The sequence below is a fragment of the Ahaetulla prasina genome, chromosome 4 (genome assembly GCF_028640845.1).
Source record: "Ahaetulla prasina isolate Xishuangbanna chromosome 4, ASM2864084v1, whole genome shotgun sequence".
Taxonomy (NCBI): Eukaryota; Metazoa; Chordata; class Lepidosauria; order Squamata; family Colubridae; genus Ahaetulla; species Ahaetulla prasina.
The window spans coordinates 22,695,535-22,751,143 of NC_080542.1; the positions used below are offsets into that span (position 1 = coordinate 22,695,535).

General features: G+C 39.8%; 1 protein-coding gene across 1 annotated transcript; it reads left to right on the plus strand.

Annotated features, from left to right (window-relative positions):
* Positions 1 to 23,106: 23,106 nt before the first annotated feature.
* IZUMO1 (izumo sperm-oocyte fusion 1) lies at positions 23,107 to 42,672 on the plus strand. The gene is made up of 9 exons (XM_058182583.1): positions 23,107 to 23,341; positions 26,591 to 26,665; positions 28,757 to 28,840; positions 29,713 to 29,733; positions 31,082 to 31,162; positions 32,752 to 32,852; positions 33,049 to 33,199; positions 38,454 to 38,685; positions 42,561 to 42,672. The coding sequence occupies exons 1-9, from the start codon at positions 23,107 to 23,109 to the stop codon at positions 42,670 to 42,672; spliced, it is 1,092 nt and encodes a 363-aa protein (XP_058038566.1).
* Positions 42,673 to 55,609: the final 12,937 nt, after the last annotated feature.

Below are 55,609 nucleotides of genomic sequence, written 5' to 3' on the forward strand. Positions count from 1 at the left end.
TCCAGGCTTTCCTGGGTCTGGTAAACTTTTACGCCGTGTTTTTAAAAGACAAGGCAACCGTTGCTGAACCGCTGCATAAATTGCTTGGAAAAAACACTGTTTGGTCGTGGGGGAAGTCAGAGAATAGGGCATTTGAGGCAGTAAAAAGTTTGCTATCAAGCGATAGCCTGTTAATACAATACAACAACAGACTGCCATTAGTATTGGTTTGTGATGCATCCCCTATGGAGTAGGAGCTGTACTTAGCCACAGACTCCCAAAGCGGCACTGAAGCCCCTATAGCGTTCTATTCACGAACGATGTCCCGGCTGAGAGGAATTACAGCCAGCTAGATAGGGAGGCTCTACTTAATAGTGTCAGGGTGAAAAATTTCACGAATACGTTTTTGGGAGACTTTGAAATTGTGACTGATCACAGACCGCTATTGGGGTTACTGGCTGGCGACCGCCCAACGCCAGTAGCACTCTCACCTAGACTGACCAGATGGACTATTTTTCTGGCCGCCTACTCCTACAAACTGCAGCATCGGCCTGGAAAGGAGCTGGGGCATGCGGACGCATTGAGCAGATGCCCATTGCCAGGAAATCGAGGACCCCACCCGGCGCACCCGTTCTACTAATTGACTCTTTGGACTCTGGCCCAGTCACATCGCAGGAAGTGGCTCGGCCTCCTACCGGGACGTTGTTTTAAGAACTGTAATCGGTTGGGTTCAAAGGGATGGCCGCTCGGGCGAACGCTTCAAGGAATTTGTAAAGAAAAAGGGAATTGTCTGTGCAAGGGGTGCCTGCTCTGGGGGATAGGGTGGTAGTTCCAGAGAAGCTGAGAAAAAGTCCTGGAACTCCTGCATGAGGGTCACCCAGGAATTGTGAGGATGAAGGGTTAGCGAGGAGCTATGTCTGGTGGCCCCTAATGGACAGGGAAATCAGTGACAGGGTTGGCCGATGCCAAGTATGTCAGGAATCCAGACCACTACCACCCACGGCCCCAGTGTTGGAGTGGGAGAAACCCCAAGGCCCTTGGTCCCGCATACATATTGATTTTGCGGCCCTTCCACGGCCAAACATTTCTAATTGTGGTGGATGCATTCTCCAAATGGCTGGAGATCATCCTAATGAAATCCACAACCGCTGGAGCTGTCATCTCAGCACTAAAACACCTTTTCGCCACGCACGGGCTACCGGACACCCTCGTGTCCGATAACGCCACAGTTCACCGCAGCATTATTTGAAGGGTACCTGGCTGAAGAGGGCATCCGACATGCCCTCTCAGCGCCGTTCCACCCTGCGCCGAACGGCCTTGCTGAACGATTTGTTCGGAGTGCGAAAGAAGCGCTATCACGAAGCGGCCCGGCGATTGGCAGGCACAAATCGACGATTCCTAACTGTCCAACACAGGACCCCTGTGTGGCCACCGCCGCAGCCCAGCCGAGCTATTAATGGGCGAAGCTACGGTGCCCACTAGACCGGCTACACCAACTACATACAGGACGGGTTCAAAACAAAACCAGATAGAATCCGAGAATTAAACATAGGAGACTCAGTGTGGGCACATAATTACAGCGGCCCTAACTGGAAGAGGGGATAGTCATAGACAAACGGGCCCCAAATCTTATCTAGTGGAACTAGACGATGGCAGAATCTGGGCGCCACATAGATCAATTAAGAAACAGATTGAGCGATAAGGCAGAATTAGGCGAGAACAGCCCTGACTATGATTTAATTAACCCCACAGCTGACTGGAGCCGAGAACAAACAGAAAGCGTAAGCAAAGAACCAAACAGAGACTTATCTGAGTCAGGCGAGGTCCAGCGACACCCTCCGGTCCTCTAGAGGACAGCAGGTCCGAGCCGGCGAATAATCCAGGGCCGGATGGCCGGGAGGAGGAGCTCAGAGGAACGAAAAGTCCCTCCGGCAAGCTCGACTCAACTCCAGAAGTGAACTGCAGGTCCGGGAGAGTCAGGAGACGCCCCACGTACCTGCAGGACTACGTAGAGAAGTAGTATGCAAATATGGGCAAAGTGCCTTCTGGGAGGGAAGGAGTGTAATGTATTACTGTAAGTTTTGGCGGGAGTTTTAGGCGGGAAATATCTCGTTTCTGATTGGATGCAGCCTCAGGCTGAAGTGTATATAAGGAGAGGTTTTTCTCCAGAGTTTTTGCTGGGTCACACTATATTAAAGAGCTGTTGTCACTAACCTGGTCTCCTGCCTCGTCAATACCCAAACTTAACACAGATGATTTTATGAGTTGTATTCAGGTCATGTCGAAGGCGGCAGAGTTCTAAATTTTCTAAATCCAGGATTTCAAGTCTGGTGGCATCAGGTATTTTGTTGTGATCAGAGGAGTGGAGAACTCTTCTTGTAAAATATTTCTGGACACGGTCAATTGTATTAATGTCCGAACTGAAGTGTGGGTTCCAGACAGGCGAGCTGTAATCAAGAATTGGTCTAGCAAATGTTTTGTATGCTCTTCTTCTCTTTCCTTCTATCTTTCCCAGCATTAAAGCCTTCTCTAGAAAATTAGGTCTTCACATTAAGCATCTGAAATAGGATAATTGGAGTTTGATCATTTGTGCCTTGATTGAGAACTGGGTTGATTTATTTAATGATTCATTGATTTGTTTGCTTGGCTGTTTATGCTATTCTCAGGAAGCCCCTACAACACCACATTTAAAACACATCAATGCTATTTCTATCTTGCTTCTTCAAAGTGCTAACTTTCCCTCCTATAGAGTATCATGTACTGTATGTATTGTACTGTATTGTAATGTCTGTACTGTGTCATCTTTATGGCTATATGTGTTTAATTACAGTGTCTATAAAATTCCTGGAATAAAGAACACATTTTGCTAAATATTAAGGGCCATTTATCTTTTTTATCAATTGAAAATCCTCTTTGTGTTTGGATTCTCTCTTTTGCTTTAATGTTTCCATGCTACCAATCCATCTCACTTCCTCCCCAAGCAAAAACAAAGGCTTAGTGGTTTTAGGATTAGAAGGATACATTATTTTGTCATGTGTCTTTACTTAAGCAAACTGCAAGCAGCAGGGATTCCCGCTGGCTAAAGGGCCATCTCGGTTTCTCCATCTCACTCAGGCTGTTGGCTCTCGTGACATCCATTCCATGATGTCAGATTTTCTTTATTCTTTTTCCCCTCTCTCTGTGTTAATGCCTCTTTTTGAAGGATATGCGACTCTTGGCTTCCCGCAGCCTGTCTCCATTTCATCTCCTTTTGCTGCTGCACCCGGTTAAGGGCTTTGCATTGCCAGAAACAAGCCTCACCTTTGACAGAGCCACAACATACCTTGATGAAGAGAAAGAATGGCAGTTTTACAGCCATGGGACAGCCAACTTCTAACTTGGAAGAAATGGCCATGAGCAATTCTGCTTTTGCCGTCTGTCTGAGGTTCTTTCTTTCTTAGACACCATGCTAGCAAAAAATATGCCCTCTAGCAAAAAATATGGTGCTATCCAAGCAAGAGGAGATCTATGGCAGCCGCAAGTGTGTGATCAGAGCCTCACATCTTATTTATCCATGATTATTTTTATAAATAACTCAAGGCAGCCAACATATTCAACACATTTTCCTCTTCCCATTTTCTCCACAACAACAACCCTTGTGAGATACAGAATAACTGAGCTGGAAGGGACCTTGGAGGTCTTTTAGTCCAACCCCCTCATCAAGCAGAAGATCCTACACCATTTCAGACAAGTGACTGTCCAGTCTCTTCTTAAAAGCCTCCAATGATGGAGCGCCCACAACTTCTGAAGGCAAGCCATTCCACTAGTTAATTGTTCTAACTGCTAGGAAATTTCTCCTAGTCTTTTCACTAGACCAGACATACCCAATTGCTGCAACTGTTCTTCATATGTTTTAGCCTCCAGTCTTCTAATCATCTTTGTTACTCTTCTCTGCAATCTTTCCAGAGCCCCATTTTTATAATATGGTGACCAAAACTGGATGCAGTATTCTAAGTGTGGTCTTACTAAGGCTTTATAAAACAGTATTAATACTTCATGTGATCTTGATTCTATCCCTCCTAGGATGGCTGCCGCTGCATATTGCTGGCTGATATTTAAGTGACAGTCCATTAGGACTCCAAGATTCCTCTCACAGTGGGTTGGTCTGAGAGAGAATGACTGGTCGAAAGTCACCCAGCTGGCTTTCATGGCTAAAGTAACACTTGAACTCATGGTCTACAGCTTTCTAGCCTGGTGTCTTAACCACTACACCAAACTCAAGGGGGTGCATGCAAAGGGGGTGGTGGTGTTTGCTGTTGTGGCCATATTCTTGATTATTTTGACCTGTTGTTGAATTTCCCCTATTTCCAAGGTGATTTAAAGGATTATAGTGCACCCCAAAATCAGTTCAATGAAACAGTCCTTCATAGTTATTTAAAAACACCAATACTTATCTAAAAGAATTCCACGTTTTGTTTGATACTCCCCTCTTAGAAGCATAATATTACAATGTAAAAGAATTTCCAATATATACATTTAAGTGCCTGGGGATGGAGGACACATAAGACACACATTCTGATGTTGTGATGTTGTGAAACAAATCTGTTTTTCCAGTGCAACACCACAAATTGTTGAAGGGGGATGGGGGGGCTTGTATCACAATCATTGTGGTATTGTTGCGGAGAAAAACAAATATCCATGGTGCACACTTATTTGGTTTTAACCAATACATGAGCTGAAATACTACTGAGATTCACTCCTAATTTTGTCAAGTAGTTTTCTAATTATCAAACTTTCTAAAAATGTATATATCTAGTGAAAATATTTTAAACAAATATGTGGGTTACAAAGACAATGCACACTATATTAGGGACAATTATAAAGACCAGGAAAAATCTGTACATCCATGTTATATCCATTGTTTGTGCAAATTTAAAAAAGAATCTGAGATTGATATAAGTTTGAATGTGCCGAATTTAAAATTCAAAATATGAGGAATGGACAGCAACTGACATTTTAAGAATCATCCATTCCACCCATTAGCAAGAATAATTATTTTAAGAATAATTATTTTAAGTCATGTTGTTTGGCTGGAAGAGCCTAACATATCTGCTGCTAAAAAGAATAATTCAAGATGCTGATGTTTAATATTCTTTAATGCATCATAAGCCTTTTTATTCTGCCTGCAAAAACAGAGGTGAAGCAATCAACAACTTTTAAGAACCTCTTCCCAGTATTTCTCATCTTCAAACAGCACTAGAAAATAACACAAAACTATGGTTATTCCACAAACATTTTTCACAAACATGAATGACAACATGTTTTGGAACCATCTGCAATTTTAGCATATTTCCCTAAATTACAAAATAATATTCCTTGCTCATTCACCAAGTGTGCCAATTCCTGTGTCTTATGTCATTAAAAAAAAGATTTGGGTTTATATTACATTCTGATCATGCTTCAATTGTTGCTATAAACCAATGATCTGTTTCTTCAACAGGGTTCTAGGTCTAATTCAAAATATGCCTCATATATATGTATAAATAGAGAAAATAAGAAAAACTATATTCCACTATGTATTGCCAGACTCCGAATAATTCTGAACCATTGATAATAACATTCTGAGGCAATTTTAAGGTTTCTAGCTATCTTTAATCAGATAACAGAGCTATCCAGGGCTATTACTGAGTTAAAAAAAATACAGTTTCTGTCAGGTCTAATAGAGAGAAAGATAAGCAAGAGAGGATAGAAGGGTGTTAAGAATGATACTTGCAAAAACAGGAATCAAAATGCATGAATGCGTACTCACTCATACGCACAGGCATATCTTCCTCTTTCAAAATACAGCAATAAAAAGTTTGTAAATCTGCTCCAGGCATCTGGTGCATGTCTGAGAGATGTTACTGATACCCCCCAATTCTACTGTGGTTTTGCTCTGCTTGGGGATTCAGTTCCTCTCTGGGTTAAAAAATTGTTATTTGGTAGAAACAGGGGACCCCAGAAGGGGATTTGGTTTTAGGCTCATAAAATCAGCCCCTTATTTGTATCGATTTCCATGTCTACATTTTACAAAATTTAAAAATCGGGGATGAGGGAATATGTGATTTAAGCATCACATATAATTCAATCGTAGAATTGGAATGATATATGACATGTGCTGAAAAATAAGTACCTGGGAATAAGCACGATTTCTCGATAAACATGCGGAAAGTTAAGACTGCATTTTTAAAAAAAACTCAAGGGAAACATTTTTATTTCATTTTTTCAAAATACTGGGAAGTATGGCTTCTGGCAAATCTTCAGAGAAACAATTATATGTTTTTCTGAATAATTCCTAGTTACTATTTAGCACCGACAAAGGTGACATGTCCCCCAATTTCTGGGGTATCTAAAGCTGCCATGTATTTCCTCTACGCGTTAATTTAGTGCAGAAATTTCACCTGAACAAAGATATCTCTGTATATCATTAGGTTTTATTGATTACAAACAAACTCTTCTATTTGCATATATTTTCAAAAAATGGTAGATCAGAAGTGAGAGCATGCTTGACTCATTTTGATGTGATGCTTATTTTAACTATTATCATCTTAGAACAGGGAGTGCTCCTTTGTCAGAGAGGATATATAACATCTGCAATGTTTTTTAAAGTTCCACCAAAGGCTTTATTCCCTAAAAAATACCCCAGATTTTTTTTCTTTTTCTCCTCAATCCCTGTGTAGACATGGCTGCCTTGTAGAATGTTTTCTTTGCAACTTCTAATACATTTTTAATACAGTTTTGCTCCTAAGTTTTCACCTGCCATTTTCCCCATATAATGTTCTGAAGCATCACTAATTTTGGGGATCGGGGATGGGTTGGGTTGGGTTGGGAATGAAGGTGTAGGACTTTATGAAGGATTCAAATGATAGATGGGTTGGTACTGAAATGATTCTCACTATTGTTTGTAATGGTTCACAAAGACTAACAAAAGAACTTCAGAAAAATGAGCCTGTGACTTGAAATACTGAATGCTTGAAATACAAATGCAGGGAAATTGTCGTCCCCCCTTTTCAATTTGTTTCTGTACAATCTCTGATATTTACAACCAAGTACAATGGAGGCAAACAAATTGCTGATGAATGGAAAGGCATATTTTTAATCAAGCAAGATTGTAGCCCTAAACATATATTGTGATTTAACCCTTTCTCCTTTTCTTCTATTGCAAAATGTTTACATCAGAATAGGTTAAGAATAGATGCATTGATAATGTATTTGTAATTGATAAAGCAATACAACCTTAATCATTAGAAACAAAATGGCGCATTTGAATTTTTTTGCATGAGGCTACTTGTGTTGAAGAGTATATTTTTGCTCTTCCTAGGCTAAAATCAATCCTCAAAAAACTTCAAAGGCAATTTTAAAAAAATTTCTTCTTGTACCAAATTTCTACTAAAGTTTGTTTCCAGCCTTCCCAAAGCCATACCCTTGGCAGAAACAGAAAGATGGACTCAAATGGTCTTTGGTTTGAATAAGTCCAGCTCATTCCTCACATTCTTTGAAAGATTAAATGAAATAAACCTCTATTGGTATAATACAATCCAAGTAGTGTTCCACTTCGCAACATCAATACATTAAACCCAGCAATGCTTCTAAGCACTTGCTACCTACACAATTTGCTTTATTTTGCTTTCTCCTGTGAACAAGCAACTTTACAGCAAAAGAAGCAATTATTGTCACTGATCTGTTTGATTTTTGTAAATACAACATTCCCATTTACCTAATCAATTGTTTCCTGTTTACCATCTCTTTCCTTCACAATCATTTTCATTTTAACAGTGTAAATCCTTCACCCAGTGCAAGCTTGTCTAACCAACAAGCCTTGGCTTCTGGCTCAGAACAACAGAAAATTGGAGAAAAAACAATCAGGATAAAGAACTGCTCTGTTCCATGCCAGGATTTTTCTCTGCTTCTTATGATGCTATTATTTGTTAGATCCAGAGATGGGTTTCAGCAAGTTCTGACCAGTTCTGGAGAACCAGTAGCGGAAATTTTGAGTAGTTCGTAGAACTGGTAGTAAAAATTCTGATTGGCCCCACCCCTGTCTATTCTCTGCCTCCCGAGTCCCAGCTGATCAGGAGGAAATGGGTTCCAGACAGCTCACCTGTCTGGAACCCATACCACATTTCTGACATCAACACAATTGAACGTGTCCAGAAATATTTTACAAGAAGAGTTCTCCGCTCCTCTGAAAAAAACATAATACCTTATACCACCAGACTTGAAATCCTGGGTTTAGAAAACTTAGAACTCCGCCGACTCCGACAAAACCTGTGCTTAACTCATAGAATCATCTATTGCAATGTCCTTCCTGTTGAAGACTACTTCAGCTTCAATCACAATAATACAAGTGCAAACAATAGATTTAAACTTCATGTTAACCGCTTCAATCTTGATTGCAGAAAATATGACTTCTGCAACAGAGTTATTAACACTTGGAACACACTACCTGACTCTGTGGTCTCTTCTCAAAATCCCAAAAGCTTTAACCAAAAACTGTCTACTATAGACCTCATCCCATTCCTAAGAGGACTATAAGGGGCGTGCATAAGAGCACAAAAGTGCCTACTGTTCCTGTCCTATTGTTTCCTTTCATTATATCAAATTAATATAGTTATTGCATACTTTTGCTCATATATGTGCTTATATGATATGTAGTTATTTTATGTTGATGCTTGTGTATATTGTTGTGACAAAATAAAAAAAGGGGGATTTTGCAGTAACCTTCCCCTGGAGTGAGGTGGGAATGGAGATTTTACAGTATCCTTCCCCTGCCACGTCCACCAAGGGACATCCACAGAACCGGTAGTAGAAAATTTTGAAACCCACCACTGGTTATATCTCATTGCAACAACAATATATTCAGCAATAGGTCCAGTTGATAACGGAAAGATCCTTTAGGTCAGATATTTCTGAACTAAAAATTAACATGATTTCAACTGGTTTACCTATTTTCAACCTGCCAGCTAAATTTGCAAGTTTCAGATATTTCAATCTCTTCATTTTGTAGTACCCTCCAAACATTGGATGCTTACTGTTTTTCTGCATAATTTATTCCTATTAAATCTTTCACATGTAGGCAAATTCAAGAGTTACAAGAGTTTGCCATATTCTTATATATTTCTAATTGTTTCAAAGCAACAGGTGTTTGGGGTTTTTTTGCATTAAGGCTTTTTGGATAGGTAGGCTGTGTTACTATTACAACAACAAAAAAGAATATTACAACAATTTAAAGACTATCACATATTTTTTGGACCCATTGGAGTAACAATCAATGTATGCAATAAAATAGAGTGTAGCTTACAAACTGTGCGCTGCAATAAACGGGCCATTTTCAAACTTGCCAGAAAACAATACACTAATGGGAGAGTGATTTTTATTAGTAAGGGATTAATATTAGTATCATTAACACTTTGATAATAATGAGCTGTAAACAGTAAATATTTTCTTTTCTTTGTGGTGCTGAAAACCTCTGAAGATGCCCAGTTGAAGTTTTGCTCCAAAGAGTCTCAATCCAGCCAAAGAAAAATAAGCCTTATAATTTATAAGAAACTGTATGACTTATTACTGTATAGAAGTAAGACACATTGCATGCAATAGATTTTTTATTTTCCCCATAAGTGAGTATTACAGCTTGCATCTCTCTTATTTATCTCAAAAATCTTCCCTGCATCTGGTGTATGTCAAACATGTTCAAATTTCTTGAGAAGTCTACTTTGAAAATCTTTGAAATACAAATATCTATGTATATTGTGGATTGATTTTTTTCACCCTTGCACATTCTAAAATTCAGTATGGTAAGCAAACTGTAAAATATAATATACAAAATGTACGGTAATTTCAAAACCTTCTGAAGAAATGTACTTATTTTTAAAAATCTGCTTTTTAAAAATTATGTCCAGTAACAACTTTCTAATCTATCTGAAATGTAGAGCAACATATCTTTCAAGTTTTAAACTCCATGACAAATTATATAGACTCTACTGAACCTCTCAAAGTTTTAGAAAGCTTTTTAAAATAGAAGGTTAACAGAAAAATATACACAACTAATTTATAGTATTTTTTACTGATTCTATTCATATTCCTCCTTTCTGTTTAATTTTATGCTGTAAGCAGTGTTCAGATCCACCGACTGTAGTTTAGATTGCTGATAAAAGAGGAAAACATTAAACTTTTCATTTTATTCTGTCTAGAGAAAACCTAGGAAAAATTGCTGAAGTCAGCAACTTGAGCTATACATTACCAAGAAATAAAGTTCACAGAACTATATGACTCTTTTCTGTGTAAAATATACTTAGAACTGGAAATAACAACTTTATTGGAGATATATGTAAATAAAGCTGGGTGGGATGTCTGAAAAAACCAATTATTCTGGATATGCTTTAAAAAATCAACAATAACATACTTACTTGATTGCGTGCCAAGCCTGAGGCCTTGGATGTGTTAAGGGCCCCATTTTCTGGCTGCATTAACAACCCATAGTACACACACACTACTACTTGGATCCATATTTATTATTTATTAGATTTTTATTGTTGTTATAATTAATTCAAGGTGATGAACATACATAATGCTCTTTCCTCCTCCTGTTTCTGCATAGCAACAATCTGTGATGTGGATTGGACTGAGAGAGAGAGACCGACTGGCCCAAAGTCACTCAGCCACCCTTTATGCCTAAAGCGGGACTAGAACTAACCATTTCCTGGTGATTGGCCCAAGTAACCCAGTCAGTTTTTATACCTAAATCAAGACTAGAACCAGTAATGGGTTCCACTTTTACCTTCGCTACCAGTTTGGTATTGTGAGTGTGTGGCTCTTCTGCACATGTGAACCTTCTGTGCATGCGCAGAACCTTCTGTGCATGTGCAGAGTGTTCGTTTTGATGTCTGGGTGGGTGGGCGGAGCCTCCCCCACCGCCACTACCGGTTCACCCAAACCGGGGCAAAATGGTAGAAACCCACCACTGACTAGAACTCACAGTCTCCTGGCAATTGGTCTAAAGTCAACCAGCTACCTTTTATGTCTAAGGCATAATTATGCCTAAGGCATAATTCACTGTCTCCTGGTGATCAGCCCAAAGTAACCTAGCTGGCTTTCATGCCTCAGGCGGGACTAGGAAACTCACTCTCTCCTGGTTTCTAGGCCAGCCACCTTCACCACTATTTTCTACTGCTTAAATTATTTTAATAGTGTTTCATTGTTTTTATATTTATGATGTACTCCACCCAGCATCACTTGCTGAGATGCGCAGCTATAGGGCTCAAATAAATTAAACAAAAATAAAAATAATATGAATATGAATATGAATAACCAGAGTGGCTTCTCTGTAATTGGAACATGATTACGATCCAAGTGGGACCACTTACCATTCTTGTGAAGGGCTGGCATTTCTATGATAAAAGTAAAAAGCCAATAAATACTAAAAATGCCTCAGAACTTCCATATCCTGAGTATGAATGGGACATTAATGTGCACAAAGAGACCGTTTTTGCTGGATGTTATGAGTAGGTCATTAAAGGAGTCAAATCATGATTCCCCTGCTCCTGTTTTACAGAATTTCAGTGCAGCCCTGTGGTTCAGATATAATTCATTTCCTCCTTATATCTCTGTTAGTTTCATATATCACTCTAAGCCACATTTTAACCATAGTTCATTGTACAATTGACAATTGGGTGGACACTCATATAATGCTATTCCATAAACCATATTCTGAAACCTTAAGGAGTGAGTTTACACAATACAAACCTAGATCAACCCACATTGATGTTTGTACAAGTCACTCTCTTTTTGGGGATAATAGATTTGCAATCCTATACAGTATATGTTTACTTATGTGTAAATGCCAGGAAGATCCCTGGTATACAAACTGGTGCTCTATTTGCTCTATTTTTCTCTTTGGGGCAGCTTGAGTTAATTATATCCTTACAGTTGTTATTCTTCAATAATTGTTCTAAACTTCCAGTTTACTCTTTGAACTCTGACAAAACGCATATATCTACAGCTTGAACCTTAAGAAGCCATGCAAAGAATTCCCAACTAGAGTTGCTGTTGCTGTTGTAATTATTATTTTTTATATAATTTTATTTAAAACTTTTAAACAAAAAGATAAAAGCAAACACAAATTAACAAAAAGTAGGTTAGATTTTGATGTGTTGCAAATGTATTGGCTGACAATACATTGACAACACTTTTTGCTTTTTGTAATTTTTGTTCTTTTAATCAAAATAATAATAGTGTCTGAACTTGAAGGCTACAAAACCCTCTTTGTATTGAATTGAAAGTAAATTACTTAGATCTCAATTTGTTATAAGGCATGGGAAAGATTCCGATTCATACAGCAAAAGAAGGGCTGGCACTGAGTGAAGACAAAGAACTGAACTTTTAGCGGTATATTTATTTACGAGGAATGGGTTGGAGAGAGTTGAAAAAAACAAGGCTGTGATAAATATGACTTAGTTTTCATCTATTGAAACGCTGCAAGTTATGAAAACATAGTTTTTGCTAATGAAAAGTCTTTAGGTTGGATCCAGAGCTTAATTACATTTCATTCCCACTGAATTCTGTGGGATTCAGATAGTAACCAAAGGGTCTATTGATTTTAATATGGCCTAAATACAATTACTATACAATACATGTTAATTGTACATATGTTCTAAATTAGAGTGGAATTGCAGTCTTAGAATAGGAGTCATCTTTGGATTCAATGGGACTCTGTAATTTTGTGTAGGATTTTACTGTTAGGATCTGGATCCCAACTTTTATAATTAAAATATCTTATTGTAAATGTCTATGGAAATAAGTACATGATTTTCATTTTTTAGCTGATAATGCTTCCAGACAAGAATTTCACTATGTATATATATCTTCCTTTGTTCATGTGATTTTGTAAGATATCTCTTCTTTTTGTGACTTTCTGGGTATCTCCCTCGGGTTTTTTTTTCTTATCACACTAGGACCTGTCTATAAACACCCAACATTTACGGTACTGCACTACAAATATCAAGAAGGAAAACAAAGACTAGCAGCAGTTTTCAAACTTTGGGACTTCAAAGAAACTTTTTTTGCATTGCGATTTTTAAGTTCATCAGAGCTCTCGCCATGAGAGTTTGTTAATATGTACACCACAGAAAAACTTTTTATTTATGCTAATATGTCAGTTTTAATTTATCCTCTAGAAGTTTTGTTTCTCCCATTCCTGTACTGTTTGATTTTTTTAATGAATCTAAAATATGGATAATGCATATATGTCTAAACATAACTTTTTTTTTGTTTAACTCAATTTATACAATTTTTGTAAACTATCTTTACTGCAGTTTACACATTTAGAGAAGGCTGAATTTCAAGTAAGTCTGGCCCTGTTGTTTAAAAATATGAATGTCTATTTCATCCCAATTAGATACACAAGAAATGTATGTGCCTTCCAAATCTAGTGCACGTGTTAAAACATTCCTGGAGCTATAAATTACAGAGAAAAGGAAAACAAGCTTTTAAGTAAGTTTGCCTTTGATAATTAATCTACCCATAAAGGAACAATGTGTTCATCAATTGCATAGAGTACAGTTTTAAAACTAAGGATCATACAGATGGCTGGAAGAGACAATTTATATGATATTGCTGGCCAGTCTCTTTTAGTTTCAACTCTGATTATGATTAAAATACCATAGAAATTTTTTATTAAATCTGGGATTGTCTTGCAATGAATGTTATAAAGTAAATATCTTGCATAGCACAAACGCCAAGGAAACTTATCTCTGTGTCTTATTGACCTTGAAACATTATTTCCTTTTTGTTAAAATTTGCAAAGCAGCCTACTGTAATTTTAGGTACTATTAGGTATTAGGTATTTTGGTACTATTAGCTATTAGGTACTATTAAAAAGAATACTGGACTGTTTATTGGGAGCCATGAAGTTCTCAACCATTACATGAAGATGTAATTTTTTTTTGTAAACAATTCTTGTATTTATAAATTCTCTTTTACTGGGACATTTACACAGGTATACATAGCCAACCTTCAGAGCTCATTGTTTTGTTTTCCATTTTCAGACATATTAAATAGATCAAAGCTTTTCCCAAACAAAATAAACTTAATATCATCTAACGTTGACATTTGTCACTAAGGATCCTCAAAATTTGTTAACTTGTGCTTCGATGCAATTTTTTAATGGAGTGGAAATTTTGGTTCCAGCATAGTAACAATTCTTCACCATTTACTTGGAACTTTTAAAATGTAGGTGTGATTTAGTAACCATGTGTAGTAAATTGTGCTAATAATTCGTTTACCTTCTGTGCCATAAAATATGCTTATTAGTCATGTATCATAAACATGTATGACTATACATAAAGATAAACAAGTCTATAAGTTGTAAAGGAGGACAGGGAGAATTATTTTATGGAATTTTTAAAAAAAATCCCCTCTAATGTATTTTTTTGCGGTGTGGGAGAAATATTTTAGTGGCTATCAATCTGAGATTTTGATGCTACACAATCTGTTTTCTCCAAAATTATGGAAATTTTGGCTGTTAATGAATTTTCACACAAATGTTCAGAAGTACACAAATCTCTAGGTTCTACATATGTAGAAGAAATGAAAATTTTTAAAAAAGCAATGTATTTAAAAATAGGCCGAAGAATACTCACATAGTAATAGAGGCTGTTTTGAAGCAATAACCTCTGCATGCTTTAAAACAGCAAATATTTCAACAAGTCTATTGAAGTAGCATAGATTCTTTCACATACATCAAAAATTAAATAGTTGACATCAACATAAAGCTGATTCAAGATGCAGAATAATAGAATCAGTCTCAGCACGTCTTTATTTTCCAACCTGCGGTACTCTAAGAAGTATTGTACAGGAAATTGTAATAATTTTAACATGTCACACTGGAAATTTCAAGCATTTCTTCTGATTTTAGGCATACAGTGGAACAGGCAATGGCAGATTAGAGAGGTTTTAAGATGCAAATGCTTGGGGGAACTTTCATCTCGCCATACATTTTAAGAAACCCTGAAAAGGTTTTCCAGTTCCCCACAAAATTGTCACTAAGCCCCAAATTATGAACAACAAATGAACCATTAGCTACAAAATCACTCACATTTCTCTGCATCTATTATACGTTATTGTCAAAGGCCTGCAGTAAATATGGATATATTTAGCAATATAAGCACTGGCACGCTGTCTATCTCTATTGCTTGGATATCCTTTATAAGATTTCCTTTGCCTGCATCATCTGAGATATTACAGCTTTGTTCAGATAATAACTGCAGTGTACACATTGCAGGTTTTCAGTACCAGTGTCATACATCTTGCTCTTAAATAACTGGGTCCACATTATATTGCAATAGTTATTCAGGTCTGCCTGCCTGCCTGCCTGCCTGCCTGCCTGCCTGCCTGCCTATCATCTATCTATCTATCTATCTATCTATCTATCTATCTATCTATCTATCTATCTATCTATCTATCTATCTATCTATCTATCTATCTATCTATCTATCTATCTATCTTTCTTGCAAGAAAAGCCAACATAATGCAGATATGAAACAACAGATTTTGCCACCCTAAATATTTATCTTATCAAACTTGGGGCTGGCAGGGTTGACTGCCAGGTTAGAATTTCTCATGCATTAAAGAAGTGAATGCAGAAAAATAATGGGAAACAAGAATACAATGATATAATAGAATGATGAGAGCAAACCCACCTTTTCTCCCCCAATTGTTGTGTCTGGAGCCTGCGTCCAACTCCACTAGTCACCGAGCTTTCTGGAATCCGATATCAGCCAGGCTGGAGTTTCTTAAAAATGAAATCCTCTTTGTTGAGAGCTTAAGAGGAAGTTTAGCAAGTTTTACAAGCCGTTGGGTAAAAATACTAGACAGTCGTCTTGTTCGATATATGGGAGGGTGACGGAGGTGGGGAGAGACGGGAAATGGTGCCTCTGGAGATCTGTTAAAGTGTTCATGAGTTAACACAAGTTTTGATAGTCAGGTTTCTCACCCAGTCCTGGAATCAGGAGAGTAAAACACTTTTCCAGATCTCAGAGGCTTTGATCTGGGGTTGCTACATTTCCTGATGGCATTGCCCTGCATGAGGGGACTTCCAACAGAGATCTTCATGAGTCAAAGAAGGGAGTAAATTCCACTGTTGGGACAGAAGCCAAACACATGCAGACAGGTGGGCTAGTAATGCAGGATACTGAACAGAGGAGAGATATACAAAGGAAAGGGGGCAAAATAAATTTGCCCCATCAGGAAAAAAACATCCAGATTGTAGACCAACAGGATTTAAGCAGGAAAAACAAAAGACTAGTGGAGTCAATTCCAATCTTCACATATCCCAAGGGTATGATGCGATCATAAAGGAGATGAATACAGATTTGGGGCCTGGGTCATTCTTACATTACAACACCTTCTTGTGTTCACAAAACCTCATCTTTCTCAGAGGCAGAAAAGGAAGAGATGGCCTTCCAGAAAGTTTAATATTGGGGGGGAGGAAAGGTGACCCTTTAAAAAGGGGCCCATTTCCCTAGAAGTTCTTCCTTCAATTTTTGGATGTTGTCATTTAATCCTATTTAGTCTATAATCAGAGAGTCAGTTTGGTCTAGTGGTGAGTTAGTTTGGTCTAGTCTTTTTCCACCCAAGAGAAAATCCATCCTAGGTTCAGAAAGGCCATAATGCATACTTTTCTATCTTTAGCTTGCCCATTTTGCTCTGGAGGCCTAAGAGAAACACATCATTGTTTAAAGACTACATACAATGCTGTTTGCTTTCAGAAGTACAGGTGTGTTGTATTTGGCCCAGAAGTGCAGTTGTGTTATATTTGGCCCAGGAGTGGACAAATGGGCTTTGAATCTGTTGTGGGTGCATTTTCTTGGCTGCTTCTTAAAGAAACTATGGCTTTTCCTGAACTCATCCTACAGCCACGCATGCCCAGGAAAATTTTTATTTATTTATTTTATTTATTTATTTTATTTGTCACACAGTATATATAAGCATAAGCATGAAATAACTATACAATATATAAGCATATATATAATCATAAGTATGTAATAACTATATGAAATTGGATACAATCAAAGGGAACATAAGGACAGGAACGGTAGGCACGTTGGTGCTCTTATACACGCCCCTTACAGACCTCTTAGGAATGGAGTGAGTTCAATAGTAGACAGTTTTTGGTTAAAGCTTTGGGGATTTTGGGAAGAGACCACAGAGTCAGGTAGTTTATTCCAAGTATTAACAACTCTGTTACTGAAGTCATATTTTCTGCAATCAAGATTAGATACAGGGTGTCCTTGATTTACGACTACAATTGGTACCAGAATTTCTATTGCTTAGCAAGGCAATTGTTAGTGTGTCACACCCAGTTTTGTGACCTTTATTTTTCTATGTTTGTTAAGTGATTCACTGCAATTGTTTAAGTGAATCTGGTGGTTGTTAACGGAATCTATCTTCCCCCATTGGCTTTGCTTATTGAAAACTATCTGGGAAGGTTGCCAATAATGATGACATCACCCTGGGACACGGCAAACATCGCAAATACATGCAGGTTTGCCAAGCACCCAAATTCTGATCATGTGATCATGGCGATGCTGCAATGGTTATAACTGGTCGTAAGTTACTTTTTTCAGTGCTGTTGTGAAGAAGTTGCCCAATTTCCTATCACAGGGGCATTGAGAATATTTCTTTCTTCATTTTTCCCTTCCATCAACCAGATACAGCCCATTTTTAAATTTAATTGTTCTTTTCCAAGTACCTACATCCCGCCACACCAAATCTTATCCAATTCAGTTTTGTTTTCAAAGTCTTATTCTACTGACAGACCCAAGCAGAATGCCTATCTCCTGTGTGTGTGTGTGTGTGTGTCTATTCCTAACATTTGCTTGTGTTGAAAGAATAAAACAAGCCCTAGCTGAAATTTCCTTCCACTGAGGTTACATTTGCTTATTAAACTGATCATTAAATTAGCTTATTAAACTGTCTTTTAATAAGCTCAAGAAGGAGACTGTATTACAGTTTTGTTATTACATTCACTTAATCATCTGGGTATATTCAATAACTTGATTAAATTTTAATAAATTTAAATAATCAAAGAAACTTTCTAAGCAGTAAATAGAACAAGACACAGAACTTTCTTCATATTAAAGTAATCAGAATGAAAAGTGAGAACCTAAATTTATAAAGCAGCAAGTCTTGTCAAATTAGTGAATCTCTTAAGATAGTCTTGGAACTTCCTGACATTATAATGTAAATAATTAATATTAATCAGTCAATTAACATCCTCAGAATATGAGTTCACAACATGGAATACTGTGAACTTCTGTAAGATTGACTGAAATGTTGCAAGATTTTGCTATTGTACAAATATGGCAGGATGGGATCCAGAGCCAGAAAAATTGCCTTATCTTGCAGTTAAAATTAAAGCTTCAGTCCTACTAATATAGAAAGTCCTCAGCTTGTGACCATAATGGAATCTGGAATTACTTTGGACCTGGTTCCAAAATTCTGATGGCCACTCCCCCTTGAGTCATGTGACTGCATGTCAGACTCTTGGCAACCAGTCTGCATTTACAACCACTTGCAGGGTCCCTTGGTCACATGATCACATTTTACAATGGTTTTGCCAAAAACTGACATTTATTCCTGGTTTTTGGCAAAGCTGGCCCGTATTGAATTGGCTTGCTTAATGAGAATCTCCCAAAAAAAGTCATAACATCACACTGGTCATAGAGTTGACTGGATGTACAGATGTAAATCAAAGACTTCCTATACCAGTGATGGCTAACCTTTTCTGGACCGAGCGTCCAAAGCGCACCTGTGCGCCCGAACCCCAAAATGCAATGTGCATGCAGCCCCCGCGCATGCACCCTGCACATGCACATGCGTGCGTTCCCTGCATGTGGATGGCACCCCACATATTCCCCCCCCACGCATGTGCGCAAGGGCTCTCACATACACCCTACCCCCATGTGTGCGTGGCAGAGACCTGACAACCAGCTGGCCAGCAGGAGGCAGTGCACACATGCGCAGAGGAGCTGAACTGGGGCGATAGCTTGCATGCCCACAGAAGAGGGCACTGTGTCCCACTTGTGCCATGTGTGTCATAGGATAGGCCATCACGGACCTATACTATAAAGAGGCACTGAAGCCTTGAAGTTGCTATATGAAGAGAAGGATTGTAATTTGGTAGTTAATGTCTTCCCCATGAAGGGAATTACATTTAAATTATGTAAATTATTTCTATGAGAGTATGTAGATTAGTATGCATGTAAATACTATGCAAATCTGTGTGATTTTTGCTCTCTTCTCCTTTCGATAACACGTGTCATGTGGTGTTGTATAACTTTAACATTAATCGAGTGCTGAACAAAAGCCTTTGGCAACGATTTACAATCCACATCAGCATCCAAATACTTAACAATAATGCTTGGCACAAAAAAGGAGAATTTTAGCAATTACACATATCTCTCTAACAATAATTCATATTTTGGTAAATTCAGCAGATCCAAATCCCAAACCTCAGCCACTTGTCAAAATATTCTGAAGCTTGCAATTTTCACACAATTTAAGATAAACTTTCAAATTGTGCCACAGACTGAAACCCTGTAATTTGGGCTCACAGCTAGAATTGCCACTTTTTTGCTCCCTCTCTGTTTGTGAGCCTTAAACACAGTTCTGAAGCAGATGGTGAAGTTTATTTCTATTTTGAGATTCCTGCAAATTCAACCGCTAAGCACGGGCTGGTTTTCCCTTTAAGCAGTTGGCAACCATCCGTGCAGTTGCTTTGCCATTTCAGCCCAAGATGCCCCCTCCCCAGTTCCCAAATTACTGCCCTTTCCTCCCACCCCTCACCCGGCCGATGAGCTCCTCCCTCTCCACCCCCCATCCCCCCAGCTGTCCCAAGCTCTGAAAGTGAAATTGCTGGTTGGCTGGCTATTAATCTCTCTGTTGTTTTTACGAGGCCCTCCCACCTCTTCTTCCCCGAGGTGCCCATTAAGGATCAAAGGTTAATTAATGCAGAGCAGACCGTGACCACAGTTATTTTGACCCCATATGGCCAGGTGGTCCCAAAGACCTGATATACAAGATGTGATGAAAGGAGGACACAGCCCAGGAATTTAGAAGATTATGAGGCGTGGCGGGTGAGAGGACCGAAGGGAAGAAAAAGGAGACTGTGGGGACCTGACCTTCTCAGGGTCAGCTGGGGGGGGGAGCTAAATCCTCATACAGACGGGAGGTTGAACAACTAGCCTCGTGGTGCAACCAGAATAATCTGGAACTGAACACACTCAAAACTGTAGAAATGGTGGTGGACTTTAGGAGAAACCCTCCTATACTACCACCTCTTACAATACTAGACAACACAGTATCAACAGTAGAGACCTTCAAATTTCTAGGTTCCACCATATCACAAGATCTAAAATGGACACCTAACATCAAAAAACACAACAAAGAATGTTCTTTCTGCGCCAACTCAGAAAGCTCAAACTGCCCAAGGAGCTGTTGATCCAGTTCTACAGAGGAGTTATTGAGTCTGTCATTTGCACCTCTATAACTGTCTGGTTTGGTTCTGCAACCCAACAAGACAGACACAGACTTCAGAGGATAATTAGAACTGCGGAAAAAACAATGGCTACCCACCTACCTTCCATTGAGGACCTGTATAATGCACGAATCAAAAAGAGGCCTGTCAAAATATTTACAGACCCCTCACATCCTGGACATAAACTGTTTCAGCTCCTACCCTCAAAACAATGCTATAAAGCACTGCATACCAGAACAACTAGACACAAGAACAGTTTTTTTCCCGAACTCCATCACTCTGCTAAACAAATAATCCCCTCAACACTGTCAAAATATTTACTAAATCTGCACTACTATTAATCTTCTCATCATTCCTATCACCCATCTCCTCCCACTTATGACTATATGACTGCAGCCTTGTTGCTGGTATCCTTATGATTTATACTGACTGTTTCCTAATATGATTTGATTGCTTATCTGTACCCTATGACTATCATTAAGTGTTGTACCTTATGATTCTTGACGAATGTATCTTTTCTTTCATGTACACTGAGAGCATATGTACCAAGACAAATTCCTTGTGTGTCCAATCACACTTGGCCTGCTGTTTGGGTAAAGAGAGAGAGGGAGTAGCCCAAAGTCACCCAGACGACTTTCATACCTAAGGTAGAACTAGAATTTACCGTCTCCTGTGATTGGTCCAAAGTCATCAAACTTTCATGCCTATCACAGAACTAGAACTCACGGTTTGGTAACGACTGACCCAAAGTCACCCAACTAGCTTTCATGTGTAAGGAGAAACTAGAATTCACCATCTACCTATTTCTAACTAAATTAACTCTTAATTTCTAAATTATTTCTTATTATCAATTTTAAAATCAGTTCATTAATAAAAAAAACATTTCCAATAGAAATTATTCTCTTGCCTACATTCCCTACTTATGTACAAGAAATTTATCCTGTTATTGTCAACTCCAGGGTCACCTGGTATGCATTTCCTGTTTGCAGAATAAGAGTTTTGCCCTTTGAAAAAGCTGATTTCCCCAAAACAGAAAGTGAGGAAGACTATGCAATGAGTGGGTAGTTATATTGGTCTAACCTAGGGGTGTCCAATTTTGGCAAGTTTAAGATACATGGACTTCAATTCCCAGAATTCCCCAGCAAGTATGGCTAGCTGGGGAATTCTGGATGTTGAAATCCACAAGTCTTAAACTTGCCAAGGTTGGACACCTTTGGGCAAGCATTTGATGTATTCAAATCTTCACACAGTTTTCTAAGGCTGTCTCAGTCTAGCCTACCTTGCAGGGTTGTCTTCAAGATAAATCAGGCAGAATAGAATTGTATATCATCATAGCCTTAAATTTTGGAGAACAAAGGCAGACTATAACAGAAAAATGGCAACAACCAATATCACAAAGAAGAGTTTTGGAGAGAAATGACATTGGTGGCATACAAATTTAATTAATTAAAAAATAATAATTAAAAATCTGGGAATTCTATGATTTCTAGTTTTCTTATAGGGTCACTACCATTTTAAACTTAATATTATTAGATTCTGCCCACTTATTTCATCTCTCTGATACAAAGATATTGCAAAAATATTCATCAACCCACAAATTAGTACTCTGGATCATTTCCACACTGAAAATCTTCTCATTTTCCAAGCTCCCAGCAGCTGCTTTAAAGGGCCAGAATGGTCTTCACTACTGTCAGCTTCAGTGGCCTGAAAGCGGGCTATGAATAATCTATACTCATTTGGCTGACCAAAGGCTGGCTGCAGATAGGAAGCTAATTGCTTTCCTATTCGTAGTAGAGTGGTTCCTTTCTTCAATGGTTTTCAGATAAATCAACACTAAAAAAAACCCCTTTCTACTAAAGAGTTACAAGAAGAAATCTGCTTTCAAGTTAAATTCATAGGCTCCTCTTATTCAGTATTGTTTAAATCAGTGTTTCCAAGCTTGGCAATTGTAAAATATGCGGACTTCAACTGCCAGAATTCCTCAGTGGGCATCGCTGGTTGGGGAATTCTGGGAGTTGAAATCCCCCTATTTTAAAGTTGCCCAATTGGGAAACATGAGGCCAGCTGAGGAAAAGAGAAATTATAGTTCAATGCAAGTTTACAGGGATTATATTAGTGAGAGATGGTTCATCCAACACAAGCTCACCAATGAAAGAATAATAAGGAACAGGCATTAAATATGCAGGAGAGCATTGGAAGTATATCAGAAAGGACAGAAGCTAAATTGCCTCCATCTTCTGATTAAAAAAACATTTCAGGATGCTAATTGGAAGTTAAGTACAGATTGCATTTCCCTGTCCATTCCAACATTGACTTATGCTGTAGCAATGTTCATATACTGTGCTAAACCATAATGTGGTTTCTTCTGTTTCCATTAAATATGAGCAAAGGCAGCCAATTGTGATGTGTTCAGCCAATTATGAGCCACAGCTGAGCACAATGGGGACATTTCAATGAAAGAATCACATGCACTTCTAACTGAAAAGCATGCAGGCTTTGTGAGGTCATGGTTATGATGTCACTGTTTTGCTGTTCAAGGCCCCTTCTAGCAGCTGACAAGGCAAGAAGATATTGTCATGTCTTGGTTAGAGCTTGGGCTTCTCTTGACCATGGTTATCACAGGATCTCAGGGTTGTTTAAAATGTAGCAAAGAAGCCATTGCACTTGAAGAAGAGTTCAAAAATAGCTACCTGGAAAAAAAGCTCCAAAGAGACCCTGAACTCAAAACAAAATTGAAGCAACTCCTGGACAATACCATGGAGAGGTTATGGCAACAATCCATAGATCCAGAAAAATATATGGGTATTATTGGTATGAATGCATTCTTTTCAGTAGCTCTCAAAGAAGATCCAAATTTTTCAGGAGTGGATCATGGCCATTTTGGACAGACTTAAATCCACATCCTGGCACTGTGAGCATTTTTAAGGGCAGGTTTTGAATTTTACACAGTGACCTATATATGGAACAAAGAGGTTATGTTACCAAATTATACTGATTTATAAGATTAATATTTTGCTGGCTGGGGAATTTTGGGAGTTGAAGTCCACACTTCTTCAAGTTGCCAAGATTGAGAAACACTGCGCTATGACAACTTTATCCCCAAACATTGGCAGGACCAAGTTAGAGAAATTGGTGGGGACAAAAACTATGTTTTATAGGAACATATTAAAAATGGGTTCTGTTTTTTGTGGATCCACTTATCTCTGCTTGTCCCACCAAACCCAACAAAGTCAGCATATACCAGACTCCCTGTCTTAAATTGTGTCATATTGTTGGATGAAACCAACATTTCTTCTCTTTAGCAGTGTTTACCCCATGGAGCAGCCACCCCACTGAGATTTAGAAGGCCCAGGCCTTCTTGGTTTTTGAGAAGGCCACAGAGACCTGGTCTTTCTCCTAGGTCAGGTGCCGGAAACCCATGGCTCCAGAGCTGCATAAGGCTCTTTGAGTGTTTAAGGTTGTATACCCCTGCCCTAGGTCCTCATGGGATGGACCAAGATATAGAGATGCCCCATACACATGTATATCCAATAGAATTTTTTAATACGTTGCCTCAGAGGGGTTATTGGATTGTTTTTAAATATTCTGTAGTAGAGGCTTTTATACTGATTTTTATGAACTGATTGTTATCTGTCCAGAGCTATGTATTCAAGATAGGTGGTTTTATTGGTTTCTTAGATAAACAAACAAACAAACAACACTGAATAGAAGGCAAATAGAAAGTCAGAGGGTGAGCTGCCTTGATGGGTGAAAGTAAAAGCTCCCAAAAACATAAATCCTGATGACAATTGCTTTGAGTCTGGGCAGTGAAGGGAGAATACAAGCTGAAGATATCATACTGAATGAATGAAGTGATTTTTTTTTAAAAAGCTTTTAAGATGAACCTTTCTTTGAGACCAAATTTGGAGATGAGAACTCTAAAGGAGCAGTCTGGAGACTCCTTTCCTTTTCTTTGACCATATTTCTATTTCATGCAAGCAATTTCAATAATGTAATCTTGCATCATGGTTTTGCATTACATTTCTAATACTGAAACAGATGCTTCTGTTAACAAAAGATGTGCTGTTCAAATGGAGATCTAGTCATGCTTAGGATACCCACTCAGATAAACACAACCGGAGGCTTCCATAGGCGAGATGTCAAAATCTGCAGAAATGGTTGTTGTGATAACTCATTCCTTTTTGTATGTGTCTCATTGGTATGGAACTGATGTTAGTTATCCTAATTAAATGGATCTTAAATAAGACAAAATCTAGATCCAGCTCTAGGTTCAGCAACTATCTCAGGGTGTCAAACTCAAGGCCCATGGGCTGTATCCAGCCTGCAGGGTCCTTAGATCTACCCCATGGGGCTATCCTAGAAACAGCATAAAACTGGCCCGTGGTGCCTCTGCTAATTGAAATGGACTTGGGGCAGTGGTGGGTTGCTCCCGGTTCGGTCCGTTTCTTGCCAACCGGTAGTAATGGCGGCGGGAGGCTCTGCCCACCCGCATGGACGTCATCATGGATGATCTGCACATGCACAGAAGCTTCTGCGCACGTACTCCAGTTGCGAACCGGTAGTAAAGGTAAGTGGAACCCACCCCTGACCTAGGATGTGTGTGTGCACGGCCCTTCCGAGCTCCGTTTTTGCTGGCAAAACAAACTAATAACAAAATAAAAGGAAAATTTTTCCCTTTTGCATCTGAGCATGCAAGAAGGGACAGGAAAGGAGAAAGGAAAAGAGGAAAGACAAGAAAAAGAAGGAAAGATGGGAAGGAAGGAAAATTAAGGAAAGAAGGGAAGGAAGAAGAAAGGAGAAGGAAGAGGGAAGGAAGAAGAAGAAAAGGAAGGAAGGAAGGAAGGAAGGAGGTTATAATGAGAGTGAGGGAGGGTTTCAGAGAAGTCCTGCCTTAGCACTTGGCTACCATAGGTGCCCCGACACGATTCCTGTGTCAAACCCACCATGCCCATGCCCACTCGCGGCCATGCCCATCCCAACTACACTCGCCATGGCCCATACACCCTCACCCCTCCAAGGTCACAACCCGGATGTGGCCCTCAATGAAATCGAGTTTGACACCTTGATCTATCTGACTATATGCTACTATAGAGTTACTTTCAAACCCAGTAAACTGAACTGATAGTTTATTTTTATATCTGATTATTTCTTTGAGGTTATAAATAATTGGAAAGTAATATATGCATTTGTGAAGATATATTCATGTGTGTGTGTGCTTATGCGAGATAATACTTCTGTTTCTTCAAAATGTAGTAAACACTTTTGTACATGTAGTCCTTGACTCTCAGCCATTCATTAAGGGACGATTCAAAGTTACAATAGCACTGAAAAAAGTGACTTATGACCATTTTTCACACTTACGACCGTTGCAGCATCTCCATGGTCATGTGATTATTTAGACGTTTGACAATTGGCATACATAGATGATGGTTGCAGTGTCCCGGGGTCATGTGATCACCGTTTGCCACTTTCTGACAAGCAAAGTCAGTAGGGAAGCCAGATTTACTTAACAGCCGTGTTACTAACTTAACAGCTGCAGTGATTCACTTAACAACTGTGGCAAGAAAGTTAGTAAAATGAGACAAAACTCGTTTAACGACAATCTTGCTTATCAATGGAAATTTGGGCTCCATTGTAGTCATAAATTGAGAACTATCTATAGTAGGATCAATAATCAGTTCCCTAATGAATTCAGACTTTGCGTGAAATTCTATAAGGACATATTTGGAGAGATTTACACATAATGCAAAGCTACAGTTTTGAACCCTTGATTTGGACTATTCTGCACACTAGGCATAAATTATATTGGGTGCACACCACACTATCTCAAAATGAATCCAGGAATGCTTAGTTTAATGTTTGTTTGAACCGGAAAACAGTTTTTATGTTTGCAGACCACAAAATTCACAAAGGGACATATTGAACAGAATATGTGGTTTGAGGTTTATATATGGAAAACTGATTTAAACAAGACTTCTTAAGACAAATGCATGAGCAGGGAGGAAGGATTCTGGCTATTTTCTTTTACCTACAATTCTTCATCTTTTCCATTATTTTCAGATGAATTAACACTAAAAAAACTCACTGCCTACTTCAAGCGCTCCCTGAATCAGATCAAGGAAAATAACTTTGAAGGTAGAGACCTGCTAAAAAGAATGCATGGGCATAAAAGGAATGCATAAGACTTATTCCTCTTGAAGGGTACTCAGGATTATTTTGAATTTAGACATACTGCAGCCCATTAAGAACAGGGTTAGTGGTGCAAGATCCTCCACAAACCTCAATAAAGTTTTGCCTTCCCTGCCAATTCCCCCACTCATGACCTGTTTGCTCCTTTTGTCTAAAGTCACCATCATAATGTATTTCAATATAATATTTTTCTCTTGGAATTAACTAAGCAGCACCATCTGGTGGTTTTGTGAAATCTCTTACCCAAGGGAAGAAAGAATTTCCCCCATTCATTTCTCTGATTGCCTTGCCTTGCCTTGCCTTGCCTTGCCTTGCCTTGCCTTGCCTTGCCTTGCCTTGCCTTGCCTTGCCTTGCCTTGCCTTGCCTTGCCTTGCCTTGCCTTGCCTTGCCTTGCCTTGCCTTGCCTTGCCTTGCCTTGCCTCCACATTAGCAATTTTTAAAATATGCCTCAAAGGCAATTCTAGTCTAAGCACCTTAAAATGGTTCTCATAAGTAATAGCTAACAGTGATTAAGTTTAGAACAAGATGCTGGAACAGCAAAGATTGCAAAGAGGGAGGTAGCAAAGCCAGGATCACAATATTTTTTCTGTCTCCAAAAGACCCTCTTTTTTAGACATTGGTTTAAATACCCCAAAAAAAGACTCCATAGTGAATCCTTCTCATGACTGGTGATTATAACCTCACTGTATGTTTACAACAGAGCCAGTGGAAACTGGAGTAAACCTAGCAGAGAATTTGATCTCATGAATCAACAAACTCATGTCTGTTGATTCATGGACAACATATGATATCCCTGTAGAGAGAAATTGGTCTATGCTGGGTGGTGAGGAGGCTGAGGATATAAATGACCCCCTAGCTCTAGGCACAACCACTGGACACTTTAATCAATAATTAAGATTGGGTTTGCTAATCTTAACAGACATATTTAGATCTCCACAGACTGTAGAACAGGGGGGTCAAACTTGCAATGACCCATCTTCATGTGAGGTATCACAACTTTCCTCTCCTTTGTGAAACTGGGGGTGGGGGTGGCTAGCACATGACGCATCTGGCCCACGGGCTGCAAGTTTGACATCCCTGCTGTAGAAGATCTCCACAGAATGTAGAAGTCCTTGTATTGTTTCTAGAAAGTGCATAAACTCAGTCAGCCTTCTAGGAATTTCTGGAGAGTGCGCTTAGTCAGGTGGAAAGAAAGGGATTTTGTGGGGAAATCTAGGTTCAGCATCAGGAACATTTAATACCTTGAGGTAATGTTCTTATTTGGTTAAGTTGGTGCCTTTTGCCAATTTCCTGTGTATTAAAACTTGCTTTGTGAGTTTCAGCCTGTCAAATTGGCTTAAGTAGTCTTCTGTCTTATTGTTCTTTGGAAATCAGGTAGAAAACTGAGGAAAGTTGACATGATGGGGGAGGTTGACTGCCTTCCCACAAATATATAAGACAATAAAGCAGTGGGAGCCACATGAAGATGGTAGAGTCCTTCCTCACATCACGGACAATAGGACTTTTTTTCTTAAGCAGTACTCGACTTACAACCATTCATTTAATGACCATTTGAAGTTACAACAGCACTGAAAAAGTGATTTATGACCAGTTTTCCACACTTACCACCGTTGCAGTATTTCCATGGTCATGTGATCAAAATTCAGGTGCTTGGCAACTGGCAAGTATTTATGACAGTTGCATTATCCTGGTCATGTGATCACCATTTGTAACCTTCCCAGCCAGCTTCCAACAAGTAAAGTGAAAGTGGGGAAGCCAGATGTGCTTAATAACTGCATGATTCACTTAACAACTGTGGCAAAAAAGGTCATAGAATGAGATGCAACTCACTTAACAACTGACTTACTTAGCAATGGAAATTTTGAGCTCAATTGTGACTGTAAGTTGAGAACTACCTGTAAGTGTTTTCTTGGGCCACCCTGACTTTAAGTTTGTTTCATGGAATGCTCCAGTGGTTTCACCAACATGCCAGGTCCCGTGGCCCAGGTCACAACTTTTCCATAACACCTTCTTAGTATCTTCCTTCTTTTCAACAGGTGAGCAGCTTTTCAATGAAATGATGTGGAGCCTCCAGAAACTGATGACTTATTTTCAAGAGGTCATGCCACAAGTTTCAAAACGTAAGCTTTATTTACTTCTAAAAAGGAAAAAAAAAAGGAATATGTAGTTCTAAGTTTAAACAACCAAGTACAAATCTCTGTTTTGCCATCAATATAATCAAGAATATTCCCCATAATATTCTCTTTATTGCTGGCTGCTGCAAATTTGCCCATTCTGGTAGGCTGGCCCATTTTAGTTTCTGGAAGTAAACTTTCCAAAACTATTTATGACTTCCAAGAATTTATGAGATTCTCACAACTACTGAAGGATTGAATTGGTTCATTCAAAAGAGAAATGAAATTCCTTAAATCCTGAAATTTTCCTACCCTGCTAATGGTACTAGGGCAGGGTTTCCCAACCTTGGCAATTGTAGTGTGGACTTCAACTCCCAGAATTCCAAGGACATGGTGGCTGCTGAATTCTGGGAGTTGAAGTCCATGCATCTTAAAATTGTCAAGGCTGGGGAACCTTGTACTTAGGATTCTTCTGCACAATAGTCCATGGTGGAGGTGAATACAAAATCACATTCTGTATACTTTGACCCTCTCTTTTGCCACTTCAATGAAGTAGAATTGGATTTTGTCCAAAATGACAACTTGAGTGAATGCTTCATGTAGTGGCAGTTACAGACAGCAGAAGACCCATAGGTCTCTAGCATCAAAGAAACCATTCTCGGCTGCTTTTCTCTCTCCCTTTGATTGATCTGTAACTGAATCATTTAATACTGTCAACTGAAATTGAGCTTGGTTGTTTGCTTGCTTGGTCATTGCTTGCTCAAACTGATGTTAGAATGCCAACTTCAACTACCCGTTCAAAACCACTAGGAAGGAAATTGGAGGAGATATACCATCTGTTGCTAATGCTCTACTTTGTTTTTCCTTTTGGTTTGTAGTCTATTGCAGCAATGAATGTGGTGAGTATCAAATTAGTTAAAATGAATGGTGGGTTGTTTTTGGAGATGTGTGATTTTCCACAACTGATCAGGGTTAGGAGTCATATTCTCCTGTTGTTCCCCCCTCCTCACAAATCTTATTCTATATTTAGTCCTTAACATAATTAGAACTGTTTCAAGAGGAAGGGAGGGAGGGAGGAAGGAAGGGAAGGAAGGAGGGAGGGAAAGATTATTTTTATGTCCAGTTTATGTGTTACTAATACTTTCGTGTATGTTACTTTTAACCGGGCAAAAGAGTGCATCATTGGGGAAAAAATTTTGAGCTGAGATACCTCAAATGGACTAACATACAGGATGCGTTCAAAATCGGGGGCCCGTAATTCCTGTGGAATTAAAATTTGGCAAATATTACAAAACACTTTATAACATAGAAATTATGACAAAGCATTCTGTGACATAACAGTGTACAAAATGTAATAAAATGTTTCCTGTGGTCAGTTGTGATGTTTGACTGTGCTGTATAGTTGATTACTTTCAAGGCAGTACATCTCTGTATCTCTTCTTGAATGTTTAAGAACTTTTCAACTACATTAGAAGCTTTGGTCATTACTGATGACATTGAGGAATGTGGTAAGGAAATATCTCTGAAACAATGACTCAAGGAATTATAGGTTGTCTAGTTTTAATTATAAGTCAGAATTCTGGTGCATCTTAGTCAGTGTCACCCACTACAAGTGGCATTTTTAGTCTCCATTGGAGAAAGCAAACCTATCACATTAAATAAGAGAATAACAGAGTTGGAAGGGACCTTGGAAATCTTTTAGGTTAATCCCCCTGCTCAGGCAGAAACTCTTTACCATTTCAGATTAAATTTTGCTGTGCCATTTTTCATGTTCTTCAACTGACTTTGTATTGCCCAGTATGTATATCAGATTTTTAAAAAAGGTTCTAAATGATCCTGAATTATTCTTCTCATTATTTTTCTGTACATTTTGGCAAGCAAGCAGTTTTGCCCATAATATAATGCACTTCTGTGTCCTTATGTATTCCTTGTTGTTATACTTGTTTTTGCACACAGTTTTTGAGTTGCAAATGTCCTTTTAGCAAAAAAATAATAATAATAATAAAAAATAATAATAAGAGGAACTGAGGTTCACCTGTGTCTAGAACTGAGCCATGTGACCAAGGCTTTTCTGGAATAATACTACTAGGTCTACTCATCAGAGTCCTGTGGTTTTGCCTTTAACAGCAAGATCATAGAATCATAGGCAGGGACCCTCAGGTCCATTCTTCTGGTTTTCTTCTGCTTTGCACCAGTAAGTTAGATTCTCCCTTCTGGTCCTGTTCTGATTCAATTCCTATTCTGCAGGTAAGATGTTTTATACTCTTATCAGCTGTGGCTCATGTATTACAAATCAGTACAGCTGTACCAAGAACTTCAGGTGTGGAGGTAAGTGTTGATAGGGCAGACCCCCAAATCGGCTCATGCAGTTTGGAGATGGATTAGAAGATAACAAAGTCTGGTTGGACGGAGAGATAAAGAATCCAGTCTAAATCCAGTCTAAATTGCAGGTCCATAAAACTTTTGTTAGCTGTAAATGACGGCAAGGTTCTTAACTTTGTCTGCCTCTGCCAAAAATAGGATCCAAGCTGGAAAGAATAGAATAGAATAGAATAGAATAGAATAGAATAGAATAGAATAGAGTAGAGTAGAGTAGAGTAGAGTAGAGTAGAGTAGAGTAGAGTAGAGTAGAGTAGAATAGAATAGAATAGAATAGAATAGAATAGAATTTTAAAGGTAGACTAATATTTATGCATAAATAAAAAGACACCCTCTCCCTGATATGTGAAAGGCCTCTTAAAGGATAAGTTATCACTTTATATACAGTTCAAGCATTTTGGATTTGGAATGCATTCTTCCATTGGTTAGCATAATTTGAGTCATCAAGCATGCTCAGTAGCCATAGATATGTAAAAAGGTAAAGGTAAACGTTCCCCTCGCACATACATGCTAGTCGTTGCAGACTCTAGGGGGCGATGCTCATCTCCATTTCAAAGCCGAAGAGCCAGCGCTGTCTGAAGACGTGTCTGTGGTCATGTGGTCGGCATGACTCAACGCCAAAGGTGCAAGGAACGCTGTTACCTTCCCACCAAAGGTGTTCCTTGTTTTTTCTACTTGCATTTTTACGTGCTTTAGAAACAGTTAGTTTGGCAGAAGCTGGGACAAGTAACGGGAGCTCACCCCGTTACATGGCAGCACTAGGGATTCAAACTGCCAAATTGCCAACCTTTCGATCGACAAGCTCAGAGTCCTAGCCCCTGAGCCACCACGTCCCATCATATGTGCTATATACCAATTCATATTTTTATATATGGTATATATTTATGTAATTGGTATATAGCACATATAGATATGTGCTATATACCAATTCATAGCATCCCATAATAGTCTTAGCATGATTTGTTAATGGCCAATTACATATTCAATAGGTGAGATTTTTGCAGTATAATGAGTTTTTAGGTTATTAAAGGTCAACTCTTTGGGCAATTCTTATCTCTGGCCAGTTTGGTCCGGGCCTTATCAGAATTTCATATTCTTGCTTGTTACTTCAAAGGACTAGAAACGTTAATTAAATATTTTATTTATTTATTTGTCGCACAGTATATATAAGCATAAGCATGAAACAACTATACAACACATAAGCATATATGTGAGTATGAGTATGTAATAACTATATGAATTGGATATAACAAAGGAAAACAATAGGACAAGAACGGTAGGCACATTTGTGCTCTTATGCACGCCCCTTACAGACCTCTTAGGAATGGGGTGAGGTCAATGGTAGATAGTTTTTGGTTGAAGCTTTTGGGATTTTGGGAAGAGACCACAGAGCCTTGTTACTAAAAACATTACTCAAAGAGTCCTCTTTGTTTGCCCAGGCAGGGTAACTGGCCAAGAAAGCCTAATAAAGGTATAATTTAAGTTAGCAGCTGTTGGCATGGCCTGACAGTAGAATTATAACATGCTGAATTTTGCAGAACGGAAAGTTCAAGTGGAAACGGATGAAGATTTGATTTTGGATTGTGCTCTGAAATGGCATAAGGCAAGCCATGGAGTGAAGACATACAGGTTCTACCGGGTAAGTATTGTCTCCAACAAAGCAGTTTGTCCGACACAAACCAATTTCCCTATCCCCTTTGTCTCCAAACTGAAGCAGTACTATTGAATGATCCTGGTCTTCAGTAGAGAACTTGTACTGCCACCCATTCTTTCATCCTGAATGGCAACAACTTCATTAAGTAGATACAGAAATGATGTGATCTTATTCTTCTCAGATGGTGGGTAACAAGGAGGAGCTGATGGCCAGTGGGGCAGATTCCTTTCTGACCAAGAAAGAAGCCAATATGAAAGATGCAGGCACATACCGATGTAGAATGGTAGACACAAATGGCTATACGTCCAGCGAGCTTGACTTTCAAGTTGTGGGTGAGTGCAGTGAATCAGGACTGGAAAATGTCCTCAGAAGCTTCATATTGGGGTTCGGAGAACCTTCTTCCCCAAAGGGGAAGCCTAGCTGTGTTCACTAGCTTTTGAGCCTAGGAAACATAGAAGGTTAGCAAACACAATCATTTGGGAGCCCAGGAAAATGCTTTTCCTAGCACCTTGCATCATACTCCAAGCAGGCACCATTCTTGTGAACTTTTGCAAGGTGGCTTCTACAAATTGAGCAAGAATACCATATGCCTGCAGAATGGCATGAAGTAGCCTCTTTAAGAAGCCCATGTCACTCATTGGCTGGGTACTCCTGTCAGCAACTGTAGAGAAATGCAAAGATAAATATGCTGCTGGATCTTGTGACCATGGTGAGGCCTGCTGGGTGTAGTGGGGTGGGGGCCTGGGCCTCCAGTGCCTTCCAGCTTGCATACATTGGTGGGCCGGGTGGGCAGCTGAGATAGGAGGGAGAGATAAGTGGGTAGGAGCAGTTGCAGCCCCCCTGTGGTTTGTTGCATGAAAAAGTAGACAGCCAAATACTGAATTTTTATCACATGACCGTGAGGGCACCGCAATGGCCATAACTTCAAGTACAGGTCATAAGCCCCTTTGTTCATACTGTTGTAATTTTGAATGGTGACTGAACAGTTATTAAATGAGGACCATCTTGGATGAACTCTGTCATGCTATATAGCAAGATTAATTAGAAAAAAGTTCTGCCAACTTTAGTGAGACCCATTCTATAACATTGGGATGGTGCTCACCTTAGGGCAGTAGTGGGTTGCTACCGGTTCTCCCCAGTTCGCAAGAACCGGTAGTAAACATTTTGAGTAGTTCAGAGAACCAGTAGTAAAAATTCTGCCTGGCCCTGCTCCTAATCTATTGCTGCCTCCTGACTCCCAGCTGATCGGCTAGAAGGAAAAAATCAAGACTCACTTGTCGAAGAAGAGAAAAAAAAAACCAAGACACCATCCCTTTAAATTGATCAGTTGCTTCTCAGCCAGGAGATCACTTGGCAAAGAAGAAGGGGGCGAGAACGCTGTCGTTTTAAATTGACAGAGTGGCTAGAAGCTCCGTTCTGAGTCAGCTGAAAAACAAATTGGATGAGGAGGAATTCTTATATGGTTCAATGTTTTTGAAGTTTTGGGGTTTGTGCAACATGGGCTTTGTATTTCTAAAAAGGTTTGGGCGATTTCCATTGTGAAATATCCTGTCTTGAATGAGTTTTCTGCCTGCTTGTAAATGGAGCTGAACTTCCGGTAGCTGTTTTCTGTTTACAAAGTTTCCTTTATGCAGCTGGCAGGAATGTGGAATTCCATGCAGGTTCCTTGCTAGCAGCTTGATTATTCCTTAAATATCTGGGATATTTTATTTGGGAAATGAAGAGGGGGGAGTTTGATTCCTTCCCAGAACAGATTAGTGGGGTGGGGAGGAAATGGGATTTTGAAGTAACCTTCCCCTGGAGTGGGGAGGGAATGGGGATTTTAGGCTTGCTGTCAAACATCAACTATAATACTAATGATTGTTTTGAACAATATGCAGGCTGTATTACATGAATGGCTATTTTATATGTGAAATTATGACTGAAACCTATACAGGTTCACATTGTCAGGAAGTTTGTCCTTAGTTTTAGGTTGCTTCTCTCTTTGTTGAGTTTCTATCCATTGCTTCTTTTTTTGCCTTCTGGTGCTTTGGAAAATACTTCCTCCCCCCCCTTCTTTCCAGCAGTCCCTTAAAAGCCTGTTGCCTATCACACTCTTGGGCAAAGCATGTGAGGCATTTCCTCCTTTCAGTGGTCCATGAAAGTGCATCTATAGCAGGCTTCTGGGTGGCACCACCTTTCTCGCTGGGTGCTAATTTATGGCACTCCGCATTGAATATGGTAAAAGCCGGATATAACAACTGATCCCGGCTTAATTTCTCTCTCTGGTTGAAAGAGAGAGAAAGAGCAAGGGGGGGGGAAATTGTGGTAGATTCCCCTAGGGGCTTTGTTTTTGTAATGCAAAGTCCTGAAAGGTCGAATCCCCTTGAACCCCTCCCCCAACCTCCAGTATTCACTGCGCTCCTGAAAAAGCAGGAAAAGAGGAAGGTGTCCACTTCTGCTAGCAATTGATTTCTTTTTGTGGTTACTAAAAGCAGGCGGAACAAGCGTGAGTGAACAATTATTGGTTTGCAAGTATTTTTGATTTTCTGACTTCTACCTTTTTTTTTTTTTAAAAGAGAAATTTCCGCCTCCCCTTCAGTTTCATTTTAGAGAAACTGAAAGCAGAGCGATACATCAAAGGGAGCTTTGCTGTTGAATCGAAACTGAATGGAGATTTTATCTTATTGTGTTTGACTGTGGACTGTTGGATTATATTACGTTGTTTAAGTACTTTACAAGGGGATTCTCAGCAGGAACTTTGTCATGGAGGTTCTTTCAGAAGAATGGATTTGTGACTTTATACAGGACTACACAGAAAGTATGTATTTAATTATTCAAAAATACGAATTGATAAAAAATGGGGACGTTTTGGATGAGAGCTTGGAGCAAATTAACCAGTGCAATCATTTGGAAAATGGAATGCAGGAGATACAAATAAAAGTGGATAAATATGAAGATTTGATCGTGAAGAAACAAGGTGATGTAAAGAAGTTTTCTTTAAATAGTTTGGATGAACTGCCTGAATTTGTGCTACAGGAGATTGTCCCTCAAATGGAAAAGACTCACAAGCTTACTGTTTCCCAAGAGTTCTCTTTTTGGACTGATGGAATATACGGCAGTAGTTTTTGGATTCTTGGACATAAGGAATTACTAGGAAATATTGTGATTGACTTTTTAAAAGGAGTAACGAAGGAAAGACAGAGATTAATGCACCAAAAAAAATGGCAAGAGACAAAAGTATTATTCTTGAAACAAGGTTTTTTTAAAATATTAATAGACAAAAATATTAGTGTCCCGGAAAGACAATTTGTGAGGAATCTGGAAGAAATGGGTTGATTATATGTTTTATATCTATCATAAAAGACTAGATATTTGGATCTATACTGGATTTTGATGAGGAAGGACTAAAGTTGAATAGATATTGTAATTTTCTGTATTGAAATTTTATAAGGTGTTGCACTAAATTTTAAATAGAATATTTTCAAAAGATCTTATGTAAGAAAGACATGGGGGGGAAAATTATATGGTTATAGAAGTTATAAGGGACATATTTTTTGAATTGGATTGGATTTTTATGCTTTAGTTGGTTTTAAATACTTTAGGATTAATTTGTTCTATTGATTTATATATTTTACTATTGTTAATTCTTAATTTTTATTTTTTATTTTTTTTGAAGGATTTTGGTTATGTTAGGAGGAAGTCAGAGCTAGAGAAGGAAAATTGGTATAATAGTTTTGGGAGAAAATTTTCTTAGCATATGTTTGTTTTATTTTTAACTATACCTTGTGCTTGTTCCGGGAAGCCAGGGGGGAGGGGGGAGGGTATTAGTGAAGGGAGGGGGGTTGGGGGGAAAGGGGAAAAAAATTTTTTTTCTGTAAAACTTTTTGAATAAAAAAAAGAAAAAGAAAGTGCATCTATAGCAGAGGTCTCTAACCTTGGCCACTTTAAGACTTTAAAACAGCAAAGCTGGCTGAGGAATTCTGGGAGTTGAAGTGGCCAAGTTTGGAGACCTCTGATGTATAGTATATAGATAATAAAGTTGCAAAAAGGTGAACAACATTTTTGCAGAACTATAGATACGTTGAGGCTGGGTGTGACAAGGAATGGCTGGGAGGGGAGGGGCCAGGCGAGGTACCCCTTAACATGAGAGACATTGAGTTGGTCACGCCTAGCCAGTCATATGACCATCAAGCCACACCCAGTCACATGACCATCAAGCCACACCCACAAAATAAGCCATGCCCACCGAACCGGTAGCAAAATAATTTAGAACCCACCCCTGCCTTAGGGGTATGATTCCAAGGCTGCAAAAACTTAGGTAGCCACTAGATGGCATTAAAGGGACACTAACACTAATTCTGCTGCCATCTAATGGTCATTGTTTTTTATATCACCTGTGAAATTCTTTGGAAAGTATAGCATTTGTGAGCAGGGCAGATTGTGAGTGGACTGTGGGCACATACAGTGGCTACTCATAAAGGATGCTCTTTCTTAATTTCTACTAGAGGTGGAGAAACTGTGACAGTGATTTAGAGGAAAGGCTGTAACAATATTCTTCTCTCCAGTGAAAATAAATCCACTGGGCAGTGGGAAAATGCAAATGAGACGGTCTGGATGCAGAACACCTGAGCCTAATAGGTTGCTTGCCTACCTGCCTCCTACACTGGTGTAAACTTGTAACTTTAGTCTGTGAAATAAAAGTTTGGGAACTGGTTTTTAATGGCTGATTAAATCTTCACTTCCTTGCCTATCATTAAGAGTTCTGAAGGGAAAAAAACCAAGACATCTATACACAGTTTGTACAAGAGGTTGCTGTAGCTGACCTCAGGGGTATCTGCAGGGAGGAGGTTAAAAAGGTGTAGATGGTCAGCTCAACCACGTGATTAAAGCCCTGCTCTTTTTTTACAAGTATTGCAATGTAAATAATAATAATAATACCCCTGGGCCTCTGAGACTCCTTTTCAACCTTGTGATAATGAAGAGAGCATTTCTCTTCTCGGGTGGAGCCCATCCATCTGCCTTTTGAATATCAGATATATTTTCCTTTAAAGTAGGTTGCTTTATGTCAGTTTTCAAGCCATTCACCTAACCAGTTGACCAGGGGCTGAAGTTTAAAGAGATAGAATGCCTTCTCTTCTAAATTCAACTTCAAACCGAACCTGGCAGCAGCCATTCTTCTGTCCCTCAGTTGCCTCACAGAGGGGGAAGTGGTGGAAGAAGGTTAGAATGCCTTACTAGACACAACTAAGAGCTTTCTCATGAGAAGCAAGGTCATCTCTACTAGCATCAGATAAGGTTGGGGAAGGAGTGCCTGAAGAGCCCACCAATTAACTCAATTGGCCAACGTGACCTGTGACCCTTGGGGATTGGGTTATTTCCTAGTTTAATTATACTGAAATTGTGGGAAAGATTAAGAATTGGTTTTCCATTGAAGCTGTACCCATGTGATGTACTCATTAAAGAAGAACTTTGAGACGGAGTCAAGTCTCAGGGTTCTGATTTGCTTGGTTTCATCAATCAGAACCTTGACAGAACTCTCCCCCAAACTCCTAATCCTCACCCTGATGTCTCTTAATTTCCCATCTTCTCCTCTTCTTCTTTCAGTGCTACCTCCAAAAGACAAGACCACCTGGTTTACCCGCCCACCACCACTGGTTTCACGGCCATCATCACTGTCTTCACTACCATCATCATTATTGTCACCGCCACTTGTGACGGTGAAAAATCCACTCACTATAGGGCTTTCTTCCAGGGCTCCGCCCCCTGAAGCTGATTGGACAGCTTGGAAAGTGAGCGGGATTACAGGAGGTGTGCTGTTCTTCGTTGTTGTTGCTTTGTGAGTCTTATCACTTTACAACCGAGTAGCCTCGTTTGCTTTTTGTGGGGATAACTGGAAGCAGATGACACAGAATTGATACTTTGGAACTATCAGTTTCAAAGGCTGTCACATCTGAACAGCAGCTGGTGGGAAAAGACTGAGTGACAGATGCCACAGCCTGAAGTGTCCTTCTTTTCTTGATTCAATTGAATCTGATTCTTAGAGATTGCCTGGACAAGTTCCTGCAGATCTTCTTGGCAGATTTTTCAGAAGTGGTTAGAACATAGAAAAATAGAGTTGGGAGGGACTTTGGAGATCTAGTCCAACTCTGTTCAAGCAGGAGACCTGATACCATTCCAGACAAATGGTATCTTCTTGAAAACTTCCAGTGATGGAGCAACCACAACTTCCAGGGGCAAGTACCAGTGGTGGGTTGCCCCCGGTTCACTCTGGTTCTATAGAGCCGGTAGTAAAACTCTGCTGGTGTTCGGAGAACCGGTGATAATGGCTGGCTGGCCACGCCCCCAAACCGGTTCTCCGATCATTAGAGGTTTTGGGTTTTTTTTTTACTTTTAAAAGCCTCTTTTCTTCAGCCAAAAAGGGGCTTTTAAAAGAAAAAAAAAAAACCCTCTGATGATCGTGTGGCTGAGCAGGGATCCTCAGAGGAGCATTTAAAAAAATTTTTTTTCTCTGGCCACCCAATCCCCTCTCCTCACTTACTTAATTAAGCAAGCTCCTTTCCGGCTCGCTTTCCTTCGGCGTCTCCAATCAGTTACATTGTCTGGAAAGCAGAATCAGTTGCAGCTAATGTAATTGATTGGAGTTCCCCAGGAACTCTGGGAGTTGAAGTCCACAAATCTGCCTGGAATCCATTGCTCAGCCAAATGCTTTGCTGGCTGAGGAACTCTGGGAGTTGAAGTCTACAAACTTTAAAGCTATACGGTTGGATACCTTAATCTAAAAAATTTAAATAAAATAACAAAATATTTGTGCAGATTTCTGAGATTTGGTGTGTTTCTGTAGTGTTTCATTCTAACTACACAAACACACAGAATCTCACAAAGCTGTAAGTGGCATTTTGTGTGTGTGAGTCTGTTGTGTTGTGTTGTGTGCGTGTGTAAAGTGTGAAACTTGGTTTTTGAGCTTTTTGTGGCTTTGTGAGGTTCCTGTACGTTGCAGGGGCCCTTTTGGATGAAGTGTAGCTGCTTTTACATTGTAAGTGAGTCAGTTGTGTTGTGTTGTGTGTGTGTAAAGTGTGAAACTTGGTTTTTGAGCTTCTTGTGGCTTTGTGAGGTTCCTGCTTGTGGCAGGGGCCCTTTTAGGTGAAGTGCAGTTGCTTTTACATTGTGTGTGAGTCAGTTGTGTTGTGTTGTGTTGTGTGTGTGTAAAGTGTGAAACTTGGTTTTTGGTACCTCTTACTGTTTTGTATACTTTGTTTATTATTTTTATTATTTATTGTTATTGGCCACGCCCACCCAGTCACATGATGGCCAAGCTACTCTCACCCAGTCACATGACCACCAAACCACACCCAGTGTCACATGACCACCAAGCCATGCCCACAAAATAAGCCACACCCACAGAACCGGTAGTAAAAAAAATTAGAACCCACCCCTGGCAAGTACTGATGAATTGTTCCCACTGATATGAATTTTTTTCTCTAGGTTTTGGTAGAATCTCTCTCTGATAATTCCCCCCCCCCCCCGTTACTTCTTCTCCTGCTTTCAAGTGTTTGGGAGAATAGGTCAATCCCTCCTTCTCTGTGACAACCCTTCAAATATTGGAAGACTGCTTTCATAATCACCCCTAGTACTTTTCTTTGTTAGATTAGACCAGGGGTGTCAAACTGGTGGCCCAAGGGTTGGATGCATCACATGCAGGCCACGCCCATCCCAGCTCCGTAAAGGGAAAAAACATCGCTATATTTCACGTGACGTCAACGTGATGTGGCGAGTTTGACACCCTGGACTAGACATACTTAATTCCCTCAAATGCTCATCACGTGGTTTACCCTCAAGACCCTTTAGCATCTTTGTTTTGTTTGCCATTGCCTCTTTCCTACGGCTGAGAGAAGGTGAGTGGCCCAAAGTCACCCAGCTGGCGTTGTGCCTAAAGTGGGACTGCAACAACAACAATAATAATAATGACAACAACAGAGTTGGAAGGGACCTTGGAGGTCTTCTAGTCTAACCCCCTGCCCAGGCAGGAAACCCTACACCATTTCAGACAAATGGTTAGCCAACATTTTCTTAAAAATTTTCAATGTTGGAGCATTCATAACTTCTGCAGGCAAGTTGTTCCACTTATTAATTGTTCTGACTGTCAGGAAATTTCTCCTTAGTTCTAAGTTGCTTCTCTCCTTGATCAGTTTCCACCCATTGCTTCTTGTTCTACCCTCAGGTGCCTTGGAGAATAGTTTGACTCCCTCTTCTTTGTGGCAACCCCTGAGATATTGGAACACTGCTATCATGTCTCCCCTAGTCCTCCTTTTCATTAAACTAGACATACCCAGTTCTTGCAACCATTCTTCATATGTTTTAGCCTCCAGTCCCCTAATCATCTTTGTTGCTCTTCTCTGCACTCTTTCTAGAGTCTCAACATCTTTTTTAATTCGTGGAGACCAGAATGCAAACTGAATGCAAACTAATGGACCTCTTGTTTCTAGCTAGGTGCCTTAAGCTATCATGTCATACACCCACCTGGCTCACTGAAATGTCCATAGAAATCTGAAAATAAACAGTGTGTCCTAAACAAAACTTATTTCATTATTTGTAATTTTAAAAACATTCTATGGTAGTTTGAAAGCAGAATTGGGCTTCTGGATAGGATGGACCGTATCATTCTGAGCTTACACTGATGGCCCACTGCAAATTAAGGAAATTTCAACTTTCCCAATGGAAAGTTTCCCAGTGGAAAGTTACGAAGGTAATCACAGGGTTGCACCTATATAATTATTGTCATCCTTAAAAAAATGTCATTATAGCTGAAACTGTAAGTCCAATTTTCTCAAAGTGGTGCTCTTCAGGTATATCTGTAGTCCCAGAGAGGTAGGTTTAACTTACCTTGAGAACATTAGTTTGAGGACGAGTGAAACAAGGGAGGAGGTGCTATTTTCTGGTGAGATCATGGTGAAAAATCAGCAACGGCTGATTTTAATAGGACACACATAGTCCTCAATTTACAACCAGTCTTTTAACAATGGTTTGACTGTTACAACAGCTTTGAAAAGGGTGTTTTATGGTCCATAAAGCACTACTGGTCATTGTAAAATGTCACTCTAATGGCTGCATTTCTGGCACTTAGCAACAGTTTGAATTTATATCTTGCTGCAACATCCATACTCACCTGTGATTTGTGGCATTTTTTTGTATTTCCAGCAAAAAGCACACATCTGAGAGAATGGATTTGCTTAAGATGTGTGACTTAGACTAATGACCACAGGATTTGATTAGCGACAACCATAAAAACAAATCAGGTCTGTCCTGTGGACTTTTCAACTTACTACGACTTATGACCAAAATTTTGGTTCTAATTATAGTCATAAATTGAGAACTACCTGTAGATTTTTTTCCAAAGGTAACAAATATTTTGCGCTTATACCCGGGATATGCAACCTGGTTTAGGCAGGAGACTGAGTCCCTTCCAGTCCCATCCTTTTCTTGAAAGATGCACAAAATAATTCGGGCAAAGTAATAATATGGCCCACCCAGTATTGCAGATGAATTAAAGGCATATCCTAGAATTTTTCCTCATGCCTCCAAAGCTGGTGTGTGTTAAGGGCCTTGTCAGTAAAAAAGAGATTGTTGGTGGAATTTATCAAAGCTAGAAACTTTGAAATCTGTTTCTATGTTCTGCTTCATTTTCCACAGTGTTTTCCCCCTTTTTCTTTACAGTTTATGTTATTATCGTCGTATGGCTAAGGAGGAGGAAGAGGATGATGATAATGATGATGACGATGATGATGACGAGAGTGACAGTGAGAGTGACAATGAATCAGAGAGTTAGGGGAAAATATGATATGTCCCTTGCCCCTTTGAAATTACTTGTAGCCAGCACCCTCCTTATCTTGATTTTTTATACTTTTATTTTTATTTATTTATCTGGATTTCATAAATATAGTGGATTTACAATTAGGATGTTATGGAAATTTGCACCAGATTCTTGTGAAGAGGATTTGCAATTTTCATCAAAATTAGTTTCTTTTATTTCAGGACTGACCAGTCAAATCTTCTCATGTATTTGTAAAAATAAAGTTCTGGGAAAAAAGTGTGTTTCTGATTGATTGGTGATTTATGTGTCACCAAATTCAAGTCAATTCTTAGCAACCTCATCAATAGATCTCTTTCAGGATCTTTCAGGACCTATCCCTAATCCTGGTCCTTTTCTAGGCATTTCCATGAATGCAAAAATGATGTTTTTGGGATTTTCAGGGATTTTCAAACCTGACAACTTTTAAGTTGTATGGACTTCAACTCCCAGAATTCCCCAGTCAGTATGCTGGGGAACTCTGGGACTCGAAGTCCACACATCTTAAAATTACCAGGTTTGAAAACATTGGTTTCATCAGTTAAAGAAAGATAAGAAACGAGTATTTTCTGGGAAAATTGTATTTTAAAAATCTGTATAGAAGAAAGATTTCTCAAGTCTTCTCCCCCACTGAGATTGTCCTTTTCTTCCTGTTGGTTAGATTCATCCATTGGATGTATGTGTGTGTCAAGAAAGTAAAATTGTGCAATTGAAACACTGCCTTTTTTTATATGTATCACTTATAAATAAGGCAGTGTTGCTTAATTCTGACAACTTTAAAATGCTTGGAATTTTTTTTTAATTTCATTTGTCACAACTGTATACACAAACATCGACATAAAAAAATAACACATCATAAAAGAAAAATATATATATAAGCAAAAGTATGCAACAGCTATGTTAATTTGATATAATATAGGGAACAATAGGACATTCAATCAATAACAATAGGACATTCCCATAATTCTCCAGTCAGCTGGCTCGGGAATTCTGGGTGTTGGTTCATGAAGCTGCCAAGGTTAAGAAACAGTGAAATAAGTTGCTGGCCTTTGATTCCAAAGTTAAGAGCCTCCTCACTTTTCTGACTCCTTTCCCACTCCAAGTGGACTCCCATTCCCAAAGCTAATAATGAACAAATACAATTACAGAATTTTTGATTCTTTAAAAACTGTTCTTTTTAAAATCATTTTAAAGTGCCTATCATCCTATTCACTTTAAAATCATTTTAAAGTGCCTATCGTCCTATTCAGGGCCACGGTGGCTCAGGAGCTAGGACGTTGAGCTTGTCAATCAAAAGCGGTTCGAATCCGTACTGCTGCCGTGTAACGGGGTGAGCTCCTGTTACTTGTCCCAGCTTCTGCCAACCTAGCAGTTTCGAAAGCACGTAAAAATGCAAGTAGAAAAAATAGGGACCACCTTTGGTGGGAAGGTAACAGTGTTCCGTGCGCCTTTGGCGTTGAGTCATGCCAGCCACATGACCACTGAGACGTCTACGGACAGCGCTGGCTCTTCGGCTTTGAAACGGAGATGAGCACCGCCCCCTAGAGTCAGCAACGACTAGCACATATATGTGCAAGGGGAACCTTTACCTTTACTTATCGTCCTATTCTCATAGATGATAAAGTTGGTTTGATGGATCTACACATTCCTACTAAAACGAAAACTCCCAAATGTCTTGGAGTCTGTTTAAATGGTCTTTTGAAATGGCTTCCACACACATGCTCCAGAGAGAGAGAGAAAAAAAGCACAGTTGGTAGGACAATTTGGCACGTCTTAAAAAGATAGAAATAAAAAGATAATTTTCCAGAGAAGAGCAAATAAGAGAGGAATAGATTCAGCAGGCATGCTGCTCCAGATGGATCCTTCTCCAACCGACCTTTCTTTGGAGGAGGGTCCACAAAATATATAAAAAAATTGATAAGACTTTGATTTAGCCTCTGCAGACGCCATCTTGAATTTTTTAACCACATCCTGCAGCCCCCCCATTTTCCACAGAAAAAAAAACCCAGCTTAGCGGTAGTCCTCAACTTAAATGACCACAATTGAGCTCAAAATTTCTATTGCTAAGTGAAACATTTGTTATGTGAGTTTTGCCCCATTTTACGACTTTTTTTGCAATAGCTGTTAAGTGAATCACTGCAGTTGGTAAATTAGTAACATGGTTGCTAAGTGAAATTGGTTTTGCCCATTGACTTTGCTTGTCAGAAGGTCGTAAAAGATGGTCACGACTCCGGGACAATGCAATCGTCATAAATATGAGTCAGTTGCCAAGCACCTGAATTTTAATCATGTGGCCATGGGGATGCTGCAGTGATCATGTGAAAAATGGCCATAAGTCACTTTTTTCAGTGCTGTTTTACTTTGGATGGTCACTAAATGAACTGTTGTAAGTCAAGGACTACGTTTATTTGCAATCAGGGCTACTGCGTTGCCCAGGGTAGAGAGAGAGCAAGAAACTCAGCTTTTCCTACATACAGACACACACACACACACACACCCCTTTGATACAGGTAGTCCTCGACTTATGACAATTGGGAGCAGAATTTTTGTTGCTAAGCAAGGTGGGACGTGAGTTGTTCCCAATTTTACAATCTTTTTTGCCCTCACTTGATTGCAGTGACTCACATGATCATTAAGCGAACCCAAGCTCCCCTCATTGATTTTGCTGGTTGGAAACTAAGCTTGGAAAGTTGCAAATGGTGATCTCATGACCCTGGAACACTGCATCTGTTGTAAATACATGCTGGTTGCCAGTGCCTAAATTTTGATCATGTGACTATAGAGATGCTATAGCAATCGCATTTAGGCTTCATCAACCAGCAACAGGACAACTGGGCCGATTACCTGTCCCTGGCGGAGTTTGCTTTTAACAACTGTCAGCACACCTCTACTCAGATGACCCCGTTCTTTGCCAATGTGGGGTACCATCCGCGGCTCTTCCCTCTGGCACCACCGGACTCTCCTGTTCCCGAAACGCAGACCTTCCTGACGGAATTGCATGCGGTCCAACAGTTGGTACGTCAGCAGCTGGATCGGACAAAGGAGGACTACAAACGGTCCGCTGACCGCTCCCGACGGGCAACGCCCCCGCTGGCGGTTGTAGACCGGGTGTGGCTCTCCACCAAACACCTCCAGTCCGACCACCCGGTAAAGAAGTTGGACCACCGATTCATCGGCCCGTTCCCTGTTGAAGCAGTCATCAACCCGGTAGCCTACCGACTGACCCTGCCACGATCCATGCGGATCCACCCCGTCTTTCACTGGTCCCTTCTGGTTCCTGAGGCCACACCGAGTCCTCTTCGGTGCCCAACAGCACCCGTCACCGTCGCCGAGGGCGGAGGAGAATCTGAAGTCCACAGCGTAGAGACTCTCGCTGGCTAAAGGGTCGTTTCAATATTTGATCGCGTGGAAGGGATACGGGACTGATTTCTCCTGGGTAGATGCCTCCGGCGTTCATGCCCTGACCTGGTGCAGGCCTTCCATGAGCAGAACCCAGCCCGACCGCATCCCGATCGTCAGCCCGGGGAAGGGCCCTGCGGTGAGGATAGTGTTGTGACCCAGGTTCCTGGACCCAGACTCCTGGACTCGGATGATTCAGAAAATGAGGGAGAAGACCTGGCAAGCCCTGCTTCTCTTGAGCCCTCTCCCTCCCTGGCACCCACTCAAAGGGAGGGGCCGGCAAGGCCTGATTCTCCCGGGCCTTCTTCTGATTTGGCAACGCCGCAAGGACAGTTTTGGAGGGACGCAAGATTACGAAGGCTTGATCGGCGTGCGCAGCAGCGGAAGAGTTGGGACAAAGCCAAGTCATAATTGTCATGCAGTGACATCTGCAGAGACTATAAATAGGAGGCGGGACTTCCTGGTTTTTTGTCTTGGACAAAGTAATGAGTTGGCGCGAGCTAATGAATTGGCGCGAGCTAACTGTTTTAATGGAGGGAAGAATATATTCGTGAGTAATTCTGGCCTTATCTATAATTTCCTCGTTATCTCCAGAAACTTGGCAGGCCCGTGGGTAGACGTGGCCAGGACATGTATCTATGTAAATAAAAGGAAAAAAGTAAGGCCTCTGACGGACTCTTTGCTGGGAGTATTGGGGGAAGGGAAACAGAACAGTGGTGCTCTTCAGGTATATCTGTAGTCCCAGAGAGGTAGGTTTAACTTACCTTGAGAACATTAGTTTGAGGACGAGTGAAACAAGGGAGGAGGTGCTATTTTCTGGTGAGATCATGGTGAAAAATCAGCAACGGCTGATTTTAATAGGACACACATAGTCCTCAATTTACAACCAGTCTTTTAACAATGGTTTGACTGTTACAACAGCTTTGAAAAGGGTGTTTTATTGTCCATAAAGCACTACTGGTCATTGTAAAATGTCACTCTAATGGCTGCATTTCTGGCACTTAGCAACAGTTTGAATTTATATCTTGCTGCAACATCCATACTCACCTGACTGTGATTTGTGGCATTTTTTTGCATTTCCAGCAAAAAGCACACATCTGAGAGAATGGATTTGCTTAAGATGTGTGACTTAGACTAATGACCACAGGATTTGATTAGCGACAACCATAAAAACAAATCAGGTCTGTCCTGTGGACTTTTCAACTTACTACGACTTATGACCAAAATTTTGGTTCTAATTATAGTCATAAATTGAGAACTACCTGTAGATTTTTTTCCAAAGGTAACAAATATTTTGCGCTTATACCCGGGATATGCAACCTGGTTTAGGCAGGAGACTGAGTCCCTTCCAGTCCCATCCTTTTCTTGAAAGATGCACAAAATAATTCGGGCAAAGTAATAATATGGCCCACCCAGTATTGCAGATGAATTAAAGGCATATCCTAGAATTTTTCCTTGCGTTCTCCAAAGCTGGTGTGTGTTAAGGGCCTTGTCAGTAAAAAAGAGATTGTTGGTGGAATTTATCAAAGCTAGAAACTTTGAAATCTGTTTCTATGTTCTGCTTCATTTTCCACAGTGTTTTCCCCCTTTTTCTTTACAGTTTATGTTATTATCGTCGTATGGCTAAGGAGGAGGAAGAGGATGATGATAATGATGATGACGATGATGATGACGAGAGTGACAGTGAGAGTGACAATGAATCAGAGAGTTAGGGGAAAATATGATATGTCCCTTGCCCCTTTGAAATTACTTGTAGCCAGCACCCTCCTTATCTTGATTTTTTATACTTTTATTTTTATTTATTTATCTGGATTTCATAAATATAGTGGATTTACAATTAGGATGTTATGGAAATTTGCACCAGATTCTTGTGAAGAGGATTTGCAATTTTCATCAAAATTAGTTTCTTTTATTTCAGGACTGACCAGTCAAATCTTCTCATGTATTTGTAAAAATAAAGTTCTGGGAAAAAAGTGTGTTTCTGATTGATTGGTGATTTATGTGTCACCAAATTCAAGTCAATTCTTAGCAACCTCATCAATAGATCTCTTTCAGGATCTTTCAGGACCTATCCCTAATCCTGGTCCTTTTCTAGGCATTTCCATGAATGCAAAAATGATGTTTTTGGGATTTTCAGGGATTTTCAAACCTAACAACTTTTAAGTTGTATGGACTTCAACTCCCAGAATTCCCCAGTCAGTATGCTGGGGAACTCTGGGACTCGAAGTCCACACATCTTAAAATTACCAGGTTTGAAAACATTGGTTTCATCAGTTAAAGAAAGATAAGAAACGAGTATTTTCTGGGAAAATTGTATTTTAAAAATCTGTATAGAAGAAAGATTTCTCAAGTCTTCTCCCCCACTGAGATTGTCCTTTTCTTCCTGTTGGTTAGATTCATCCATTGGATGTATGTGTGTGTCAAGAAAGTAAAATTGTGCAATTGAAACACTGCCTTTTTTTATATGTATCACTTATAAATAAGGCAGTGTTGCTTAATTCTGACAACTTTAAAATGCTTGGAATTTTTTTTTAATTTCATTTGTCACAACTGTATACACAAACATCGACATAAAAAAATAACACATCATAAAAGAAAAATATATATATAAGCAAAAGTATGCAACAGCTATGTTAATTTGATATAATATAGGGAACAATAGGACATTCAATCAATAACAATAGGACATTCCCATAATTCTCCAGTCAGCTGGCTCGGGAATTCTGGGTGTTGGTTCATGAAGCTGCCAAGATTAAGAAACAGTGAAATAAGTTGCTGGCCTTTGATTCCAAAGTTAAGAGCCTCCTCACTTTTCTGATTCCTTTCCCACTCCAAGTGGACTCCCATTCCCAAAGCTAATAATGAACAAATACAATTACAGAATTTTTGATTCTTTAAAAACTGTTCTTTTTAAAATCATTTTAAAGTGCCTATCATCCTATTCACTTTAAAATCATTTTAAAGTGCCTATCGTCCTATTCAGGGCCACGGTGGCTCAGGAGCTAGGACGTTGAGCTTGTCAATCAAAAGCGGTTCGAATCCGTACTGCTGCCGTGTAACGGGGTGAGCTCCTGTTACTTGTCCCAGCTTCTGCCAACCTAGCAGTTTCGAAAGCACGTAAAAATGCAAGTAGAAAAAATAGGGACCACCTTTGGTGGGAAGGTAACAGTGTTCCGTGCGCCTTTGGCGTTGAGTCATGCCAGCCACATGACCACCGAGACGTCTACGGACAGTGCTGGCTCTTCGGCTTTGAAACGGAGATGAGCACCGCCCCCTAGAGTCAGCAACGACTAGCACATATATGTGCAAGGGGAACCTTTACCTTTACTTATCGTCCTATTCTCATAGATGATAAAGTTGGTTTGATGGATCTACACATTCCTACTAAAACGAAAACTCCCAAATGTCTTGGAGTCTGTTTAAATGGTCTTTTGAAATGGCTTCCACACACATGCTCCAGAGAGAGAGAGAAAAAAAGCACAGTTGGTAGGACAATTTGGCACGTCTTAAAAAGATAGAAATAAAAAGATAATTTTCCAGAGAAGAGCAAATAAGAGAGGAATAGATTCAGCAGGCATGCTGCTCCAGATGGATCCTTCTCCAACCGACCTTTCTTTGGAGGAGGGTCCACAAAATATATAAAAAAATTGATAAGACTTTGATTTAGCCTCTGCAGACGCCATCTTGAATTTTTTAACCACATCCTGCAGCCCCCCCATTTTCTACAGAAAAAAAAACCCAGCTTAGCGGTAGTCCTCAACTTAAATGACCACAATTGAGCTCAAAATTTCTATTGCTAAGTGAAACATTTGTTATGTGAGTTTTGCCCCATTTTACGACTTTTCTTGCAATAGCTGTTAAGTGAATCACTGCAGTTGGTAAATTAGTAACATGGTTGCTAAGTGAAATTGGTTTTGCCCATTGACTTTGCTTGTCAGAAGGTCGTAAAAGATGGTCACGACTCCGGGACAATGCAATCGTCATAAATATGAGTCAGTTGCCAAGCACCTGAATTTTAATCATGTGGCCATGGGGATGCTGCAGTGATCATGTGAAAAATGGCCATAAGTCACTTTTTTCAGTGCTGTTTTACTTTGGATGGTCACTAAATGAACTGTTGTAAGTCAAGGACTACGTTTATTTGCAATCAGGGCTACTGCGTTGCCCAGGGTAGAGAGAGAGCAAGAAACTCAGCTTTTCCTACATACAGACACACACACCCCTTTGATACAGGTAGTCCTTGACTTATGACAATTGGGAGCAGAATTTTTGTTGCTAAGCAAGGTGGGACGTGAGTTGTTCCCAATTTTACAATCTTTTTTGCCCTCACTTGATTGCAGTGACTCACATGATCATTAAGCGAACCCAAGCTCCCCTCATTGATTTTGCTGGTTGGAAACTAAGCTTGGAAAGTTGCAAATGGTGATCTCATGACCCTGGAACACTGCATCTGTTGTAAATACATGCTGGTTGCCAGTGCCTAAATTTTGATCATGTGACTATAGAGATGCTATAGCAATCGCATTTAGGCTTATAGACTGCCCTATAGTGCTTTATAATACTCTCTGGGTGGTTTACAACACAAGCATTTTTTGCATGTTGCTCACACAATCTGGCTTCTCATTTTACCAACCTCGGAAAGATGGAAAGCTGAGACAACTTTGAGCCCATCAAGATTGAACTCCAGGCTGAGACTTCCGGTTTGGCACCGTAGGTGATGGCGGTGATCTTTATGATCACCAACCTCTGGATTATGTGGAATCACTAGGACAGCTTAAATCTGCTGTCCAGCGGTTCGGAAAACCCCCTCTTCGGGAGAAGGAGAAGGTGGTGAGCTGAGGGCAGAGGTTGAATTTCCCTAAAGCCCCTGAGAAAAAAGGGGTTTGAAGGGTTAAGTTCCCTCCAGTAACCCGAAGTGCTCCAGATCCGAGGATTCTTCTGCTTTGGCGGAACCAATCACCACGACCAAACGCCGAGATTTATTTTGGACAATAAAGGATTATACCGGACAGAACGAAAGTGGGAGAACTTTATGCAAGTAGCTAAGCCGATTCCCCGATACTTTGTAACAAGCTTGAAAACAGCAAGAAAATGGAGGCGAATTGTTAACAAGTTAACGAGTGGAAAGCGAAAGTGATACTTTCAGCGTTTGTCTGCGAGCTTTCGCAGATGACTTGGTTGTTACTGTATCTCAACCAACATACTCAGCTACTGGTTTAAAAGATATAATTGGTTCCGCAGTTCTTTCTACTAGGAATTATTATGGACTGTACAGCTATAGAGACTAAATTGATTTTGAACTTAATAACAGCCGCAAGACTTTTGATTGCTCAGTATTGGAAGAAAGAAGAATTACCTACAATTGAAGAATGGACACTCAAAGTATCAAATCTGGCAGAGATGGCAAAAATCTCCGCTTACTTGAAAGACTATACACTAGAAAAATATATTTTAGAATGGAAAATGTGGATTGATTATATTCAAAATAAGTATCAGATAAAAAAATATCGAATAGCATATGAGTAAATTTAGGAAATATTTTGTATTAGATATATTTTTGAAGGAGAGGGGAATTGAGAGTGTGACTAAGTGTGGTGTGACTAGAGATTATAATTTAGGAATTATTTTAGATTATGATTGTTAGTTTTGATACCCTGCATTTTGTTCTGGGAAGTCGGGGTGGGGGAGGGGGGGGGGGAGGGGGGGGGGGTTTGGTAGAGATGGAGTGATGGTTAATGTACAGGGATTATTGAAGATGTATAAATATAATTAATGTAGGGTCGGGTCTGCCTAGTTACCATTTTAGAACGGTGGGGAGGGAGAAAGAGAGAGTAGGAGGTAGGAAAGAGGAGAAGAGGAAGGAAGAGGGTAGAAGAGGAGAAGGAAGGTGTAGGGTGGAGGGAGGAGAGGATGTAGATAAGAGAAGGAGAGGAAGGTCTGGAAAGCAGAAGAAGGTAGAAGAGGGAAGAGTGTTAAAAAGGGGGGTGGTGACTGGGCAAGCCCGACTAATTGTATATAACTGTACATTGGATGAATTATTTGATATGATTGTAAAAATAAAACTTTTTATAAAAAAAAAAAAAAGATTGAACTCCAGGCTGTAGGCAGAGTTTGCCTGTAATATTGCACCTTAACCACCAGGGCTCTTTCAGGGCTATGAGAGTCATAAGTATGAAAATCTGTTATATGTTTTTAAATTCCTTTGTAATTTTAAAGAGTCATTAAATGAATGGTTGGAAGACCAGCACCAGAAGGGAGCTTCTACTGATGCAATAATTTGGGATAATTTTATGGTCTTGCTCCAACATTAACTTCTCCTCTTGACCAGCAACCTCCTGGGCTTCCCCTGTTTTCCCAGCTTCTTGACTTAACTCCTTTGCGTGAGATCGGCAGTAAGAAAACTTCATCAAATAGTAAAAACAAAGAACAAACCCAGAGAAATATTCACACATCACTCCGGCAGCAAGAAATGGTGTTTATTCAGAAAGTAACTGGTAAACAGGAGAGGGAGGGTTGAATTCTGACTCTCTGCATTGTATTGAAACCACACAAGAGATCACCTGCTTTTCAAATTCATTTCCCAACAGGAAAACTGGACTTGTCTGGCACCATTTTAAGCGAACCACTCTCTTTCTGCTGAGTTCTACCCCACTTCTCCAGCCTCAAACTGACCTAAATCAGGATCTCACCAAGAACTGGGGAGTTGGGGAGGAAGTCACAAGCAGCTGGCTGGGAAAACAGCTATGAGCTGGGAGGCGGCCTATGTTTGTCTCAGGCTTCCCCCATTGACTTTGGTGTCTTCCAGATGTGCGAGGTCTGCAGCTTTCAGAATCGCCAGCTACTGGGCCCAAAGTTGGCAATTGCAATCCCAACCCATATGGCATATTCAAGAGAAAGGCTACTTTGCCCTGTCATTATCAAATGACATGAATAAATCATTTTGCTTCTGCACAACCCAGCTGGAGAACCCAATGGGGTATAAGCAGTGGATGAAATAAACGATATTATCTCTGGATTGATAGCTATGCTGAATGAGTCTAAGGATTGGTGGGAACGGCTGGAAAACCTGATGCAGCAGTTTTGTCTTTTGGAAATGGGTTTCGCTTCTCCCTGGATTATTCTTCCAAATGACAAACATGCCACAAACATAGGCGACACAGATTTTCTTGCTAGTTTGTTAGCTTCCTCCCCCAAGGGCTGCTTTCTTTCTCTGATTAATTTGGGTAATTTTGCATTCACGCCTTATATAGCATCTAGTTAATGTCTTAAAAAATAAAGCACCGTTCTTTGATCTCTTGCTGAAAAATGGCTCTGAAGAAACACAGATAATTCACAATGTCAAGGTGCTCATTTAATAGCTATTCATCTTCCTTTCTGCCACAAATTGAAAAATATAACCCCATAGGGCTGAATCTATAAGACCACACGAAAGGTCAAGACTATCAGAGCAGTTTTCTCAACTTTGGCCACCTGAAGATGTGTGGACTCCAATTCCCAGATTTCTGGGAGTTGAAGCCCATATATCTTCAAGTGGCCAAGGTTGGAAAATACTGTTCTAGAATAACTGTGCTCAGTGTCAGCATCTTTAAGATGTGTAGACTTCAAATCTGGCTGGGGAATTCTGGGAGTTGGACCTTAAGGTTGCTGAAGTTGAAAAACACTGTGATAGAGCAAACTGTAACAACTGTTGTCCCAAAGGTATTTGTTCAAGAGGCAATTGGACTTTCTGGTTTTTCTCTGAAGATGTTTCACTTCTCATCCAAGAAGCTTTTTCAGCTCTTCTCCTCTTCAAAGAAAACCAGAAAGTCCAGTTGCCTCTTGAAAAAACAATTTTGGGACAACCATGACCTGGATGACTAAGAATCTCTATAACAATTGTTGTTATAGATCTCATTCCCAATTCTTGTGCTCCCTCAGATAGTTGAGATTACAGTTGATAATCTCCAACCAAAGTAGCCGAGTGAATGTTAGTTGGCAATTCTAGGAGTTGTAGTCCCAACAAGGTCTGGAGGACACCCTGTAACTTTTGAGAATATAGTACAGGTGTAAATATACCAAAAGCGAATACCTTTACAAAAAAAGTTTTTAGTCACTTTTGATTTGCCTACTTTTTATAGCATTCTGGCCAAATAAGATGAGGAAATGTAATTTGGTGGGTTCAATGTGAATTTTATGATAGCGTGCCCAAGAACATCCTCCCAGACTTGCAATTTACAGAAATTCAAGCAGAGATCATTCAACCAGATCAAACATTTGTTTTGATGTGCCCTATATTTTCACACAGCATGGTGAGCAATTGCCATGGCTAGCTGCTAGTGTTTGAATAAATACATTGAACTAAATTTCCCAGCAACCTTGGGCTACTGGGACAAAAGGCATCAATGCCAATCATCTCCCTGAAAAGGTAGACTTATTCCTACGTAACACCCTTAGGGTGCTGTTCCACCACCAGCCCAAAGAATGATTTAGAACCTGTGTAAATATGAACCTGTATGCATCTGTTCCTTTTGTTTCATAACACCAAGTAAAAATGACAAAAAATAACGAGTTAGAAAGGCACAATCCACCAAAGATGGCACCTCCTGTTCCAATGGCTTTTTATGACCAGCTATAAAAATAAGATATCATCCCTAAAAGAGAAGATGTTCTTCTCCTACCCCTATGCCATATTTTCAAGAAACGGGAGGCTGCAGCTCCTGATGCAGTCTCTTTTGATGGCCCCTGGAAATTAAAGCTTCTCCATCGCATCAAGATGGAACAATCCCAATTTTTTTTTTTAGAGTTGGCACTGAACAAAATAAGATAGCATGCCCAACCAAGCTAGAATATGTGCATGTGCCTGTGCATCTCAGGTACATAGCATAGATATGTCTAGAAATGATATTATGTTTTAACCAATAAAATATGGCCTCTTGGAGATGTCATGATTTTGAGAATTAATGGTTTCCAAAGTTGCCATCAGGCAAATAATCAAGGCTCAATATAGTAAATACAACCAACAAGATTGGTGCCCAATATTTTAAATCCTAAAGTGGCACAGAAAGTTGTTAAGAACCTGAGTTTCATTGAAACCAGTTTCTAAAACTTGTTTCATTATTTTGTGTTGTTAGAAGTTGACATTACAGAAAACCGACTCGTTTTACTTCACAGTAAGATGAAATAATAATGTCCTAAGCCATAAAGTCATGAATTTGAAGTGGTTGAATAGTGATTGATCTTCCAAACATTGGTTTTATCCAGGGGTGAAATGCTCCCGGATCGGACGGGATCGCGCAATCCAGTAGCGATGGCGGCTGCTGGTTCGGAGGACCAGTAGCAAAAATCCCTGGCCCCGCCCCCCCTGCCTCTGCTGAGCCGCACCATCTGCAGAGGTTGTTTTTTTTTTACTTTTAAAAGCCGGTTTTGCTTCAGCCGAAACAAGCCTTTAAAAGTAAAAAACAGCAGAACCTTACTTGTAGAAAACATGTTTTCTACAAGTAAGAGTAGAGATTCTAAGGCACTTACCTGATTACTGATG

Excerpts from the sequence above, each read along its gene's own strand:
- IZUMO1 (XM_058182583.1), top strand. The coding sequence starts at position 23,107 with ATGTCTTGGTTAGAGCTTGGGCTTCTCTTGACCATGGTTATCACAGGA. Across the intron at positions 29,734-31,081 it reads CTATTGCAGCAATGAATGTG|GTAAGATGTTTTATACTCTT; the intron begins GTGAGTATCAAA and ends CCTATTCTGCAG. Across the intron at positions 32,853-33,048 it reads AGACATACAGGTTCTACCGG|ATGGTGGGTAACAAGGAGGA; the intron begins GTAAGTATTGTC and ends TATTCTTCTCAG.